The sequence below is a fragment of the Mustela nigripes genome, chromosome 11 (assembly GCF_022355385.1).
Source record: "Mustela nigripes isolate SB6536 chromosome 11, MUSNIG.SB6536, whole genome shotgun sequence".
Lineage (NCBI taxonomy): Eukaryota > Metazoa > Chordata > Mammalia > Carnivora > Mustelidae > Mustela > Mustela nigripes.
In genome coordinates this window covers 35,104,617-35,175,212 of record NC_081567.1, presented here as the reverse complement: position 1 = coordinate 35,175,212, position 70,596 = coordinate 35,104,617, and the positions used below count along the sequence as shown (strand labels likewise).

General features: G+C 45.0%; 3 protein-coding genes across 5 annotated transcripts in view; 1 reads left to right on the top strand and 2 right to left on the bottom strand.

Annotated features, from left to right (window-relative positions):
• The window catches only part of ALG1 (ALG1 chitobiosyldiphosphodolichol beta-mannosyltransferase), a 12,240-nt gene extending 11,265 nt beyond the window's left edge, over positions 1-975 (top strand). Inside the window, exon 13 of the mRNA XM_059415377.1 lies at positions 563-975. Within this exon, the coding sequence (XP_059271360.1) occupies positions 563-694 (132 nt within the window). The 3' untranslated portion in view covers positions 695-975. The remainder of the gene's footprint in view (positions 1-562) is intronic.
• A 100-nt stretch (positions 976-1,075) lies between these two features.
• On the bottom strand, positions 1,076-15,753 carry EEF2KMT (eukaryotic elongation factor 2 lysine methyltransferase). 3 transcript variants are annotated; one of them, XM_059415378.1, is made up of 8 exons: positions 15,625-15,753; positions 13,044-13,106; positions 10,890-10,970; positions 9,438-9,539; positions 5,443-5,576; positions 5,066-5,361; positions 3,531-3,680; positions 1,076-1,537 (listed from the first exon to the last, which is right to left on the bottom strand). In XM_059415378.1, the coding sequence occupies exons 1-8, from the start codon at positions 15,718-15,720 to the stop codon at positions 1,437-1,439; spliced, it is 1,023 nt and encodes a 340-aa protein (XP_059271361.1). In that variant the 5' UTR covers positions 15,721-15,753; the 3' UTR covers positions 1,076-1,436. The 3 variants fall into 3 exon arrangements, with proteins under 3 accessions (XP_059271361.1, XP_059271363.1, XP_059271362.1); XM_059415380.1 differs by lacking the exon at positions 9,438-9,539; XM_059415379.1 differs by lacking the exon at positions 13,044-13,106.
• A 5,298-nt stretch (positions 15,754-21,051) lies between these two features.
• LOC132027111 (ectonucleotide pyrophosphatase/phosphodiesterase family member 7-like) lies at positions 21,052-47,259 on the bottom strand. Its single transcript, XM_059415887.1, has 5 exons — positions 47,010-47,259; positions 31,926-32,071; positions 23,737-24,363; positions 21,415-21,652; positions 21,052-21,101 (listed from the first exon to the last, which is right to left on the bottom strand). The coding sequence occupies exons 1-5, from the start codon at positions 47,257-47,259 to the stop codon at positions 21,052-21,054; spliced, it is 1,311 nt and encodes a 436-aa protein (XP_059271870.1).
• Between the last annotated feature and the right edge of the window lie 23,337 nt (positions 47,260-70,596).

The window sequence follows — 70,596 nt, the reverse complement described above, 5'->3', positions numbered from 1 at the left end:
GAGACAGGTGGGGGTCGAAGTGGGCCCCTGGGCTTATTTTGCAAACACCGGATGTAGTTTAGCAGGAAAGAACACAGATGCTGAGTTCTAGCACGTGGGCTGGACAGTGGTGGGCAGAGGCTGAGGGTAGGTGCTGTGGGTGGACAGAACAGTGGCCAAGGGCTGCCACAGGGCATGGTGTGGATGGAAAACGCTGCAGTCTGGGCCGCACTGTCAAGGAGGAGCAGAGTAGGGGATGGAGCATGGCTGGGACTTGAGGGTCTCCTATGCCACGTGAGGAAGGGGCTTGCTGGATCTGGGATATCGGGGTCAGAGCTGTGTCAAGCTTAGCCAAGGTTGCTGTGAAAGCTGGGCCAGAGCCGTGGCTCTGGGGGCTCTGGGACACTGGTAGTGGTTCTTGAAGTGCGGTGATGGAGGGTTTCGGTAGGATCACTGGTCTGGGAGCCTGTGTTTGGAGGGGGACAGGAGTCTAGGCTCCTGGGAAGGAGGGACAGCTCTAGGGTGGGACCTGGGACAAGGGTGGGAAGCAGTGATGAGTAAGTTCTGGTCGTTATTCTTCTAGATGCTTTTCTCAAAGTTTCCTGATTCTGCTGGCAAACTAAACCAGTTCCGGAAGAACCTCCGGGAGTCAGAGCAGCTTCGTTGGGATGAGAGCTGGAAGCAGAGGGTGCTGCCTTTGCTTATGGACCGGTGACTGCTTGAGCGGAAGACAGTGCTCCTGAGTGTGGCCCAGTTCCTCTTAGCCCTGGGCAAATGCTTTAGAACAGCGCCTCCCTGTGGACAGCAGCTGGAAGGACGGCTGCGGAGTGAAATTTTTTAATGACTTGGAGTTTGTGGACCAGGAAGCTGGTTCAGCCTGGTTTCCTCCCCGGAGGCTCTGAATATGAGAGACTCATGACCCGAGCGTTTCTTTCTCCCCACTGTATTACTTTCCTGTTATTTGCCTGTGGTATCTTCAACATCTCTTTGACCTGTTTTTGTCTTACGGTGTCTGCTTCTCCCAGCATCTGTCCCATTGTGTCCCTAGTATTTCATTCCTGCTGTAAGGACAGGTACCACAGCCTGCTGCTCTGTAACGTCTACAATGGGTTTGAAGCAGCTTGGCTTCGTGAGGGATGTGGGTGCAGGCTTGGGGGTGGGATGGGGAGACATACTTGATACATGTTTTTATTTGCATAAATGAAATGCTTATTTCTGAGCAAAAATTTTCATTTTCGATTTATAGAGATTCACTTAAGAACTAGAACTAGTGACAGAAAGAGGCGCCCACTTGAATAGTTTATATTTTATTAGAACACAGTTTGCAGTCCTGATTCTGAATTTAACATTCTTCAAGCATTCAAGTCCAGTGAAAATTTTATCAGCTTTGCCACATGAAAATTCTTTCCAGGATGGTGATTTAATTTTCATGTTGATCTTTAAAAACGTTTGTAAACCTACAGCATTAATTTCAAAATTTTCATGTCTGAGTGCTCTTCGTAGGGAAACAGCTTCTGGTTGTGATGAGGCACTGCTTCCCATGGGATCCCAGCTTGGCCTGGAAATACAACATGTGTCTCTGGATGGTGGGGTCTGGGGACATGACACCACCTATATAATGTGGGGCTGCAGGACAGGCTGGGGGGTATATACAAACCACAGACTTCTGGGCCCCATCTGGACACCTAGAATCAGCCTTCAGGGATAGGACCAAGAATTGAGTTTTTAAATGGTGCATGACAGCCACATTTGCCACCTGTTTTCTGGGTCATACCTTTCCTAGAAGGTCACAGACCTGTCTGGGTTTCCTGACCACTCAGCCTGGTACCTGTTGGCAGAGGCTAGATATATGCAGAAGGGCTTACATCCTCCTCATAAGCACAGATGCCTGAAGAGCCCTTGGCAAGGATCATTTTGTCATTAGTGTTTTATGAATGAAAGTAATTATAAAAATGCAATATTAAAAGTACACAAGTGTCAGTGTTCCTGGCTGGCTCAGTCAGTGGAACTTGGGACTCTTGATCTTGGGTTCATGAGTTCAAGTGCCACACCAGGCCTAGAGCTTATGTAAAAAAAAAAAAAATACACGTGTGTGTGTGTCTATAATCCTGCCACCAAGTATAACAAATGTTAATTGGTCTATGTTCTTTCAGATTTTTCCCTATATACATATGAACATGGAGAGGATTATTTTTAAAAATAGAAGGAGTTGGGGCACCTGGGTCGCTCAGTTCGTTAAGTATCCGTCTCTTGATTTCAGCTCAGGTCATGATCTCAGGGTTGTGAGATCAAGCTGCATGTTGGGCTCCCCACTGGGCATGGAGCCTGCTTAAGATTCTCCCTCTCAAAAACAAAAACAAAAGAAAAAAAAAAAGGGTTCTCCCTCTTCCTCTCTTAATAAAATGTGTGTGTGTGTGTGTGTGTATATATATATATATATATATATATATATATATATATATATGGTGTTTGGTACTTCGCTTTCTTCACTTAAACTATAGTATAGAGATTTTTCATATAGTATCTGAAGGAGGATTTCATTCTTTTTCAAAGCTACAGGGCACGCTGTCCATAGGACACGGGCACACGTAGGGGGTGTTTGCCTATAGAGGCAGCTGTTGTGGGGGCTGTGCTGGGGAGGGGCGGGTTGGGGGGCACGCGTGGTACCACACTGCAGCCAGGCTGTGTGAAGCAAGCCCCAGTTGGGCCTGGCACGTGACAGGGATTGCAGGACAGTGGCCGGTGGTTGTGGGGGCGGGGGGTGGAGGGCGGGAGTCGGCTGCCTGGCTCCATTCTGGAGCTCAGGCAGTCACTAGTCGCCATGCACCCCAGGATTTCCATGGGTGAGACTGGAGGATGACAGCACACCCCTCCGTGGTGCTGGGGGCCTGACCGGTCTGAGGACAGTACCTGGCCACAGCAGGGCCAGTTTGGGTATAAATGGCAGAGGCCCCCCTCCTCCAGAGTCCTCCCTGTTTTTCTTCCATTTACTGGGTTCTTAATACAGTGATAGCAGCAGCTACCATGTTCCCAAGTGCTCCCCAATGCCAGGTCCTGTGTCACCTCCCAGGTGGATGTTCCTACCACACAGATGAAGACAGGGAGGGGAGTGGCAGCCCAGGTTCACCAGGCGCAGTTCTGGAGCCTGCACCCCACTGCTGTGTGGCCAGTCATCTACCCTGACACCCCCTGGCATTCACCATCCTCTCTTCTCCGTTCCACAGACCAGGAAACGGGCCTGAAGACCCTTGAAACCTGCTCTAAACACATGGTAGGACTGCTGGTCTGACCTCTAGGACTGCTGCATAAACCGCCTCTTCCCCTTCCGAGCACAGCTCCCCAGCCTGCCTCCTCTGCTGAACAGGCCTCCTCCACTAAGCCCCCCGGGGCTGAGGGGGTGGGGGGCAGGTAGTGGGCTGATGGCCCAGCCTGTCTGTCTGTTTTCAGGGCCCCATTCTTTTACTCTGCTGATTTCTGCCTCTCTGGAGTCCTGTGTGGGGGCCCAGGTGGCTTCTTAGAGACAGCAGCCCCTCCCAGGGCCCAGGGCTCACCCAGCTCGCTCGTGAACAGCTGGCAGGTCTCTGGGTTGCGGATGGTGAAGGCAATGTAGGCCTCAGGAGCCTGCTGTTTCTTCAGGCAAGCAGAGAGCCTCTGTAGGACTCTGATCAGGGAGAGGACAGTTTCTGGGCAATACAACACATCTGTAATGAAAAAACTCAGGTTACTGAAAGGGGCTCACTCTAGGATTCAGGATCCAGAAAAGAGGGTGCCTGGTTGTGCTGACGTCAGCAGCAGGGCTGGGGCCTGGAAACCAGCAGCTTTATTAGAACCATGACACTGGACCAAAGAAGATGACATGGTTAAAAAGGAAAACTTCGGAGAGAAAAAAAAGCTGCTGAAAAACTCTGCATGAAATGGAAAATATCCAGGACTCACTGGTGTTCCTTTAAAAAAAAATCAGTTCTTTGACTATGGTCTATTTAGAAGATGCTTAATGAAATACCCCCCAAGCAGCTCTCTGTCTCAGACTTCTTGTTTGCAGGGATCTTCTGTTTTGTTGGCTGCACTGAGGGGTAGGGGGTAAACTCACTCCCTGTCAGCACCCTTACTTGGGAAGGTGCTGCTCGGGCTCTGTGTTCTGGCCACTGTGGGCCTGGAGGTCTCAGGGCTGTAGGCCAGGATCAGAGCCACAGCACTGTCAGCTGGACTGGGGACTGGGTGAACTCAGTGGAGGACAAGGGGGCTGTTGGCCAAACACCCCTTGTGTCGAGGACCCTGTCCTTGCGCCTGAAGTGGCTGGGCCCGCCCTTCTCCCACTCATGCCCTCAGAGATGAGATGTGGGGCTTGTCTCTGAAAAACATAGGGGCCTGATCTGGGACAGAGATGTGCAGGCAGAGCCCTTGGAGTCATAAGTGCAAATATCAGGCAACAGAGCTGTGTAGAGATAGAAGCAAGCGCTTACCAGGGTGAGGCACTCAGAGCTCGTTCCCTGACTCTGAAACCACTGTGGTTTGACCCTAGGTCTGCCCCAGGGCTGGGTGTCTGTGACATGTATAGGAATCAGACATGGTCCTAGGGAGAATCACGCTTGTCCCTTGCAGCCCTGAAAAGATAGGGCTGCCATGGCCATTTTGGCCCCACATCTGAAGACTGGGGGGGGGGTGGTGGAGGCAGGGCTGCTGTTCAGCTCCCCTGCTTCATGGGTCTGCTCTGGCCATTTCATTCAGATTCAAGGGAGGGACATAAAAATCTCTCTGCTCAGCTGCAGCCTGGCTAATAGGTCAGATGGCTTTGGTGCCCTGGGGCCTGTGCACTCCGTCTCAGGCTTTGCTGAGAAAAGCTGGGTTCATTTATCTGAAGGAACCATTTTAACAGGAATACATGTGACCACTGTGTCAAGTGGGAGGACTGTGGCTTTAGGGCATCCATGAGCCATGCCCTGTAGTTTGATGTCTCCCTGAAGGCCCACAGTGGCACTTCTACAAGTCTCATCATTCCTCTGCCTGGCAGGATATACACTGTCCCCTTCCCAGAGCTGAGCACTGGGTAGAGCTGTTCCAGTTGCTGCGGGGCAGGAAGCAGTACCTGCTGCTATGATTACATCTGGCTGGAAGGCAGCGAGCTCAGGGGCTGTCACAACATCCCAGTCCAAATGGGCCACCATCACCCTGGGGCTCTCTGAGTTGTAGGTGTTATGTCCTGGGTGCCTTGCAGGGTCAGTGGTATCTGGTTCCAATGAGAGGCCATTGAGAAGGATGTTTCCTCGGAGCTGCTCAAGGACACAGGTGTGACAGTCGCTGAAGATGTACGTGCTGGGACAGCATGTCTTGCAAATGGCCAGGCCCGTGAGGCCAGCTCCACTGCCGAGCTCTAAGACAATCCTGGGTGGGAGAAGGGGGCCTGTGTCTGAGATTGTGCTGAGAAAACTGGCCTTCCTGCCCTGCCCGGCACCCCAAGGTCACCTGTGAGCAAAGGCAGCCGGGTTCTCTATGGCCCATTCTGCAAGGTAGAGTGCGGCGTCCCACGTGACCAGGCCGGTGGTGCCATGGGAAACGATGGCTGTGCTCTCCGAGAGTGTGACTGAGTCTCCGGAAGGCTGGGCCGAGACAGGGAAAGGATTAATCTAAGCTATCAGGAGACATGGAGCTGATTTTAAAAAGAAAAACATCACAACAGGTGCATGGTAGATAAGACTGTGGAACATTCTGCCACAGAATACTACACAGCAATGGAAAGGAACAGGTTATCACTGTACGTGCCACCTGCATGGGTCTCGAGGACGTTAATGGTGCACAAAGAAAGCCAGTCTCAGAAGGTCACACATTGTGGGATTCCATCCATCTCACCTTCTCAAAATGACAGGACTGTGAAGAGGGAGAACAGATCAGTGGCTGCCAGGGTGGGGTTGGTGGGGACTGGGGACAGAGGAGGCCCGAAGGAGGTCTTTGTGGTGACAGCAGGTCAGTATCTTGATTGTAGTGGTGCCCACACGGACCTGCACGTGTGGTAAATGAGGTACACCTACACATGCATGGTGTGTATGTCAGAGTCCTGGTAGTGAAGCCGTGTAAGTTAGGGCCCGTGTTTACAACAGGGGAACCTAGGGAAAGGGCACCTCTCTGTACTGTTTTTGCAATGTCTATGAATCTGAAATTATTAACAACAACAAAAAGTCACAACTCTCTGGCATCATGAGCTATGCATGAAAAGACTTAGTGTGTGGGGCCTTCCTCAATTCAACCCAACATCTGGGGCCTGGGAATTCTCCAACCCTTGAACTTTTCTGTCACCCTCAAAGCAAGTGTTTTCCTGGAACATGCAGTCCTGAACTGTGTTCTCCAAAGTGGGGCATCTGAGCAGGGCACTTCAGACATGCAGTCACCTGGGGGCGGTTTCTGGTTATCTCTGAGCTCACAAACTCATATAGGAGACTCCGGTCTCTGGTGTACTGTGAGCAGTTATTTGTTCATTCATCCATCCGTGCATTTTTCCTGAGCATCTATTACGGTGCTAGGGATTCACATGTGACAAGATGAAGTCATTCCCTGTTCTTATGGAACTTCCATGCCAATGGGGGTTAAAACCATAATAAACAAAGTAATTTCTCGGGTTTTCAATGCTAAGAAGGAGACAAAAGACTACATGATAACAGAGACTGGCGGAGGGGTCTATTTCAGATAGAATGGTCAGAAACAGCCTCTTTGAGTATGTGTCATGTGACCTGGGATGTAAATATAAAGGAGAAGTGAGGCATGTGAGGTTCTAGGAGGAGAGCATTCCAGACAGAGGAGGTGCAAAGGCCCCGAGGCAGCATTTTAGTTGGTGAGTTCAAGGAAGGCAAAGAATGCCAGGGGTCTGGAGCAGAGGGAGAGCAGGAGGAACTAGAGGAGAAGGAAGGCTGTAGCAGGGCATGCAGGGCTTGGCAGGCCACGTGAGAAACTAGGATTTGAGTCTGAGTGTGAAGGACAGCTGCTGGCAGGCTCTGGGTGGTCGAGCAACACGCTCTGTTTTACGTCTTAAATCAAGGGGAGCACTCTGGGGTTTCTGGGAGTGTGGTTTTGAATCTTCCGGAATCCCCACATACAGAGTAGTGAGATATGGACAACATTCAACAAAACTAGGTGAAGCCGAAGTATCAACAAGTGGGGACAAACCACCAACAGACATAAGACGCGCGCGCGTGTGTGTGTGTGTGTGTGTGTGTGTGTGAGAGAGAGAGAGAGAGAGAACAATGGGGCGCACAACGGGCCTGAGGACAGAAGCCTAGTAGCCAAGTATTCACTGGAAATGCAGGTGCCAGCTGTGAACCACAGCCCATGGAGAAGAGAACTTGCTGCTCTAGTCATCGGGGGTATGAGGGACTGGGGGTGAGGCCTGATGGCAACTACAAACACTGAGAAATGTGTGAGAAGAACAGAAAACACTTCAGACATCAAGGTACATGAGAAGAAGGTGAGAAAGAAAACAAAACATAAAAACAGATCAGCCCATTAGAGAAATGGAAGGTGAAAGTAGTGAAAGTTTAAACATCAAAAAGAAATTAAGAAAGAGATTATAAGGAGCTCAATGTGCCCTCCTCACAAACTCATATGTTAAAGTCCTAACTCCCAGCACTTCAGGACTGGGACCTTATTTGGAGACAGGGTCTCTTCAGAGAGGATTCTCTCTCTGAAGTTAAGATGATGTCATCAGAGGGGCCCTAACCCAGTAAGACTGGTGTCCCTGTACACAGAAGGCATAGAGGGAAGATGATGAGAAGACAGCCGTTGGCAGGCTGAGGAGAGAGGCTGGGAGTACATCCTTTCCGCACGGCCCTCAGAAGGAACCAACCCTGCCAATAACTTGATCTTAGACTTTTGGCCTCCTGAACTGTGAGACGATAAATTTCTGTTGTTCAAGATACCCATTTTTGGGTACTTTGTCACAGAAAATGAAAGCAAAGAACAAATACTAAAAATTTTAATTCAAGAAAACATTCCTAAAAAACAAAAGATAAACACTGAAGGAGTCCACAACGCACCCAAGATCACTGAGCCAGAACAACCCACCTCAAGATATATTCTACTAAAATTCTGGACTTTAAAGGGAAAAGTCCTTTGGCCATTTAAGAGTGAAGAGCATGGGGCATACACAGGAAAGAATATTAGGTTATTACCAGGGTTTTCCACAGCAACACTTCATACCAAGGAAGATGGAGGAACATATTAAGAAATTCAAGAAGAGAGAAAAGAGCACATTTGAGCTTCACTAAGGACACAGTTTGCAGTGGGCTGTATTCTTTCTGGGTATGATAAGAAACCAATTCACTGCACTGACAAAGAAAGAATCAAGTCTGTATCCTGCCTCTCCTCTATGGTCTCTATCAGTGGGTGACCAAACAGTGGAGAAAGGGAGACATCTCGTAAAACTTCTCTAGCCAATGAATGAAAACAAAGTGACAGAATTAGAAAACCACCCTTTCATATTCTCCAATGAATTAAAGAATAAGCTTTGAGCATTCATAACTGCTATCATAACAGATACGATGTGTGTCTCCTAGAGCCCCATTTTGTGTTCTTGCCAAAGGGATCAAGCAGATGTAAGCCTGACCGGGCCTCCGAAACCAGCCAGTTAGTGGGAAACAGAGCCGGAAGAACCTGCCAAACAGCACCACGCACAGGCGAGTAAATCCAGCCTGTGGAAAGCAACACAGACACTGCCAGGGAAGAAACAGCTGGAGGGGGACCTGCATGTGGAGGGAGACTTCAAACTAGACGGAGCTGATGGGCAAGAGTAAAGGCTGGTGCCAGTGGTGCTGAGTCCAGAGGTGCATGTGGGTGGGAGGAAACCACAGAATGACTGCTCCAAAGGCCCTGGTGGTCACTTTGCAGTGACGGAGGGCTTGCGGGCTGGCTGCCAAAATTCTGTCCCTTGACTGGAGTACCGGTCACCATGGTGGCTGCCTTGCAACAATTTGGTAAGCTGTACATTTATTTCATGTGGTTTCCTACATCTGTGTTTTATTTTATAATAAAAGGCCCAAAACAAAACCTGAGACCCCTTTAAGTGTTATGTGCAGAACAGACTTCTGTGGACCAAGAAGGTGTAACACCAGTCCAAGGGCTGCAGTATTTGCCAGGCCAGTGAGGATGGTGCCGGTGGGCAGCGGAGAGAGACTGCTCTCCTGTAACACCATCAAGTTTTTACTGAGGACTGAGCACCAGGTCTCTACTACACAATCATGTGCACGACCTGACTTAACCCCCAGCCACCCCATAAAATAGGTACTATTATGTACTGAAATGCTTGGTTTGCTGACGGGGAAAACAAGGCTCAGTGTGCTTAACTGACCTCCTCTAAGACCTCAGAGCTGACAGGGCAGGATTTGTACCCACTTGACGCTGACTGGAGTCTGAATTTCAACTCTGTGCACAGGAGTGGATGTGTGGATCATTCGGGGAGGGAGCCCATCTCCTACCAGCAGATAGCTCCGGTGGGACTGGGTGGGCTCCTCGGCCATCAGGACCTCTGCCAATGCCTCGTACAGCTCGTCCAAAGGCTCCGTGTGGACAGCCTCGTGCTGGAGGTAGGCAAAGCAAGAGCTTCAGGCAAGAGGTTAAGTTGACCCTCATGAATCAAACAAATGTTCCATGAGTTTATTTATTTATTTATTTTCTGTTCTCTGACTGGAGGATTTTTACCAAATTTGGATGGGAGGTTTGGGATGGATTAATTTAATACAAGCCACCTGGCATATGAAAAGTTCATGTGGTGGGGTAGCTAGATGGTATCTCAGGTATAGAGAGGGTGAGGGTGAGGTGTAGTCTAGGACAGCAGAAATAGGACTGGATGAGCTGCCATGTGACGGTGACAGGGAGCTCTGCCCTTCCATCGTGATGTTGTGGATGGATCAAACAACTGGAGCTTTTAAGTGAGCCTGGGCAAAAGCCACAAAGATGGGCACTCTACATGGCGTGGCCGGCTTCATCAATGGGCAAGCCTCTGTTGTGCACCTCACAGGGGCAGCAGCGGGATAGCCATGCTTCTGGTGGTTCTGGGGAGACCTGTGGGCCACGACTGTTGGTAAGAATCAGGTGGGGAGGCAACGGAGAAGCCAGGATTGTTTCATGTGCTAAGCTTAGGTGAGACATGGCCCATGCATTCAGTCGCTGAAGATAGCAGGTCTGATGCTGATCACTAAGGAATCACCTCTCTGACGTCCAGTCTAACGTGAAACCCAGCAGCTTTGGGCTCATTTTTAAAAGACATCCTATAGGGGCGCCTGGGTGGGCTCAGTTGTTAAGCATCTGCCTTCAGCTCAGGTCATGATCCCAGAATCCTGGGATAGAGCCCCACATCGGGCTCCCTCCTCGGTGGGGAGCCTGCTTCTCCCTCTCCCACTCCCCCTGCTTGTGTCCCCTCTCTCTCTGTGTCTCTGTCAAAATAAATAAATAAATAAATAAACAAATAAATAAATAAAATACATCCTGTATCAGTCAGGAAAAGAGCCCACATCAGGTAGTTCATTGGGGGAGAAGAGGGTATTGCAAGACCTAAAACACCCAATAGAGGGCAGTGTGGCAACCCAGATCTCGGCAATAGCAGGAATAGGTCAAGAACCTGTGGGCTGGCAGCCTGGGGGAGAAAGGAGCAGGGAGCTGGGACCACAGAAGAAATGCAGCTGCTGCTGGAGACCTCTTGAAGCACAGAGGCAGAGACACCCTGGCCTCTCTTCCTCCTGCCCCCCATAGCCTCTGACAGGTCAAACCCAGCTAGGAACAGTTACACAAGGAGCCCCTCTGACATACTGGGGTTTGTAGAGCAGGCAAAGGGCATGAGTTCCAACGGGCAAAGCCAGGCAGAGTTCACTTCTGGAGAATCAGGCAAGTCCCAGGTGCTGTCCGGCTACCAGACAGTGCCCATTACTGACCTTTCTGATGAGCTCCGAGAGAAAGCACCGGGCATACTTCAAGGACGGCGGATGCTTCACACACAGAGGATGTTTCACAGTCTGTGACAAAGGACACAATGTGAGTTGCTAGACAGACCCCACTGTAAGTCTCCCACAAACTTCAAGTGAATATAGGGCAACCCCCATTACTCAAGCCCTCAGAAAAGATGTGTACAGACACAAGGGTTCTGGGTTCAGGTGACCCTCATGAATCTGAATCAGTAAGTCTTCAGATACAATTCCCTTTCCAAAAAAATTTCTCCACTACAGTGGTGTAGGCTGACAGAACATTCTGGGCAGAACATGGAGCACATGGACCCAAGAAAACACCCTGCTATAGACCGTATGTTTGTGTCCCCCACAGTTCATAGTCTGAAGTCTAAATCCCAATGTGATGGTATTAGAAGGCAGGGCCTTCGGGAGTGATTAAGTCATGAAGGTGAAGCTTTCATGAGTGGGATTAGTGCCCTTATAAGAAATCCCAGAGAGTTCCCTCAGTCCTTCCACAGTGAGGACTCAGCTGTCTATGAAGGAAGAAGTGGGTTCCCCACCAGACACTTGATCTTGGCCTTCCCAGCCTCTAGAACCATGAGAAACAAATTGCTCTTGTTTACAAGTCACCCAGTCCATGGTGTTCTCTTATAGCAGCTTGAATGGTCTATGCCGCCCCTGCCCAGCGCAGGCAGCATGAATTAGTTTTTAGTGGGGATGACTGTGGGACTGTCTGGCTCTGTGGAAAAGGTGAAAGTGCAAACGGCGGGAACAGGCAGACCGGGCACTTGCTCTCCTGGAGCTAACATGCCAGGCTGAGGACGAGTGCTACGACGGCTGGGACAGAGGAAGATGGGGACTCTGCCTGCGGTGTGGTGGAGGGGAAGGGGGCTCTCAGGGGTGACACTTCGGCTGATGTCTAGAGAAGCAAAGAGCGGGAGGAGCGAGTTCCAGGCAGAGGGGATAGTTTGTGGAGGCTCTGAGGCAGGCATGGCCTGGCATTTTGGGAACAAGGGCAGAGCAACAGGGGTAGTGAGAATAGGGGCCAGGTCACATGGAGGGACATGATTTTACTCATGGGCAACAAAATACTCACACGACCCTTCAGGGGATTTCTGGTCGGCTGGTGTTAGGTTTTAGCCTCAAGGTGAAAATCAAGAGTGGGCTGCCGCACAAGGACTTCAGAATCTCTGAGCTTACAGTCCTGAACGACGGGGTTGCTCTCAAGCCTCCCCTAGCCATGGCAACATCTTTCCCACATGGTGGTCGGACGATCTTGGTTCACCCTCTACACAGGAATTCTTAACCTAGGCTTCTTGGATGGGCTTGGTGGTTGGAGTAGTGTCTCTAACTCCCAGGAATTTGTACATAAAATGTATTCTTCTGGTCCTATTTTTTAATGGGGGTGAGATTAGAACAGGAGAATTCATAGCTTTGGGTTTTCAGAAGGGTTCATGATGCTTAAGAGAGTTCATAGCCAGGGGCACCTGGGTGGCTCAGTTGGGTGAGCGACTGCCTTTGGCTCCCGTCATGATACCAGAGTCCTGGGATTGAGTCCCGCATCAGGCTCCCTGCTCTATGGGGAATCTGCTCCCTCTGACCTTCTCCCCTCTCATGCTCTGTCTCACTGTCTCTCTCTCAAATAAATAAATAAAATCTTAAAAAAAAAATGCAGTGTGATCTCCACTTGATCCACATGGCTAGGGTCAGGGTTGGGGCAAGGCCAGCAGAGCGGCAGTCTTACCTGTACCCTTGCCCAGAGGTACCTCAGAATTCACACCCTACCTCGGAAAAGCAGAGCATAGCTACATCTAGAAGAGACATGAGTGGGCAAGACTTGCCTCCTTATTTTTTCCTTAAATGTAAATGTAAAGAAGAAAGTCTTTGAGCAGCTACCAAGTGCATAGCTGTCATCTTGGTTTTCATTGTGGATGATTTCTAAAACAGCTCCCAAATTCCCTCCTCTCATGCAGATTTTTATATATTCTAATGTCTTCGTCTAGGAAAACAACAGAGCCAGAGCTGCCTGAGGTGCTGCCACCTAAATGCAGTGTCTTTCTTTTTAAAGGATACAAGTGCACCCACTGTGTTTCTATCACGTCTTCATGGGCAAGTCAGGAGGCTGGTGATTCTGATTCTTACCTTTCGCAAAATATTCAGCAGCAGCTCAGGACCTGATGAGTCCCTTAATTTCTCTTCTAGGCTCTATTCAGAGAGAGAGTGGAGGGGGGAGAGAGAAATCTCAAGGGCATTTTCACAGGAACATTAAACATGCAATAGGACATGTTAGCAAAGTGCTAAGTGATCTCTCCCCAGGGACCTGGAGCCAGTTGGAAGTGAAAGCCACAGACTGGCTGAAAGCCTGAACTTGAGAAGTCCTGGGTAAGACCTGGATGAGTCAAAGAAAAAATATCAGAAGACAGACTCTTGGGTCTGCATTAGCCCTGGCTGTTTAGGCTCGCTTAGGTCGCAGAGCAGCTCCATGGATGACATGGCCAACCAGGAATTATAGGAGCAATGACACTGACACCTGATGGGCTCACCTTGGACTTGACATCTGAGTTACAATGGCTAGTTTATGCTGTCCTCTCTGACAGGGAACTCCAGCCCAGCAGTGAGCTCAGGTTCTAGAAGCAGACAGACTGGTCCTGGCTGGTATGTGACATCAGGCAAATCCCTTCATTTCTCCAGAGTGAGTTAGGCTCTAAAAGGCCTATAAGCCTGGCCCTTGCCCTCTCTCTGACCTTGTCTGCCCCCCAGCCCTGGCCTCCTTGCCATTCTTCAAGTGCAGCAGCCTGTTCTCACTGGCAGTGCCTTCCCATAGCGGGCTGCTTTACTGTTCAGGTTCTGGCTCAAATGTCACCTCTTGGGAGAGGCCTTCCTGACTCCCCCTACTTTGATGATACATTTCTCTGTTTCATTGACTTTACAGCCACTGTCATCTCCTGGTGTCTTCTTGCTTATTCATTTACTTGTTTATTCTCTGGCTCTCCCATCCAACCAGGGCCTCATCTGTAATATGTACTCCTGGTTCCTGGTGCCTGGCTCACGGAAGGCATTCAGTAAATATTTGGTGGTGGAATAAAAATATTAGCTAACACCCACCTCACCATGACCTGGACATTGACTCGGGTGCTTCAATCTCCTGTAATTCTGACACCAGCACCATCATTGTATCTCCCACTTAATAAGAAAACTAAGGTATAGGAGAAATGCAGTCACTTGCCCAAGGTCACACAACTTGTATGGGGTTTGGCCAGGATTCAAAACAGGCAGGCTGGATCCCAGGCCTGAGCTCCCCCACTACCGCACTCTACTTCTTTACTAATCAAGCAATCTTTCTGGTCAAATGTGAATGGTAGTAATAGTACCCACTGCACGACTGTTGTGGGCCAGTCTAAGTAAGCATTTATCATGGGCCTGATTCAGAGTAAGCACTCATTTCCTGTGAATAATTGTAGTTGATATTGAATTCGGACACATAGATGCTGTAATGAAGGTTTACATTTTGGGTTAAAAAAATGAACTATTTTTAAAATATAATAATATATATAAAAATATAATAATTTTTTAAATATAAAAATATTCCTTTCTGATCTGCAAGATCTCTCAGAATGCTAAATGGGTTAGGTCAATGAGGCACAAATGACTAACCATCACCCCTTAAGACGGGGCAGACTTGGGGGAGGAATATGTACCCAATCTGAGTCATCCCAGTGAGCTCATCGCACATGAATTATGAAGGAGGCAGCATCATTAGAGCCCCTGCATTGGCAGAAGGAAGCTGCTGCCATGGTCATTTCCATGTGCAAGAAGGGCAGGTCTCCAGAGCAGGGAAGGTGAGACTTCTTTCGTCTCTCTTCTGGCCTGTTTTGAAACAATACCCTCCTCCCCACTGCCCTGTCTCTTTCACCACAAGCATAAGAGCCTCAAACTGCCTCTGCGAGGGTTCTGTCCAATGCTGATGGCACAGATGAGAACACCGAGGCCTGGCAAGGGCGGGAGGTGTGGTGTCTGGAACTTGGTCATTGCGCTCATTACAACTGGTCTCCCGGTGTCCTGAGGACGTGGACTGTTTAAATGGGCAGCAGCGGGGCGCCTGGGTGTCTCAGCGGGTTAAAGCCTCTGCCTTCGGCTCAGATCATGATCTCGAATCGAGCCCCGCATCGGGCTCTCTGCTTAGCAGGGAGCCTGTTTTCTCCTCTCTCTCTCTCTCTCTGCCTGCCTCTCTACCTGCTTGTGATCTCTGTCAAATAAAATCTTAAAAAACAAACAAACAAACCCGGATAGTCTTAAAAAGAAATGGGCAGCAGCAATGGCTAGAATAACAACGGGCTAAACAAAAAAAGTAATGAAATTTATCGTGAATTGTCCGACCTCACCCCAGAGTGACAAAGAGAAGTGGGAGGAAACCCCGCATTTCTTGAATTCGGGGACTCTGTGCAAAGGCAGCCAAGGGCGGGAAGGGCCAGGGGAAGAGGGAGCAGAAGCCTGAGTGCAGGCTGGGCCCCCCAGACTCGCGCAGGTGTGCCTCCTGCTGCCCACCGCCAGCCCGCGCCCCCGGCGGAGCCCGGGGGACAAGAACAGGACGCGCGGCCGGGTCCAGAGAGGGAGCCGAGAACATCACGTGGCGGGGGGGGAACGGGTCCGGCGCCGGAGCCCGCCCAGCCCTCACCCCTCCTCTGCCGCCCCTCGCCCTCCCTCCGCGCGCCCCACCGCCCACCTTCCAGGGGAAAGAGCGCAGTGTGCGCGCTGCCAGGAAGCGGCGCTCGAAACTCGGCAGCAGGCGCGCGGCCTCCGCGCTCTCCTCCGGCGCCATGGCGGGGCGGGGCGGGTCCGCGGCGTTGCCCGGGAGACGGGGCGGCAGAGGGGTGGGACCGAGGCGCTGCCAGGGGCCGGGGGCGGGGCCAGGAGCCGCCGGGAGTGTGGGAGGTGGGGAGGCGGGGCCACGGTTGGCTCGGGGCGGGGCCTGGGACTTGAAGGGAGGAGTCAGGGTTTTGGCGCCAAGAGAGGGCAGGCGGGAGGCTACGGCTCTCTGGTAGCTTCCAGTCAGGCGAAGGGCAAGGTAACATTCTCGTTGTTCCCTCGCCTTCACGAGGGTCTTTTTGGCCGAGTGGACGGATGCGTAGCCCTCTCCCAGTTGCACTCCTAGGAGCGAAGGAGGCTGACGGCCCAAACTTTCCAAGGCTGCGTCCTCAGGCGGGTGTTTGGCGGCCTCATGCCGTCGCCGCCCCTTCAAGACAAAGTGCGGGTTTGCCGCTCCGCGTGGGTAGGTGGCGCGGTTAATGGGCGAGGGAACTTAGGTTCTCAGACCTGACCCACCAGGGCGCCGCAAGATGACTGGAGGGCTGTGAGGTGCGCCCCTCTGCCAGATTCTTAAACCTACCCCTGGAAGCCGTGCGGGGTTTAGTCCTCTCCGCGGTCCGCGTGCTCTCCACAGCACGGTGCCCTGTTCCGGCCACGGCGACCTCGAACGGCCCCCGTGGTGGGAGCCATGCGCTGAGGTGCTCTCCAGAGTCGGGAGGGAGGGCGCGAGGAGCTTGGCAAGGTCAGCCTGAGGTCACGTCCTCTCCATGACCCTCTCAACACCAGGCAGGACTGCCCCCCACCCCCCAACTCCTCCAGCCTTTGGATCTGCCCCTAACCCATCCAGTCTTGTCTTCACCAGACACTTATTAAGCACCTGCTGCGTACCCAGTGCTGTCAGGGGATGCAACCGTGAGGAAAACCAGGAGTGGTCCCTGCCCTTCGGGGGCTCAGGAGCTCGCGCGGAAGTAGGCACCGCACTAACTACCACACAGATGCGTGTGGACCGGCTTGGCAATACCTGTCGTGCAGGTGGAGCTCCCGGAAGAGGGAGGACTTAGAGTAGAAGTTTGACTTTGTAGGGAAGGGAGTATGAAAGGAGAGTAAGGGGGCTGCTGGGGATGGTGGGGATGGGGAAGAAAAGAAAAAAAAATATTTCCATTAGGCATTACTGTGCCTGGAGTGAAAGGCAGGGTAGACAGCAACCCGCGGGCGCTGCCTGCGGAGTCTGAGCTGTGTTCAAAGCCTAGCACGTTCACTTCAGCGCATCTCTCATAAAACTCCATTTGGAAGAGTCCAGAGCTAATTTGCTAAATATACTTGCAGAAGGTAGATGAGGGTGCAGATTAAATCTTATTACCCCTTTCAGATGAAAAACACTGAGCCCTGCTCAGCTATGAGAACAAGAGAGGAGAATTAATTCTAATTGAATGCATTTATTCTCCTGTTGTTCTTTTTTTTTTTTTTTAAAGATTTTATTTATTTATTTGACAGACAGAGATCACAAGTTTGCAGAGAGGCAGAGAGAGAGAGAGAGAAGAGGAAGCAGGCTCTCCACTGAGCAGAGAGCCCGATGCAGGACTCGATCCCAGGACCCTGGGCCCGTGACCTGAGCCGAAGGCAGAGGCTTTAACCCACTGAGCCACCCAGGCGCCCCCTCCTATCTGTTGTTCTAATACTAGCACCCAGTGAGCACAGGATCCGACATAAGAATGATGTCTTTCATTCCCTTGATACCGTTGATTTTTTTTTTTTTTTAGAGACTTTATTTATTTGGCAGACAGAGATCACAAGTAGGCAGAGAGAGAGGGAGGGGAAGCAGGCTCCCTGCTGAGTAGAGAGCCCAATGCGGGGCTCTATCCTAGGACCCTGAGATCATGACCCGAGCTGAAGGCAGAGGTTTTAACCCACTGAGCCACCCAGATGCCCAACACTGTTGATTTAAATAAAGAGGGTGGACTGTGATTATTGCTGTCTTTACCCAGAATTAATGGTTTCTGGGACTGATGTTGCAGAAATCCTCTCAGTCACAATAGCCTGAGGTGGAATCACCTGAAATATGACAATGTCTCAACTAGGGCTGAGTCTTGGTCCTAAGGGAATGAAGCTTCAGAACTGGGCCATGTGGACTGGTCCGCTTCTGCTGTTTTGATCAGCTCTCTGCCTGCAGTAGACAATGAAAACCAATGGAAAGGGTCAAACTCATAAATACTAGGCTTGTTCTGTTAACACATACAATCGCTATTAATTGCTTTTCTTCTGAGGAGCAAAAGGGCATGTACAGTCAATGCCATAATAAGTAATACTGTATGATGTTATTCTAAGATACTAATAAATCTAGGCTGGTTCAGCCTTTCCTGATGCCATAGATGGGAGGTAGATTGGGAAAGGATCCCAAGTGAGCCATAGCAGTGACTTGAACACAGAAGAAGCCTTTATTTTGGTGTGTGGGCTCTTGGGAGGGACAAAGGTCATAAAGTTACAAATTTTAGATCTGAATCTAGAAGAATCAAGGCACTGAAGTCGTTTTCAACACCCAGGGACCTCATAGGTGTGTGTTCAGGTATAAGTGAAGATTAGGATTGCCATTTAACACAAAAACTAAAAATTCTAGGGAGTGTTTATATGAAGAGAGGCTTTAGGACACATCCCACAGTTCTGCCAGCATCGAGGGGATATGTAGGTGCACACGCTATATTGCAGATTTGGCTTCTGGGTTTGAGGTTTTTAATAATAAGGATTTGAGGCTTTTAATAACAACAACAACAATAACAATAACAACAACACCAACAACCACAACCCTCTAATACATTTTAGCTGTATGGAATGGTTGCTTTTTAGAAATTATGCTGTGGGCATGGCAGTTTAATCAGTACCTTGAAGTTTTTCCTTTATCTCTCCTATAGCTAATGGTTTCTGTAGAAAAGGACCAATTGATTTCTTTTTAAAATGTTGCTTCAGGGTGTAGAGACCTTTATAGGTCATGTTTCAACTTATAGGAAATTTTTATAGTTCAAATATAAATTACGTTAAATGTAGGCTTTGTAATGGAGTTAAGGTTAAGTAAAGTTCTGACTTTCCTTGGGTTGTTTATAGTGTTCAGGAGGCTCCCGCTCTATTGGCATAAGAGCTTTGTTAAAGCAGAAGAATGGTCAGGGTTGGGTATAATAAGGATGTAGGTGGCTCAGTCTAATGATGTAATTATTGAGATATAGAAAGAGGTGCATCAGGACTCTATAATGCTTTGGTTGGTGGCAGAACCAGTGTTACAAGTTGGATTGTGTTCCCTCACTCCCCCAGAAAGTATGTTGGAAGCCTTAATCCTTGGTACTTAGGACCCTATGGTACTGGTGACCTTATTTGGAAATAGAGTCTGCAGATATAATTAAAATGAGGTCATCCTGGCTATAGAGGGCCCTAAATATCATGACTGGTGTCCATATAAGAGAAGAGAACACCATGTAAAGACAGACACAGGGAGAAGATGGCCATGTGGTGATGGAGGCAGAGACAGGAATGATGCATCTCTAAACCGAGGAATACCAAGGATTGCCAGCAACCACCAAAAGCTAGAAGAGGCAAGGAAGGATTCTCCCCTATATGTTTTAAAGGGAGCCTGGCCCTGCTGACACCTTGATTTTGGCCTTTTACCCTCCAGGTCTATGAGATAGTATCTGTTGTTTTAAGCCAGCTAGTTTGGGGTAATTTGTTATGGCAGCCGCAGAAAACTAATACAACTGGTATGTAATTTGGGAGGCCCAGTACAAAATGAAAATGCAGGGTCCTTGTTAAAAAAATCAAGAATTCTGAAATGGTGACAGTAGATTATTAAACCAGATCGGGGGCTCTTCCGAGCCTTGGGCTTTGAGTGATTGCTTAGGTCGCAAATCATAAACCTGGCCTTGTTGCTGGATTCTCAAAGTGCTGGATCCCCTTTGGCTTGCAGGAAGTGGTTGAAGTGGATTATTACAATGTGCCCTGATTAACCACAGGAAACCCAAAGAACACTCACTTCTTTTTCCGATGAATAGCTGTATATGTCACGCTAGCAACAAACAGAACTGCAAGAACTCCTGTGACAATCGCAAGACCAAGCACTGCCTTTTGAAGAGCCAATGTCTTCTGTGTCTCCGCTCCTGATAAAATATCAGATGGTTTTTAATTGTCTGATTATTAAGAGGCTTTTCTGGCTGCTCCTGGATCCGTGGGAAGTTTTCCATCCAGGCTCTGGTGAATATATATATTTTTTAATTTATTTATTTGTCAGAGAGAGTGAGCGCAGGCAGACAGAGAGGCAGGCAGAGGCAGAGGGAGAAGCAGGCTCCCTGCAGAGCAAGGAGCCCGACGCAGGACTCGATCCCAGGACGCCGGGATCACGACCCGAGCCGAAGGCAGCTGCTCAACCAACCGAGCCACCCAGGCGTCCCCAGGCTCTGGTGAATATTAACTATGGAAATGAAATGTACATTTAACCCAAGAAAGTGCTCACTGTAAAGAAACTGTGTAGGGCAAGTCGTTGAAAGTCCATTTACTAAACGACCTATTCACCAAATGACCCATTTTCCTAATGACCACTTTGCCAAGTGACCAATTTGCTAAAAGCCAATTTGCTGAGAATCATCAGTTGGTGGGACATTTTGCTTATCAATAACTGACAATAGCCAAAGACCTTACCGCAGGCTCCCAGTGGGCTATGAGACAGCGGTAGGGGCCAAATAGTTCTAGCAACACTCTAAAACTTAAAGGAAAAAATCCTAAATAATTTGGTGAATTGACATTCATTTAATAAGATTCCTACAAAATGGCCTGCTTCCTGGAAGTTCACAAGAAGATCATGGACAGTGGCTTAGAGTGAAAAGGGTGTCCTATGTACTCTGTTCTAATTGAGCATAGTTATTTTAAGTATAATAAATCACCGATGGGGCACCTGGGTGGCTCAGTGGGTTAAAGCCTCTGCCTTTGGCTCAGGTCATGATCCCAGGGTCCTGGGATTGGGCCCCGCATGGGGCTCTCTGCTCAGTGGGGAGACTGCTTCCTCCTCTCTCTCTGCCTGCCTCTTCGCCTACTTGAGATCTCTTCAAATAAATAAATAAAATCTTTAAAAAAAAGAAAGAAAAATCACTGAGCCGCGCCTAAGTTTCTTTCCGCAGAAGAAAAGCTGGCCAGTGTTTGCAAATAACTGAATTCTCAGAGATGATTCCATTCTTCCTTTATACTGTTCACATTTAAGATTTTGAAGTCTTAAGAACTAGTAACCTTATTTACAGGAACCACCTCCTTCCCCCTTTTTTCAGCAATGAGTGGAATGGTAAAGCTTCATTCTTCCCCTTTGAGCAGCTTTCTTTCAGGCACCAGCAAGGACTGAGTTGTTGAATGAAAGCTGCTTTTCTGTATCTAGAAGGGGCGTCAGAGTACAGACTGCATGCGATTTCTGAGGACAAGGATTATTGCTTGACATTTTCTATACAGAGGCTTCCTTTTGCCCCAAAGGCACTATGTGAAATGCCACCAACATGTGGAGGGATTCCCTACTTCCTCCTCTATCTGTTTAGAGCTGCAGCTGTCTTGCCCTGGGGGCACCGAAGCTATCGGGAAACAGGATTATTCTGCTTGATTCTGCCACTAACCCCCACTCCCCCAACCTTTTGATTCTTCTCTCAGGATAGAGCATGCTATCAATTTTCTGTTGGTTGTTTTTGTATCTCACCTGGCTGCTGGTCATATGAGTCCACAAGCATTTCCTGGGTGATGGCCAGGGAGCCATTGTGGGGTTCAGGGGTAATGCCCAGAAGCTTACACATGAGTGGGTAGATGTGGATGCTGTCAAAAGGCTCAGCTACGTGATTCTTCTTGAAATCTGGCCCAAAAGCTCTGAATATGGTCTTCATGTCCATGTGGACATTATCAAAGCCATGATCTCCCTTGTTGAAATATATTATAAGTCGCTGAAAAATAATAACAAAAAAGCCATTTTAGATTCCAGTCCCCTGAAAGAAAACTATCCTTATGTCATGCATGTCAGATCCATGAGATCTTTGAAAATTTAAATGACAAGGAAGCACACTGCTCTACAGTGCCAAAGAAAAGAGGAAGGAATGAAAGATCTTTAAGAAAGAGAATAAAGAAAGCATAGCCATTAGACACAGCAAGAAGATAATACTGACAATAATAATAATAATAAGCTCAAACACAGTATCTCCGGTGATGGCCTCATGTGTTTTGCAAGCTCCTCAATCCTAAAGAGAGAAGAGGAACACCTATTTCACTGTGCACACCAAAGCAGGCAGGTGGATGGGGATCTGAGAAGTGTATTCAGTGAGAGGCACTGAGATTCCAAGAATTTTCTGCCTAACGGCCAGTTCAGAATGTTCCCTATTCCCTCAAAGCTGGTTGGTTCTGTTGGGAATGTGACTATTGCATTAAATCCCTTCACCTCACTCTCAGCTTGTTATGCCATGAACCAGGCTTACAAAGAGGCCAGTGACTGTAGAATCTCTTCTTGGCAAGACCTTAGCTTTGGGCACATATCATCAGTGTTCTGGGCTGTGTGAGAGATTGCAAAATATCAATAAATTGTTGCATTTTGCTGTGACTATTTCCACCAATATTAAACAATAACCTTATGAGTTTTCTCAAACCTGTTATACTCTGAATTTGTAGCAATATGGGAGTATACAGATTGCAGACATGATTATAATGTTTAACTCCTGTCCGTAGCCTAGGACAAGCACTCTCCAAGCTATCCCTGGGATGGTCTTCTGTCATGTGATGTTTAAATATCACCTAAACTTTGTTCTGCCATGAATTATTAGTTGGTAGTTTACAAACATCAGACCACCTCACTTATGTCTCACAATTAGCCTTGATTTTGGTATTTTCTTCTTTAGATTTGCTTATTTTTCATAACAGCTTTGTTGAGATATGATTTGTATACCATATGTACAATTTGAAGATTTTAAAATTTTTCTCAGAGGTGTGGAACTGTCACCACAATCAATTTTGGAACACTCATCACCCCAAAAAGAAACCCTGTATCCTTCAGCAGTCACTCCCCATTTTCTTCTGACATCAACTCCCTATTCTAGACAACCACAAATTTGTGATCTCTCTCTATATATTTGCCTATTCTAAACATTTCATTTAAATAGAATCATACAGTATGTAGTCCTTTGTATCTAATTTCTTTCCGTCATCATAGCATTCTCACAATTCATTCAAGTTATAACATGTATCAGTACTTTGTTCCTTTTTTTTTTTAAGATTTTATTTATTTATTTGACAGACAGAGATCACAAGTAGGCAGAGAAGTAGGCAGAGAGGCAGGCAGAGAAAGAGAGGAGGAAGCAGGCTCCCCGCAGAGCAGAGAGCCCGATGTGGGGCTCGATCCCAGGACCCTGGGATCATGACCTGAGCCAAAGGCAGAGGCTTTAACCCACTGAGCCACCCAGGCACCCCCTACTTTGTTCCTTTTAATGGCAACATAATATTCCATTATATGGATATACCATATTTCATTTATCTACTTATCAACTGATGGGCAATTGGGTTGTTTTCACTTCTTGGTCATTTTGAATGATGCTGCTATGAGCATTTGTGTATAATTTTGTGAAAATGGTTGCTTATTATTTTCATTATTAGTTTTGATATGTGCAAAGGGGAACCAGCAGGTGGGTTTTTTGGTGGATCTACTTTTAATCCCAAATCACTTCTCTCTAGCTTTGGTTTATTCTCATTAAAATGGGGGAGATAAGAATATCTTTAGGGGCTGGGAAAACAAAAATGATATAATTCATGTTAAAATTTTAGTACAGCGCTGAACATGGCCTTGGTCAGGGAGGGATGTTGTCATTATTATTACATAGTGGTAACATGGGACAGGGTTGGTTGGGTGGGATGTGGGGTTGGGGATGGGGAACACTTAGGAAACAGTGGATTACAACTTATATTTTCATTTTTTTTCAGACCTGTTCCTCTCTAGAGGCTGTCTCCAAGACCCAAGATGACTTTATTCATTTTAGAATCAACTCACCCCATTGATGTTATAACCAGAGTCAGCATACATCACGATTGGCAGGACCCGCTGGTGTTTAGCAAAATGGAAGCGTTCTGGGAATTCCTCCTTCTTGTACACATTGAGATGAGGGTGTGCATTCTTCAGCGCTTGGTAAACGGCTTCCTCTTGCCCTGGTTTGGGCAGGAGCATCCCAAAGCCACCATAATCCACAATGTCAAACTTGACTAAGTCCCTGAACTTAATGTAGTTGGTCAAGAGGATCTCAGTGACGTTGGGCTCCTTTTTCACTGTGGTCATGCCGTGGTCTGATGTGATGATGACATTGAGGTTCTTGGTCAAGCTGTGCCTCTCAATGGCTTCCACCAGGTACCCAATGGTTCTGTCGATTTGCTGAATAATCACCCTTCTGTTCTCTGTCTCAGGCCCGAATTTGTGTCCCACATTATCTGGCTCTCCATAGTACAGAGTTACAAAGTCAAAATCTTCCTTAGTGAACCAGTTCATGACAATGTCAATGTTCTCCCTCCACTCTGTCTCATTGCTGTCTGGGTGAGTGTAAGACTCTACAAGGGACCGCTGGACAGCCTCTCCTTTGTACTTCGCACCTCCTCCAGGATAGTGGAATGATGCTGTCTTCCTCCCCTGCAAGGATAAGAAGAAAATTCTATCAGGACTGTTTCTCATATCTTTTTCATAACAAGTGAAGCCTGGCTTGTTGATGTCCCTGCCCTAGTCCAGAGACATAGAGAACATGGGAGCCTTGGAATCAGATGGCGTTGGACTTCATTCCTGGCTTTACCAGGATCTCATCAAATCTATAACACCATTGCAAGACATGCTATTATTTTATGTGCTACTAAAAAAAAAGTGCTGCCAGTGAAACCATGATACTCCACTGATTGTAAGATGCACTCCAGCTTCAGAGACGGCAAAATGAAAAGAAGTTCTTTGGAATGGAGGAAAAATGGTACATTCTGTTTTCGTGATGGTGAGTGAATTCTTTAATCTCTTATATTTCGTGTTTCCACATGTAAAATGCCAAAAAGTTGATGTTATTTTTGTGAGGATTAAGTCAGCTAACTTTAAGATAAAGTGGTAGAGGTTGTGTTTTGGCATGTGGTAGGCATTCTTTTCTTTGCTTCCAGGTATAGCAAACCACCACAAAGCCTTCCCCGATGTGTGTAGTGAACACTTAATATGTTTGCCAGCCCAGCACCCACTCCCCCTCCAATGGTTCAGAGAACCCTGACTTCCCCTAGAGACTCTCCTTGCTTCATGGCTGATTTGGGATGTGTTATTTCCACATCAGGCTACAGAGGTGGGATTTGGTTGTGGCCTGGCCAATCAGAGGACACTACTTCCACTGGCCACAGCAGTTGGGTCAGCCTTGGGCCCATGTCCCAGTCAGAGCCAAAGAGATTTGATCTTGTGACTTCTGAGGAGGAGGAATAAGGGCTAGAGGAAAGCTTTGGATCACAAATCAGGTTGTTTTAACAACACACACGATTTCAAAGTAATGAAAATATTCTTAAGTGATCCCCCAAGCAGAAAGGTGGCTGTTGACAAAGTTTGGTAAAACTGTTAGGAAAAAAAAGAATTTTATGTTTGCTCACCAATGAATTAACAATGAGATGGGCACATCTCACTAAGTCCTGTTGTTGTAAAGCAGCTCATTGATCAGGACATGGCACATAGTAGGGGCTCAGTGGATTTTGGTTTAATGAATGAATGTCCTACTTATCTGGGGAGCAAGTACTTTCCTTTGTCTCAGTAAAACTATTAGCTTGAAGGCTGTACTGTGACACTTCCTCTACCACCCAATATTTGGATGTTCTGAAAAACACAAAAGTTCATTGATTTTAGTAGAACTAAGGGTGATGTCACTATATTGATTTGGTATGGAGCATAAATGACCAGGAAGATTTTTGGGATAATGGCACCTGGGTTGTGGCTATTTGGTTGACAAATGAGCAGAAAATTATATCCACGAGTAATGACAAAACTTACAATGTACTGTTTGAGAGAGAGAAGCAGGAAAGCAATTTGGAAGTTGTGAGGGATGCTGTTGGTTTTCTACCCAGATCCCCTTTTTGGGCCAGTGCACTCACATTCACTTCAGCTGTTCCATGTTCTGGAAAATTACCTTCAGCTAAGTGGCCAAATCTTGCTTCACTTGGTAAGGTGTTCCATACTGCTTCTTCACTCCTAGGTGCCTATGGCCAGTGATTGACTGATAGGAGGACCAAAGACCAGCTTCCTTGCCTCAGGATGGGATAGCATGGGGGTGTAATTTAATGCTCCAGAGCTCTGTGGGATTAGGCTGAAGCTGATCTCTAACTGCAACCACAGCTCCCTTCTCTTCTTTCAAATCCTATCCTGTCAGTTTCCCTCACTCCCATCTCCTGAAACTCTCCCTTAGTGCCTTATATTCACCAAATCCCTGCCTCAGGCTCTGCATTTAGGAAGCTTGAAATAGGATAGAAAAATTTTAAAAAGATTTTTATTTATTTATTAGAGAGAGAGTGTGAGCACAAGGAAGCAGTGGGGCAGAGGAAGAGGGGTAAACCAACTTCCTGTTGAGCAGGGAGTCTGACGTGGACCTCAATCCCAGGACCCTGGGATCATAATGGAGCTGAAGGCAGACACTCAACCAATGGAGCCGCTGTACCCCAAGATAGAAGTTTTTTTTTTTTTTTTTTTAAAGATTTTATTTATTTATTTGACAGAGAAAAACACGGTGGGAGAGAAAACATAAGCAGGGGAAGTGGGGGAAGGATAACAAGGGTTCCCACTGAGCAGGGTGCCTGATGAGGGCGTTGATCCCAGGACCCTGGGATCATGACCTGAGCCAAAGGTAGCTGTTAAATGACTGAGCCATCTAGTTGCCCCAAGATAGAAGTTTTAATGCTAAATACTTTTCAAGGCTCCAGAAGCTCTGCTATCCACTCTTATAGGTGAAACATTGGGCCCTCTGGCCTCCAGCGTTCATTTTCTATCATGTGATTTAATTTTATTTTCTTTAAAGTACTTTACCCAATCTGAAATGATCTTAATGTGTTTCTTGTTTACCGTCTATTTCCCTTCCTTAGAGTGTGAGTTCCATGAGATCAGGGGCCATGTTGATTTTATTGACCACTCTTTTTCTGGGACATAGAACAGGCCTGGCTTAGAGTAGGTGGTAATTGTTGGTTAAGTGGATTTTGAATGAATGCTGAATCACATCTCCTTTTGTGGGTGCAAAACCCATCCTATTCTCACTCCTGATTAACTTATGTAAAGAGCTACAGAAGCTCTTTCTTTTTTGGGTTCTAGCATCTTATTTGTAATCTCTTCAGGCAACACATTTTCATTTTTGATAATAGAATTTCTATGGTTGCTTTAACTTGCAAATCCTCTAATATTTATTTATTGCATTTCTGATTGGCATTACTTATAATTCTCAGTTTTTAATGGTGGTACTTTGTTTAACTTAATATAAATTGACTTTGCTCTGAAGTATGGAATTGACTGGAAGGATAAAACTTTCAACATTTTGTAGAACACAATTTGACTGGCTATTTTATTATCTAGAATAAGATGACATTGGCATTCTGAGGGACTTAGGCAGCTCTGCATATCCAGTTGACTTCTTGATGTTTGCATGTTAAATCTCAGAAGTTCCTAACTTGAAATTGTTTTCTTGTGCTGTGTTCTCAACACACACCTTCTTTTTATTTTTATTTTTTTAAAGATTTTTATTTATTTATTTGAGAGATAGAGAGAATGAGAGAGAGAGAGAGAGAGAGAGAGTATAAGAAAGGGGAGGGTCAGAGGGAGAAGCAGACTCCCTGCTGAGCAGGAAGCCCGATGTGGGACTCCATCCCGGGACTCCAGGATCATGACCTGAGCCAAAGGGAGTCGCTTAACCAACTGAGCCTCCCAGGCGCCCTCAACACACACCTTCTTTAAAGATATTTCAAGCTATAGTCTTAGGAAACTGTGATTTTTTTTTTCACTTTGCCCCCTAGGGATTTTAAGAGTTAAACTGTTACATGAAAGAAGCTCCAGAAAGAAATGTATGTTTGAGTGTGTACACACACACACACACACAACTCTATTTATTTGGGACCCGGGATAATCAAAAGTGCTATTTTCAACAAATACTTCTGAGAAATAATCTGAGCATTTAATTGGATGCAAAAGAGTGGGTATTTACTATTCTACCCTTTAATTAGCATAATCAGTGTTTCCAGTAGCAATAGCAATTGGAAAATCACTGGTTTTATTAGGTTCATTATTCTCCCTTAGTGTAGTGTTGCATCAATGTGGCTATTACTCTTAAGTTGCTTTTTTAAAACAAGAGTTGGTACTTCCTATAGGCAATATCCTTTGGTTTTGTACAGAGTCCACCAAACTCCTCAGAACTAATCATTAGAACAGAAGTTTCAGTTTGGTTTTGTGTTTTGTCTTGTCTCTTCCTTTAGGACAGAGTGGATAGTCACAAGGTACACATGTTTTAGGAAGGCCCCCGAACATTTCATCATGGTTGTGCTTTGGTGGAAAGTATGTATGGTTTTGGGGCGCCTGGGTGGCTCAGTGGGTTAAAGCCTCTGCCTTCGGCTCAGGTCATGATCCCAGGGTCCTGGGATGGAGCCTCACATCGGGCTCTCTGCTCAGCAGGGAGCCTGCTTCCTCCTCTCTCTCTGCCTCTCTGCCTACTTGTGATCTCTGTCTGTCAAGTAAATAAATAAAATCTTAAAAAAAAAAAAGAAAGTATGTATGGTTTAGGGAAAGGAGTTCCTCCTTCTAGGAAGTGATTGGGTAGAAAGACATGGACTCTATATATGTGAAATTCAGAAGTCAAGGTTGATCTGAGTTGTTTTCATTGCTTTTCTGGGCTCTAGAGGAGTCACTGAACAGAAGGAGCCAGACGGCCCAGATTCTATTTTCTCCCCCTCCCACACCCTTTCACAGGTCAGATCATTATTCTTAGAACCTTTATGATGCATAATAAAGACATGGTTTGGGCCAATATTGGAATGAATTATCTTGTTATTAATGCTCTAGGCAGAAGCAGCTGGCATCATCCTGCTCACAGCTCTTCCAAGTTTGGAAGCTATTGTCTATGAGACTTGGTTTACAATGAAAATCATAGCTGCCCTCCCCACCTTCTCTCCAAATCCCCTCCTGGTTGTAGCCTACCATGGTCCTGATACAGACTTTTGGAAGCCATGGGGTTCTCACTCAGATTATCCCCCACCATTTCACTCCTTAATATGCTCTATAGCTCCTCCACAGAAAGGTAATACATGCTCCTAGGTTTTTATAGTTTTCCTGGGTCTTAAAGTTATGGCTGCCTGCCCTTCTCTGAGGATTAGGACTTCTTAACTTGGTGAACCACTTCAGCCATTAATTATATTCTGTTATCAGGCATACTCATTTAAAATCTGAGCTTGCTTTGAATGGACCCTCTCTGTTTATCCCCTGACCATTACTGAAGTCCTGCTGGAGTGTGGATATGTTCTTGGATGTGAATAATGGACTCAAAGGTGGCCAGGAATCCCATCTTTTAGGCATCATCCACAACGCATGTCAGTTCTTATGTATCTTGTTAGACTCTGGCAGCATTAATGTCATGGAAGGAAAACATTTTAGTCCTATTAAAGGTGGATGCATCAATCTCCACAAAGCCCACCTGGAGAAGGATGGATTTTCCCAGTAATGGTTAGAGGTTAGGCCACTCCATTATAGTTCTGCCTGGTAATATAGATGGACCCCTGAATGACATTTAGGGCCATTTGGTATGCTGTTACTATGGGGCTGACCTAGGGCCACAGGTTTGCTCTGATTGCAGCAGCTTTCCTGCCAACTCCTCGGGGAGCTGGCCAGTGGCCCTGTCCCATTGCAGTGGTAGAATGAGATATACCAGCTTGATTTTCACTTGCCAAACCCATGGCGTGTTGTCAATCGTCTGGCCCTGCACCAGATCCTGTTTTTGCACAACCACTTATGCATTCAGCAAAGAGGAAGAACACTCTGATTATGAATTGAGCAGAAGGAAACACGTCCTGAAAATAAATGGCAATGAGACAAGAACCATGAATAAGAAAAACTACAGGAAAGAATGCTACCAGAAACCTTGTGCCAATGAACAAATAGTGTAGCAAGAGACTAGAAAGACCCTGGGTTTTGAACACTAAATTAATGAAGACCGCCCAGACCTCCCTAGGAGCAAGACAAATAGGTGATTCACTATAAAACCCATGGCTGAATGTTTCAGCCAAGGAAGTAATACTATGTTATAGTTAAGAGTTAAGAGTTGCTGAACTCTGAGTGAGTTAAAATCTTAGATTTGCCTCTTGCTAGCTTTGTAACTTTAGAAGTTACAAAAAAGTTTGCTCACCTGTTAAGTGGGCATAATCCTAATACCTACTTAAGAACTGTTATAAATTGGGTGCCTGGGTGGCTCAGTGGGTTAAGCCGCTGCCTTAGGCTCAGGTCATGATCTCAGGGTCCTGGGATCAAGTCCCGCATTGGGCTCTCTGCTCAGCAGGGGGCCTGCTTCCTCCTCTCTCTCTCTCTGCCTGCCTCTCTGCCTACTTGTGTTCTCTCTCTGTCAAATAAATAAATAAAGTCTTAAAAAAAACTGTTATAAATTAATAAATGTAAAGCACTTAAATCAGTACTAGGCACATAGAAGGTGTTATTAGTGTTATTTTCTTGAGGGGGCAGAATTTATTTGCATGGTTTCTGCCTTAAAGTGAAAAAATGTGACAGAAGAGGAAGGAATCTAGAGCATAACAGTTAAGGGGAAAATAAAGCTGAGATAGAGTCACTGACAACCTCCTCTGATTCATTTAGAGCTATGCTGTCCAGTACGGTAGTCCTTAACCACATGTGGTATTTAGATTTAAATTGAAATTAATAAAATTTAAATGCAATTAAAAATTTGGTTCCTCAGTCTGACTAGTCACATTTCAAGAGCTCAATAACCACGTGTGGCTAGTGGCTTCCATGTTCGACCATGCACAGTTGAACATGTCTATCATCAAAGAAAGTTCCATTGGATAGTTCTGGCTTAAAGCTGTAGTGACCAGCTGAAGTGCTAAAATGATTCAGCCTCCTTTAATGACTAATAGTTTTTGAACATTTAGTTTTCAGCATGTTACATGCATTATCTCAGTTAACCTTCGTAATGGGCTTAAGAAGCAGGGACTCTGACAATCTTCATTTTATGGGTGGGGCAAATCAAGCACAGGGAGGAGGGTTTTGCCCAAGGACAGGCAGCTGGAGAAAGGTGGAGCTGGCCAGATCCTTCTCCAGGAGTCCAAGTCCACAGCCTGCCTTCTGAGAGGCAACAGTACCACCTTGCAGCAGGACACACTCTGTATGCTGGAGCACAGAGATGGAGCTCCAGTGCAAGGGGATCTTTGGAGCAAAGTGGTGTCTTGGGGAGAGAGATTCTACTCTGAAGCGATGACTGTGGAAGCTGTTTAAGAAAATACAAAGCTGGGGACGCCTGGGTGGCTCAGTCATTAAGTGTCTGCCTTCGGCTCAGGTCATGATTCCAGGATCCTGGGATGGAGCCCCGCATCAGGCTCCCTGCTCGGCAGAAGGCCTGCTTCTCCTTCTGCCTGCTGCTCCCCCTACTTGTGTGTGTGCTCTCTCTCTCTCTTTCTCACTATCAAACAAATAAAATATTTAAAAAAAAAAGAAAATACAAAGCTGACAGCAGTTTTGGGGCGGGGACTTTTATAAACATGTAGCTCTGATTTCTGCCTTTTTGAAGCAATAGTAAATGGCCACTGGAATTTTTTCAAGTGAATGTTCTCAGAGCTTTTCATGGTCTAAAGATTCATTAAATGGTCAGCTTCATTCTTAAGGGCTTTTATGCTTAAGTCTGAGGCAAGAGTATAAACAGATATTTATGAAAAGGCTGCTGAGTTCAGATCCTATGGTGAGCCTTGGAGGTACAATCATGATTCAGCCAGACTCTGCCCTCATAGAGACTCATCAATTGATAATGGTTAAATGCATATTTCATTTAATGCTTACATAAAATCTATTAAATAAGCACATCATCATTATTCCCATTACGCATTTAGGGAAACATGTTTAGAGAAGTTAAGTCACTTTCTCAAGGTCACAGCTTCCAACCCTCATCCCACATGCTTAGGAATGAGAGGCAATATCCCTGGAAACCAACCTAGGGTTTCTGATAGTACCTGTCTCTGGGCTGTGATCCAGAGGGGGAGAACCCCATTGTCCCACCACTCAGTCTTGTTCTGTGTAGTTTTGAAGGAGTACTTCCATTGTGTCTCTGTATTAAACATCATGTTGTGAATGACTCCGTGATCTTCAATCCAGCGACCTTGGGAATGAAAGAGGGAAGGTACTGATAAGTTCTGTGAATGGATGCTGCTAGGGCTATCAAAGTGATCTTAAGACCTCTCTCAATACCCTTCTGGTCGGCCTACTTCTTCTGGGGGATTTTTGCTCGGGGTGGCTACCCTGGGGCTTCTGACTTGGTTTTCTGGAGGTGCAAATGTTGGTAGGCATAAAGGAAGGGCTAATTGTATCTCACAACTGCCAGACTGGATTTGTTCCTGGAACAGACCTCAGAGTCCTGGAGGAAGCTGGGATTGGCTGTGGAACCTGATATGGGAGGGAAGGCAGGGCAAGGGGAGGCCAGATTACTTGGGTTGTTCTGTGTCTAGAAGGTAAGAGCCTAGAATTTGGATATTTCCTGTGGGATGATTTTCCTTATCTTCTGCTTGTGATGATCTGATTCAATATTGAATATCCAGTGGACCTAATTCTTGGCAAACATCCCAGGGTTTACCCTAGGACTCCCATACTGTTTGAGGAAAACAACGGAATCAGGAAGGATTTCTAGACATAAATGGCTATAGACTTACTTCTCTCTACTTAGGGAAAGCAGATGCTGGAGAATGTGATTAAGCTAGCATATTCTTGAAAGCATAAGAATTGAACCAATATAGGAAAAAACCTGTGGTCTTAAATTGTACCAGGGAAAAGAGGAGTGTGTGTTGGGGGACACTCTAAAGAGTGAACCAAAAGATCCAAGGGGACAGCTGAGTACACTTCCTTACCTGCTGGGACAGAATCCTCTGGGTGACCCTGCTGATTATAATAAGATAGTGACGATTTCTCCTATTTCCAAGTTAAATCAATGCAGGACATACTGTGACCAGAACTTGATGGTCACGGGAACCAAGAAGGGAAAGCTCTCCACTAGCTCAGACTCATTGCCAGGCTGATGGTGGGTAAAATCCCCCTAGGATGGCCAAGGCTTTCAGGTGGGAAGAAGCAAAAACAGTTGTTGCTTTAGTGTTTCTGTCTTATAGGTAGATCATGCCTAGGGGCACTGAAAAGAAGTTGTGCTGCTGTCAGGGATTAGGGCTTTGGGGTCAAGATTCCTGGTCAGGGATCAAACTGGATGGTCAGCAGGGGAAGACCATGGACTTAGAGCCCAAGAGAGCTGGGTGCCAACCGCAGCTTGGCTTTTGAACATAAGTGTGAACTTAAATAAGCCCCTAACCTGCCTGGCCTTGGTTGCCTGAAAAATAGCAGGTAGTGTTTGTGTGATGAAAGTATGGTACATATTTACTGTCATGTCATAAAAACCAACACATTTCCTAAATTTATAGGGGGATTAACTCATCTCATGCTCCCAACAACTCTGTGAGGTGGCTACTATTATAGCCCCTCTTTTAGAGATTTCCTCCTTTAAGGAAATAGGCACAGAGTTTGCTCAAGATCATGTAGCAGAACTGGCCTTTGAACCCAGGAGGCTTGGTTATAGCCCATGCTTTTTTTTTTTTAAATAGGTGAAATTCATATAGCATAAAATTCTCCATTAACATTTTATTTATTTATTTATTTAAAGATTTGATTTATTTATTTGACAGACAGAGATCATAAGTAGGCAGAGAGAGAGAGGAGGAAGAAGGCTCCCTGCAGAGCAGAGAGCCTGATGCAGGGCTCGATCCCAAGTCCCAGGGATCATGACCTGAGCCGAAGGCAGAGGCTTTAACCCACTGAGCCACCCAGACACCTCTCCATTAACATTTTAAAGTATACAATTCAGTAGCATTTAGTATAGTCACAATGTTGTGCAATAATCACCTCTTTCTAGTTCCAGGGCATGTTTATCACCCCAAAAGGAGACTGTACTCAAGCAGTCACTCCCCCATCTCCTACTAGCCTCTAATCTTCTTTCTGTCTCTATAGTTTTACCTGTTCTGGACATCTCATAGAAATGAGATCTCACAATATGTGACCTTTTGTGTCTGGTTTCTTTTACTTAGCTTTATGTTTTCCAGGTTCATCCATGTTGTAGCATATTTCCTTGTTATAGTGTGGGAGCTTTCTCATGGCTGATCCATGCCATATCATAGTAGGTGAAATGGAAGCGCAGAGACAGTTCACCCAGGGGTAGCTTGCTTTTGCCTTGGTTTTTTTTTTTTTTTTTTTTTTGCCTGCAAATCCTGGATTCTGTTCTTTGTGACTCTTCCTGGCTAGTAAAGAACAAATCACTGGAATTTACAAACATCTGGCACTTCACCTATTCTAGTATTTATCCATGGTATTTTATATCACCAACATTAGAATCAACTGAACTGCTTGTTAAAAAACACAAATTCCTGGGGAGCCCGAGTGGCTCAGTTGGTTAGGTATCTGCCTTCGGCTCAGGTCATGATCTCAGAGTCCTAAGATTGAGCCCTAAGTCGAGTGGGACTCCTTGCTCAGCAGGGAGTCTGCTTCTCCCTCTGCCCTTCCCCTCTGTTCATGCCTGCGCTCGCTCTCCCTCTCCCTCTCCCTCTCTCTCTCAAAAACAAAACAAAACAAAAAGCAACCAAACAAACCCTCACAAATTCCCTGGTCTCCACTCTAGCCCTTGCTGAATTCACACTTCTTGACTGAGGTCTGGGAGCCTACATTTCATAAGCTCTCCAGGTGGTTCTAGTGCCCCCTGACATACCCCACTGACATGTCAGAACCATTGTTTTAGGAACTGTTAGTCATTCACACATACATGTGGGTTAGTTCTAGCAGACTGCCCATTACTCCAAAATTTGGGTTGACAGTAGTTCACCTGAGGGACCAAAGTGGGGAGAGGCAGCTGTCAAAGCCTGGAGTACTCCAGTATCTTGGGGAAGCAAAGCCACTGGGAGGATTTGGAGGAAGGATTGGAGGAAGCAGAGGATGCCATGGACACAGAAACTCCCCCCTCCTGGACCTTAATGATTCTGGCTTCCAGGTTCTGGGATCCAGATGTCAGTTATAATATCAGTCAAGTAGACTAGCTTGGGAACCAATCACAGAACCATTTTCCACTCAAAGAGATGTTACCCAGGTTTCAAATACCTAACCTAAAATGAGTTCAGGGAGCATGACTCTTCTATTCTGTGGCATGGTTAGTCCCAGTAATTGCACAAAGGAAACTGTCTCCATAGTGTTTGGTTTATTTTCACCCTGACACTTAAAGGCATGTTCTACATCCAGCCAGCAGCTGGGACCACTAGTGACCCAGCAGAAATTTCCACTGCCCCTTTGGTTCCATCTTCCTGTTGCTCTAGACTGTTTATCCTGGTTAAGGACCACTTCTAGAATGTGGGTAGAATAAGACAGAAGAGGGGAAAAGCTAAGAAATGAACAGCTGCAGGGAGTGGCAATCAGTTTTACTATAACTGCATTTTCAACTCTGAAGACAATCAGTTACCAGGCTGGAAAGCTGTGTGAAGGCAACACTGTTGACCATGCCTGGGGTTCCAGTAGCTGCAAAGGAACTGGTTTCACTTGGGTCAGATGACATAGCCCTTACTACAGTACAGTGCTACAGAAGGGGCACTGCTCTCAGAGACGGGACATCCGGGTTTGGTTTTGGCTCTTGTAAGCACTTGCTTTCTCCCTGGGACCTAGTTTTCTCCCTGTAAAATGAGAGAGTTAATGATTTCCAAGGTCCTTTCCAGCTTTATCCATTCTGAGAGTCTGTCATCCATGTCATTTCAATGTCTGTGATGTGGAAGTTAAAAAGGAAGTAGGATAAGCTCTCCTAGAGAACGTGATTCCTGCTGCTTGCTAATTATGCTTTAATCAGGGTACAATACCTACTCCCACACCATGCCATTTATGGCGAAGTGTGGGTAAATTCACCCAACTGAGCCTCTCAGGTGTGGGAACCAACCCAGCTAGATTTGACTCCCTTTTCTTGATTCTCAGAGACTGACATTTATTTATTTCCCAAATACTTGCAGGGTGAATTTAGGAAACCATCAAGTCTAGTGTTGGATCCAAATCCTCTTTCTCAAACGTTTGAGCCAGGTATTATCCTTGATGTCCCAGGGCATTTACAGCCTAGGGGAGAGGGGAGAGAGAGTTAAAAAAAGAGAGAGCATGTTCTGGAGTACCTGCAATGCTAGCAGGCACCTTCTTGTAGGATTCCCCTTCTTGTAGGCCTTGCTGAGAGGCAGGTCTAGGCACCGTATTTGTACCATGTGGCATCTCCTCCCCACATTCAGTTGGTTGGTAAGAAACCCAGTTCTCTCTCTCAAGACTTAAACCAAGAGATGAAATGACTAGTCATCTGGTGGTGGGCTCTGAGAAGCCTACCATGATGGGCCATGAGCAGAAAGAGAAAGCTGGTGGTGAGCAAGTGAAACAGAGAAAGGAGAGTTCCTGGGGCTGACTGGAAGGACACTGGACTAATGAGAGCCAGAAACATAAGGTCTGGTTTCTCTAACTCCATAACTCTAACTCCATTTGCCATCGTCTCTCGTTTGGTTCCCTTGCTTGACTTTGTCTGGTAGAGCCTTACAGGGCAGTCCTTTCCCTTGAGCTAATGTGAAAGGATTTCTATGTTTTATGGCTGTTATTCCCTGACATAGCTGGTGAGGAGTGCTCCAATGCTGAATAAAGTGCGGTGAGAACACAGAAAAGAGGGGATCAGGGAAGGCTTCACAGAGGAGGTGACATTGGAGCCTCATAGAAGGCAAGTGCAAATGTAGTCCAACCTTGAACAACATGGGCTTGAATTGTGTGGGTGCACTTATACAACAGATTGTTTTTGATAAATACACTACAGTACTGTTAGTGTATTTTCTCTTACTTATGATTTTCTTTTTTTTTTTTTTTAAAGATTTTATTTATTTATTTGACAGAGAGAAATCACAAGTAGACGGAGAGGCAGGCAGAGAGAGAGAGAGAGGGAAGCAGGCTCCCTGCCGAGCAGAGAGCCCGATGCGGGACTCGATCCCAGGACCCTGAGATCATGACCTGAGCTGAAGGCAGCGGCTTAACCACTGAGCCACCCAGGCGCCCCAACTTATGATTTTCTTAATAACATTTTCTTTCATCTAGCTTACTTTATTGTAAGAATATAGAATATAATATATAAAATATGTATTAATTGTCCATGTTATCGGTAAGGCTTCTGGTCAATGGTAGGCTATCAGTAGTTAAATTTTGGGGAGTCAAAAGTTATACATGGATTCGACTATGTTACCACCACTAACCCTCATATTGTTCAAATGTCACTTGTATCTGCCATGATTTTTAACTATTAAAACTAAGCAAAAACAAACAAACAAACAAACAAACAAACAAACAAAAAACAAAAAACTAAGCAGTTCCCTGCTTGGGTAGAAGTAGATAGAGGTTGTTTTATAATTACCTGCCCCAGTTGTATCCATTGTCAGTTATGCCGCTGAAAGGATTATGTAGCCTGAGATTGCTTAGTGCTTTTTTGTTAATGACCTAAACTTCTCTCGTGATAAGCACTTGGAAATAAGTGAACAATATTGTCCAGTTATGTTGTTGTGGACAAATGACCAGTTTGGCCATTGTTAGATGGCTTGAGAGAGAGTTCCAAAGTTTGAACTAAAAATAGGGTTTGGCATCTACCCAGTAAGACTGCTGAAGTTCTTTCCTTTTTTGATTATGATGATGAAAAAAAATGGCTGAGATGGTGCATGACTTGCTTTTTCTTATCATCTCAGTCCTGGATTCTTGGCCCAGAAGCCCTGCTCTAGAACTTGCAAAGTTTTTGGTTTTTGCCACTGTTCTGGGCTATTCCTTGGATTGTGATAGATGAAAACCACTCCTTTTATTCCCTTATCCTAAGGTCAGACTGACCTGACTTAGACTGTAGACCTAGATTAGACCTGTCTAGATGCAAACCTTCATGGTCATTCAGATCATATGAGAAATGGGTGCCTGTGCAACTGATGTGGGCTGTCATGGAGTGTCATTGGAATTGGGCACACATGGCACTCATGCCATTCCATCCTGCTTATACTTTCCATTTAGCATCCATCTCATTTCCTCTTGAATTTCAGATGATTGCCTACAAATATGTTTTTTCTATTAGTTTACAAGCTTCCTAAGAGTAAGGTTATGGCTCATTTATTCTGGAGTCTCCGTGGCACAAAGCATAGGGATTTACCCTTATTAGACATTCAACAAATATTTGTTGAATTTAACTGATCAAACTTCCTCTTACCTCTGCCCCAGTTCAGGTATGATCTGAGCAAGTAGGAGATAGAACCTGATTTAGTCTGAAGTCATTTTTGGGAAAAAAGATATTTTAGTGGGATTAAAAGAAACCATGCCATAACTTAATAACTTAATAAGGGCGTTCCTCCCCCTCTCTTCCAAACATTTGCTCTGTTCCTAATTTTCAGATGTAACAGTGTATATTTATAGGTTGTCCACTTGGGTGTAGATATACTTTAATGCATCTATTTATTTAACAATAATTTGAGGAATTGCTATGTGTTATTCTCTAATTCCTTTAAATTAATCTACTGTATAAACTATAAGCATATCTTCATTTTCCTTCTGATTTGTGATTCATTAATTTCACATTCCCAAAACCAAAGAAGAAAACAGCTTGTTAACCAGCTAGTATGAAATCAGTGAGGAAGAACAGTTACCAAATCAAGTCAACCAACCACCTTAAATCAACCCAATGTTTCATTCTTGAGCTGACAAGCCCATTGAGAACCACAGCCAAGACATGAATGGGAAACAGCCCCCACTGATGCTCAAAACCACACTTACTCAATTTTACACACCCAGAGTGCCACCCATTGATAATCCACTGGACCCATAAAAAAAGTACTTGAAATGAGGACAGGTAAGCCAATCAAAATTTAAAACCTTTTCAATTCCTGCTATAGAATTGGCTTGTCTCCAACACTAGCACTTATGATGGCAGCCCTTTTTTGGACAGAAAATATTAAACCCTAGCATGCCATTTTACGAAAAGGCTCTTGCTCATGTGTAAGTGCAAATAAAAAATGCTGTTGTTGCTTCTTTTTGACATTGCTTTTTAATTATGGCTATCCATAAATCATTTTATCCTTGAATAAGGCTTGAGAATGGCCCTAAGGCAGAGGCATGATTCTGTAGGAACTAGGCCAACAGAGAGTGGGCTTTCATACTCTCCACCTCTTCCTTTAATCTGCTGTCAAAAACAGAAATTTTATCTCTTTGAGTAGCTGGAATCAGTGGGCAGTGCTTAAATTCCACCTGGGAACTCTTTTAACACATAGTTCTAACCTTGTCCTGCCTTACTAACCACTGTCATGGAAATGGAATCTGTCCTCTGCATTTTTTTTCCTCACTTCATTTTCTCCTCTGACCACTATAGTGAGTTGAATTGATACCCCCCCAAATTATAGGTCCATATTCTTATTCCCAGAATGTTGCTTTATTTGGAAACTAGGTCTTTATGGATGTAGTTAAGGATCTTGACATGAAGAGATCATCCTGAAAATCATAACATGAAGAGATTATCCATGTTGGCTCTAAAACCCTTTATAAGACGCAGAAGAGGAGAGGACACAGAGAGAAAAGGAGGAAGCAGTGTGACCATGGAGGCAGATACTGGAACGGTGCAGCCACAAATCAGGGAATGCTGGCAGCTACCAGAGCCCGGAGAGGCAAGGAAAGATTCTCCCCTAGAACTTGTGGAGGAAGCATGGCCCACTGATACCTTGATTTTGGCCTTCTAGCCTCTAGACTTTCTGTTGTTTTAAGCCACCCAGATTATTGTACTTTGTTACAGCAGCAACAGGAAACTAATACATCCATGCCGTGAGTTTCAAGTGTTTCCAACTTCTCTTACTCAAGGCCTTGGGATTTGGAGCAGTCACGATTTTTGTCTCAGTTGCTGTGGTGTTTGGGCTGACACTTTCTCCTTTGTAATCCATAGTCCTGAGACATCTACATCTACATTCTACATGTTGGAAATTAGCATCATGACAAGTTAGGAAATAATCCTAGTTTTCCAGCCTTCCTTTTTTTTCAATTATTTTCATGACTTCCATTTTTCCCTTCTTGTGGAAATGACTGATGTTGGAAGCACATCTTTTCTGTCTCCATCTGTGAGTTTCTTTGCTTTGTTCATCTGTGTTTTGGGGGGAACTGTTTTGGGACTTAGAGGAATTTTTCAATGGAGAGTTATTTCTGGGGAAGCAGGATGGGAGCTGATGAAGGTCTATAGCACCTTCTAACTAGGTTTCCAACAACATCTACTGGGCTTGTATTGTTACCAGCGGCAGAAATTTAATTTCCTTTACCTATCTCTTTTACCTCTTTCAAACTCTGTGTTTTTTACTGGTTAGAGTCACATGGGTGACCTTTGGCTCTCTGATTATGTGATTTGTATATTATACATCTAGTCCAAGGTTTCTCAACTAGGGGGTGATTTTGCCCCCCAAGGAACATGTGGCTATGTCTGGAGACACTTGGTTGTCACAACCACGGAAGGGATGCTGCTGGCATCTAGTGAACAGAGGCCAAGAATGCTGCTAAACACGCTATAAAGCATAGGACAGCCCCCATAAGACAAAGAATGATTTGGCCCAAAATGTCAGTGGTGAGACATTGAGAACCTGACCCTAGTCTTAAAGATCATCTAAGTACATTTGGCTGTGCTTCCTTTGCTCCTGTTTCAGGTGGAAGGAGAGTCATGGATTCATGATGGGTTTTAACATCTGTGAGGAATTTTTACCTCTTACAAATTGGTTTTGGGATAGAATGTAAGCAACTTATCATTTGTGTAAATTGTGCCTTGTGCACCTCCAGGGGATACTACCCACATAGCATTCATGAAAATAACTTCCCTAGAATGGTGCTGTACACAGTCTATAGAGTTACAAAATGATGGCTCTAGTTTTGGGGTTGCCCTGGTGGGGTTCTGGAATTAGGAGAGACTTAATTTCTGCCTGGTAGGGAAAATGATCCTATCAACGAGTACCCTTTCAAGGAAGGAGAAAATGTTGAGCAGAGAAGACCTCACTTTTATTATTCTCAACCACCCTCCAATTACCAGAGTCCCCTTTTCACCTCTGATCTATATCTATTTGACTAGATTTAAGATTGTCAAATTATAATATCACAGCTTACATTTTCCATAGCCTTTGTCTGAATCATGGTGGTGATAGCTTCTTACTGTCAGTAGGTTCCTTGGGGGAGAAAAATATATGCTGCTGCCATAAGACTTCCTATCCACCCACCACTTGCTTGGCGGGATTTCCTTAGTTTCAGCAGCATAAGTTATTCTCCCTGGTCCTCAATCACTTTGCAATAAAAACTGAGATTGCAGAAATGTTCACTGTCATTACCAGTGATGGAGCAGTAAGTACAGGCTTCTGGAGAGGGAGAAGGAATCTGGTGATTTAAACTAGCAGAATGAGCCGCTAACCCTCAGAGAATGGCTTTTCATTTTGGTGAGATCTGAAGGGAATTGGGACAGTTCGGAGAGAGTAGGGGGGGACGTGCTGGGAGGTGGCTGTTGCACGTGTGGTTACTGAATCCACAGGGAGCCCATGCCCTATGAGCCACCCCACAGGTGAAGGTGTGATTTGTTGGGACTGAGTACTGGACTGCTGGACTGCACACCCTCATCAAAAGCCCCATCAGGCTGAGGAAACTGAGGGATAATACATGGGTGTTGTTCTAAGCCGTTACGTTTGTGGTAACTGGTTCTGCAACCATAGAAAACTAATACGTCATTCTATTTCAAGAAACTTCCAGGAGCTGTGGCCAAGCCTGTGTGTGTGTGTGTGTGTGTGTGTGTGTTGGGGGTGGGGGTGATGAAGCCAGGTGGGAAAGGTGGGAAGAAGAAAACATCTTATCTTATCTTATAATGACTCATTTCGTGGGGGAGGGAGCGAAGTTGATTAACATGCAGGTCTGCCCAGTGCCCAGTGTTGGGGAACCGGAGGGAAAATGTTTCCCCCAGAGCCAGGGCTTGCTTTGCTCTTGGGAGCTTTGATTCTAGATAGGTGCCCCACTTCCACCTCTTGCAGGTGGTGCTGCAAGGGCTGATAGTTGGAGGAAAAATGCACATTCTTTGTAAGGATGTAGATTGTCCCACATGGAGAGCTGATAAGGTAGGACATTTCAGAAATCCTCCCTCCCTCAGTTTTTTGCTGAGGACTTTGTCCTCTCTGCTTAAAGGAGAGGATGCCATGGAAGAAGCATGGACGGTGGGTATTTCTCCTAAGCTCTGTCCCATAGAGGAGCTGGGGTGCAGAAAAAGTTTTTGGGGGGACACAGCTGAGTGAGAACACATTTGCCTGTCAGATTCCCTGAACTGTCAGAGAAAGGAAACAAAAAGGCAGAAGGATCCACAAGAAATGGCTCTTCATCTTTCTCCCTGGCAGAGCCACAGAGAAAAGGAAACACCACCCCTGCCCCCCGCAAAAGATCCGTGGGATCTGTTGGATCTGGGAACATAGGGGACATGAGCCTGTGTCGTGGGCCAAGCCCTGTTAAGTGGCAAGACCTTGGAAACACTTAAGTGTAGTTGGCCACTGTACCAGCTTACAGTCTTAAAGGGGATGCTCAAACAATAATTGTTGAATGAAGGAATGAATATGTTGGAAACCCTTTTAAAAAAAACTCTCCAGGAAGACTTTCTTTACCAGTATCAGGGAAAACTGATGAGGGCCATGTGACCTTGGCTGTGGGGTGGGGGCTGAGATATCCATATACCTGACAGCACCCAGCCATGAGGAGGTCCGGCTGCCAGATGAAGGCAGCAGACGCTGTAGGAGGCCCAGAGTTCTGATGCTGGGCAGCTAAGTCAGTTGTCTTAGGGAGGCTTGCTCATGGGTCCTTGTGCCTGGGACGTGGCTTTTCCTGGCCTTGATCCTTGCCTGAGACCACCTGGCCCTTGCCCCTTGATCTCTGTCTAGGAAGCTTAGAGGAGTGGCCACATGGCTTCTCGGACCTGAGTCTGTGTTGGAGCTGTGTGTAATATTGAAGCTGAGAAGTGAAGCAGTGTGACAGGTTCCTCCTCATCACCTCTCTTTCCTGTTAAACTGCCTGGAGGTGTTCGAAAGAATACCAATTAATTAGTTGTTGAGCTAAGAGAGTCCCCTTTATCGTATTTTGTGTCAGGCCTATACCACGGAATCTGATGAGGTCTTTGGGTGCTGCAAGCATGAATTTTATCCATTATTTTTTCTATTATGGATGATTCTTTCCCATACTGGAGTCATACAAAGGTCTGCTTGAGCCCAGCTTATGAAGACAAATGCTGAGAATTTTACTTTGCCCGGGGTGGCCTCTTGTTTCATTAACAACATACTCAAGATATATACTTGTTTTCCTGGAAGCTATGAGGATGGGCAATATTCAGAGGGGTTTGGAATGATTACATAATTAGAATCAAAGACACTGGTGGGTCATAGTCATGCTGGAGGGCAGGGATTGAGAAATCAGTGTCTGTAACCATCCAGAGGTTGGTAAGAATCTTACCTCTGTCCCAGAAAAGATTTGTATGTCTTTGAATCCAGATATCTCACCTGTAAAGAGTGTAACTGTCCTGACTTCAAATCACAATTATAGGAATTGAAGGATTTGATGATGATGGTACCTGCTTAGCATTTTCATAAGCCAGGTATTAGGTTCTACCATTCAAGGCAGGGGTTTCCAGCTGGAGGCCAGTTTGCTCCCTGAGCAGACATTGGGCGATGTCTGGAGACATTTTTGGTTGTCACATTGGGAAGAGGGGGTGCTCCTGGCATCTATCTAGTGGGTTTACAGGCCAGGGATGAGCTTGCTATTCCACAGTGCACATGATACTCCCCCTACCCCACAAGAGAAAAATCTGGTTCCAAATGTCAATAGTGCTGCGGTTGGAAAACCTTTTCTAAAGTTGAAGCATAGTGAATGTTCACCTGCTCAATAAATGGCAAGTCTGCTTATAAATAGAGGGTTCAAAAGAGCATGTTCTTTCCACAGTGGGCAAATTAAAAAGGTGGTTTGGTGTATAGCATTTTGTTATTTATAGGTAATACATTTCACATGGTCCAAGATCTAAAAAGTACACAGGGGTTACAGTTCAAAGTCTCCCACCCCCTGCCCTTCCTGGAGGAACCAGTATATCCAGTTTCTTGTTTATTTATCCAGAGGTCCTATACATCTATAAGTAATTGTATGCACATATGTATACATTTATATTATATGAACACATATAAACACACACATTCTTTGCCTCCTGCTTTTGTCACTTAATCCATTTTGGAGATAGCTTCCTATCAGAGCATAAAGAACTACCTCATTTTCCCTTTTAAAGGTAACAGATTTTGCCATTCCATGGATGTCTGGTATTTTATTTAGCCATTCGCTTATGGGTGGCTAGTTAGCTTGTTTTCTATTTTTGCTGTGGTTACGAATGCCAATGCAATGAATAACTTCGTATGTACACTGTACATCGTTTTCTACCCAGCAGATATATATATCTGTAGGATAAAGTCCTACAAGTGAAATTGCCAAATAAGAAAATTTGTATGTTCCTGATTGTATTGGTTGTTGCCAAATTACGCTGCATTGCAACTGTACCCATTTCTATTCCCCACTGGCAATGAGTGTAGGAGAGGAGTTAGAGTGATTTTATAATTTTTAAAATTTGCTCCTACTGTTTATATCGTCTTATTGAAAACCTTCTGGGAATAAATAAAAGGTGGGCATGCCTTATAATATTTTGTGCCCATCATATTCTCAGTGTTCAGGGACCCAGAATCTGCCCATGGGAGATCTTTTAAGTATTATAAAGTTAATGCCACTGGGAAGTAGCACTCACTTTCTCCAGAAAAGGGCTATTTAGTTCCTGTTTCCTGGCACTAATAGTTCCCAAATGACTTGCCTCTCAAAGAGTTTACATATAGGAAAATCTCTCTCAGCAAATATCCCTCTGAGTGGTTGTTCAGCTTTATTTTTTAAGTTTCTGATTCAAGGGCCCCTGTGAGAGTCTGATGGAAGTGATAAAACCCTCTTCTGAAAAACATACCAGCAGTTTTGTCTCATTTCAGAGGCTCCTGGAGATGCCATGGACCCCAAGGGAGTGGTTCTCTGGGTAGGGATGAGGCTCACCCTGCCAGGCACCATTCTTTACCTCATGAGAGGTAGTATCCATGTGGATCCCAGGCTCATAGCTGGGCAGAACTTAGTTCTGGGTGGCTAGGGACATACTTGTTCCAGACCTGGCTTCCCTCTTGCCCACTTCTTGGCCAAGTGACTGATGAGTTTTTCAGCCTGAGCTTTAGTTTTCTCATCTGTGGAATGGGGACAACACTTGCTTTGCAGTACTTTTGTACTGGAGATGTAGAAGCCAAAGCACCTAGCACATGCCCAGCTTCAGGCCCATGTTGGAGGAACAGAAACAATTCTTATTCTTCAGTGAAATCCATTGCATTTTGGCAACTGGGATTCTGGAATGACCACAATCCTTCCTCTCACAGAGACCTTGAACATACCCTTCCCTCTGCCTGGAATACTTTTCCTTTCTCTTTGTCTCCTGAGGTCTCTTTCTTTCTTTCTTTCTTTTTTTTTTTTTTTAAGATTTTATTTATTTATTTGACAGACAGAAATCACAAGTAGACGGAGAGGCAGGCAGAGAGAGAGGAGGAAGCAGGCTCCCCGCTGAGCAGAGAGCCAGATGTGGGACTCGATCCCAGGACACTGGGATCATGACCTGAGCCAAAGGCAGCGGCTTAACCCACTGAGCCACCCAGGCACCCCTCCTGAGGTCTCTTTCAGTTCTCAGTTCAACTGTTCCTCCTCAGCCTTTTCCTACCTCCAATTTCAAGTCAGGTTCCCTTGCTGTCTTCTGAAGAAACTCTCCTCTTCCTTCTCAATGCCTCTCCTAGTTGCAGTGAGATCTGTTAGTGTATCTTCTTGTCTAATGTCTATCTCCCCCATTTGGACTACATGCTCCGGGTGATCTGTGGAGACTGGTGAGGGCAGAGGCCCTGAGGCAGTTGGGGGCTGGGTGGAGACATAAGCAAATTATCTTTGTGATCTGGAGAGAACCGAGTGAAGGGAAGAGAGATGAGAGCGGCCAAAGGAGAGTGGGTCAGGGGCCAGGTCATGGGACTTTCTGGGCCACAGAAGATAATTTTGAATTCTCTTCAAAGATAATATTGATGGGGCACATGGGTGGCTCAGTTGGCTGTGTCTACCTTTAGCTCAGGTCATGATCCTGGAGTCCTAAGATCAAGTCCCATGTCAGGCTCCCTGCTGAGTGGGGAGTCTGTTTCTCCCTTTCTCTCTGCCCCTCCACCCGACGCATGCTTTCCCTCTCTCTCTCAAATAAAGAAATACAATCTTTAAAAACAAAAACAAAGGGATGCCTGGGTGGCTCAGTGGGTTGAAGCCTCTGCCTTCAGCTCAGGTCATGATCCCAGGGTCCTGGGATGGAGCCCTACGACAGGCTCTCTGCTCAGCGGGGAGACTGCTTCCCCCTCTCTCTGTCTCTGCCTGCCTCTCTGCCGACTTGTGATCTCTGTCTGTCAAATAAATAAATAAATAAATCTTAAAAAAAAAAAAAAACAACCCAAAACCAACCAAACAAAAAAATCCCGAGAAAAGGCCCATAGTATTGCTCCACCTCTTCAATAATAAGCCAGGGAGCCATCTAATCTCATCTAGTTCTCTAAAGTTTAATTTTTTATTATTTTTATAAAGTTCTTTTAATGATTTAGTTTTGGGAAAGAACATTAGTCAACGTGGATGGAGGGTGGGTGGGCCTGGGGAGCAGGGAATGGGGGCTGGAGAGGCTGCAGCTATGGTCTTGATTCTCTCTGCAGGCTGGTGCCCTGTAGCCAGCAGGGTTTTAGAAACCATAATATTCTAAGCTAGTGCTTCTTCCAGTTGCATGAATTGCCTCACTCTCCCAAGGGCTGACTGAAATTGGGCTCTGTTTCAGGGAATGACAGATACGGGGGCTTCCACCAGCATTGGTGGACTGGCTACAGATTGAAACTTACCAGAGATGGTGGTGAAATGGGATGGGGAGGTCATGGTCACAAAGGGTGGCGTGAGGTACTTGGCCTTCACGCCCTCCCGGGCCAGACGGTCCATATTGGGGGTGTCCACATCCTGGTCATAGTTCCAGCGGAAGCCATCGAAGGAGATCAGCAGCAGCTTGTTGAAGTTCTTCCTCCCGGGGACAGGGTGGCAGCTGGCCCAGACCAGCAGGACAGACAGCAGCAGTGTGAGGACCCCAAGCCCTGTCATGCCGCAAGCACCACACATCACAGAGTTCATGAGCATGCTCCCATTTTCTCCCTTTTTTATCTGTGGTTGAACAAAGTCCAAATTGATAATTGTGCCTGAGCTCTGTTGTGGATTAAAACACCTGGAGTGTAACAAGATGTCATATTTTACGTGATGAAAAGTTCTGGAAATGGATGGTGGTGACGGCTGCACAACATTGTGAATGCATTTAATGCCCCTGAACTGTACACTGTAAAATGGTAAAAATGGTAAATTTTATGTTGTGCATATTTCACCATGGTAATAGAAATCAAACCATGTGAAATACTTTGGACTTTGATGTCAATTCTACTATTGTGAAGATTTGGGGAAAAAGACTGGTGTTGTCCTTTGCTCAGTATATTCTGTTTTTGTGGGGAGAACAAATTATTGTTTTCATTTTGACTCTGAAAGCAGCCACCAGGGATTGAGGACCTAAGAGAGCCAGGAACTATATACACATTATCTATTCCATTTAATTAAAAAAAAAAAAACTAAGGTAGGTTATTGGTTGGAAATTTTCCATAAGAATTTTAAATAGTTACTGTGGTTAGATGCACATAAGATAAGATTACCGTTTTAACCTTTCAGATGTGTACAAATTCAGTGACATTTAGTGCATTACAATGTTGTGCAATTATTACCTCTCTCTAGTTCCAGAACTTTTTCATCCCATCATATACATGGAATCATAAAGTATGTAGTCTTTTGTGTTTGGCCTCTTTCACCGAGCATAATGTTTTCAAGGTTTATCCGTGTTGTGGTATGAATCAACGTTTCATCCTTTTCATGGCTTGTTAGTACTCTACTGTGTGGATATGCCACATTTCATATATCCATTCACCAGCTGATCAATATATTTTTTTCCCATCTTTTGCCTGTTGTGAATAGTGCTGCTATGAATATTTGTTTGAATACCCTCTGCTTTCCACTTAGTCTTTGCTTATCTATGAGGTGGTGTTTACTTAGTAGCTAAGTAAACAGCTCAGAGAGGCTATGGAACCACTTCAAGTTCACAGAGCAGATGTGAGGCTGGAATTGTAGTTATTAATTAATTAATTTATTATTATTATTATTTTTAAAGATTTTATTTATTTATTTGACAGAGATCATAAGTAGGCAGAGAGGCAGGCAGAGAGAGAGGGGGAAGCAGACTCCCTGCTGAGCAGAGAGCCCGATGGAGGTGCTTGATCCCAGGACCCTGAGATCATGACCTGAGCTGAAGGCAGAGGCTTAACCCACTGAGCCACCCAGGTGCCCCCTATTTATTATTATTATTTAAAAAATATTTTATTTATGTATTTGACAGACAGAGATCACAAGTAGGCAGAGCAGCAGGCAGAGAGAGAGCGGGAAGCAGGCTCCCTGCTGAGCAGAGAGCCCAATGTGGGGCTCAATCCCAGGACCCTGGGATCATGACCTGAGCCGAAGGCAGAGGCTTAACCCACTGAGCCACCCAGGCACCCCTGGAACTACACTATTTTGTGTAGTTTTTACACTTGGCCGCATGGTTTCCAGGTGTGGGAGGGGTGTGTTAAATTCCCCAAGGACACAAATTGCTTTGAATACTCTTAAGCATCTGCCCATTCACTCCAGATTTTTTGAGTCCTAGGTGTAAGAGATACAGAAATATAAATGAAGAGGTTACCTTTGGGTGGCTCAGAGTCCAGGGGACAGGCAGACAAGTAAAGTGTTACATGCAATAGAAGGGCCCTGCTAAAGATGTGCGTGAGAAGTGATGTGGAGAAGCTGGGTAGGGGAGGGTTTTTTGGAGGAGGTGGTGCTAGACTTGAGTGTTGTAGGCTGGGAGGAATTAACCTTTCGGAAGCACTGTCACTCAGCCACTGATCTGGACATGACAACATCTGCCTCTGGCCTCTTCCTGCAGATACATGGATGACATTTACCTTTGCACTTTTAGAAAGATCTGTGCCTTGTATAAAGATGTCATCAATGGACAGGAGTTGAAGGTCTGCTTAGGTATTCACAGGAAGTTTTGGGAATATTTTTGTCTTGACGTAGATGTACTGAAGGCTGGATATCAGACCCAAGTGGATAACCTATTTCCCCCTTGCTGAAATTGCCTGGAGTTCTGTTCCAGGTTTTTGCTTAGGTTGAATCTTTGGGGTGAAGAAGTGGTATGTCAGGGGAGCTTTATTTTTTATCTGTATACCTTGGCTTTTCCTATTAATTAGCATATGTTTTGCTACTTGAGTGATTTGCGTAGAATTTTGTGATGAGTATGCAGCATTGTGGTTGAGTGTGTTTTGAAGCTTTCCAGGTTGAGCATGTTTTGAAGCTTGGGTTCACATCTTGATTCTGCCACTTACTATCTATGACACCTTGGCGTAAGTCCCTTAACCTCTATGTCTCTGTTTTCTCTGCTGTAAAAAGGAATAATGATATATTTCTGAAGGTTGTAAAACTTTGATGAGATATTGTACATTGATTGGTAGGAATGTTAATTGCTAATGGGATATCCATGTTCTCCCCCTAATTTCCCAGCCCCTTTGTAATTACAGCCTATGTGCTGTGAGTGGAAGCCACATGCATCATTTCCAGTCTACATCTGTCTAGGGATGGTACTTAACCATTTCACTCTGTCATCCCCTGCCACCCCATTAACTGGAAGTCATGTGTTAAGATGATAGGCTTTCCATCATTCTGGGTTTCTGAGTAACCACAAGGAGCATAGTCTCTAGCCAATCCATGGTAGAATGGAGTGTTGGAAATCAACCTTTGTTGTGGAGCCATTTGGATTTTGGGGTTCATTTGTTACTGTGGGATAACCCAGTCTATCCTGGCTAAAGCAGCAGGTAAAGCATTTACGTTGGTCCCTAGCAGTATAAGTGCTTAACAGTTGTTGGTTGCTTGTAGTGTGTGATAAATTGCCCCTGAAAGTTTTGTTATTTGATCTGATGATGCCAATGATACTATTTTGTGCTTGGACAAATTTGACTTGGTATTCCTTGGCATTCCACCATGTGGGAGGGATGGATAATTGAGGGGCAATAAAGCATTGTTATCTGTATTTTGTGTCCTTGCATACCCTTGGTGGCTATGAACAATGTATACTACCCTTGAGAAGGCCAGACCTGGAGCAGAGTTGCTGTTGATCCCAGAACTGGGACTTTCCAAGGAGAGAATCTTGAGTCCCTGGTGTGTAGATTCTCCAAGGTGACTGGAATGCTTGTACTAAGTGATTTGGCCCTTTGGGAATTATATACAATTGTGTAATTGTAATCAGGTAGGCCCTTTCGGGGACAATCTATACATATCTCTATATTTTGGAAACACAGAAAAAATTAGTTAGCAGTCATGCAACAAACATTCTGCCACATCCACTGAAACATTTCTGAAGTGCCATATTTGGTGTAATCAGCAGAATTTGGTGGAGGTGGTTGGCTGCAGAAAATTCTCATTATGGTCACTGTGATGCTTATGGTCCCAGCATTGTAGTGTGCCTGGGTTCTTTTTGGTAAGTTTTAGTTTGGAAAGCTTAAATCCATCATTTGTTTATCAAATATTTATTGAGCACTTTGGATGGAGTGGAAGATGAAATAAGGAGGAGAGAGTAAATCTCTTTCGGCCACTATGTTTTCAAGCTGTCTAGTACTCAGCTGTGGGACATGAGGCTTGAGTGTTGCAGTTCCACAAGCATTTTCCAGCTATACCATCCTGACTGTCATTTTTTCTTGCAAGTGCAGCCATCTCTGGTTCTTAAAGATTTTATTTATTTATTTGAGAGAGAAAGAGAGAGTGAGAGAGAGAGCATGAGAGGGTAAAGGTCAGAGGGAGAAGCAGGCTCCCCGATGAGCAGGGAGCCTGATGTGGGACTCAATCCTGAGACTCCAGGATTGTGACTTGAGCTGAAGGCAGTCGTTGAACCAACTGAGCCACCCAGGTGCCCCCACCCATCTCTGGTTCTTACCTTCTTTTGTGTGGTTCATATATTAGTCATGGGAACTGTTACAGAATTGCAGTGTGTTGTGTCAAACTTAAAGATACCATTAAACTTTGTTAATTTTCAAGAATGCCATTAAACTTTTTGGGGTGCCTGGGTGGCTCCATTGGTTAATCATCTGACTCTTGATTTTGGCTAAGGTCATGGTCTCACAGTTGTGAGATGGAGCTCTATGTTGAGCTCCCTGCTGGGTGTGGAGCTTGCTTAAGATTCTCTTCCTCTTCCTCTGTCCCTTCCTCCTCCCTCTCTTAAAAAAAAAAAAAAAGGAAAGAGTACCATTAAACTTTTTAGAGAAATCTGTATATTTAAGACATAGTCACTGGAGTGGAGATGAAGAATTCCAAATAGATTTTGCGAATCATCCCAGAATGAGGTAATAGGTAGAACTCTTGGTTGCTAGTGACAAAAAACCCATTTCTTATTAGTCTGGGTAAGAAGAGGGACCATGTTTTAGACTGGTTTTGCCCTGAAGCAGACGCTGAACCAAGGATGGGGGTCAGGTAGCTTGTTGGAAGGTGATCCCAGGGAGCACCCATAGGGGGGTGGGGAAGTGATTCAAGGAAGGGAAGGGAGGCCAACACAGATGTTTCAGTCTTGAGTGTATGGAGTGCTAGAATGATGACTACTATGGGCTGTGGGCATGGCATCTGCTACAGGTTTTTTAGGGCATGATTTCCCATGTCACTGAAATCATTCTGCAGAAAGGCAGGGATGCAGCTGGGTTCCACAAGCACGGACTCACATACCACCAGATCTCTCTATTTCTTTGTCTGCCTTTGTTTGCATGTCACCTTAATTTTCTTTCACTCAGGACTGGTTTTCTCCATAAGGTGAGGAACATGACCACAAAAGCTCCTGTTTTTCCTCATTTCAGAGTTCCTGTCATCACAAAGAATGACTATATTTTCCGGTTCCAGTTAGGAAAATTAATCCAGGGAAAGAACTCTGATTGGCCTATTTAGGTCTCTGGACCAATCAACTGTGATCAGAGGACAGGGTCATAGAAGTCATGGAGGTCTTCACTAGAGCCACGTGGCTGGAGTAGGAAGATATACGAGAGTCATAGAAGGGAGGGGTGGTAGGTTGAGAAAACAACAGACGTCTGTGATGTAAGGATCTAGAATGCATCCTGTTAAGCCTAGTAATTACTGGGACTTAAAGAAACTTTTTAAATATAAAGTTTCCTTTTAGTTCTTTCAGGTTGATTCAGCAGAAAGGAAAAACATATATGAACTGAACACTTCCTGTGCACAGGTTGTTGCTATGGATTCAATTCCTTATTGATGGATCCAAAGACCAATGAATTCTCAAGTGATGTAAACTCTAGTAGGGACTGCTTATGATGGGCTGAAGTTAAGTAAGAAGAGAATTGGCATGTAGGAATTCTAATTTCTTTCTTCCATTGCTTAGGTCTGGCTGGCAGTTATGCACCTCAAAGGAGGGTTGCATAAAAAGGGGTGTGTGTATGTGTGTGTGTGGTAGGTGGTTTCCAAAGATGAATGCAACATCCTACAAATGCTCTTTTGCAGTGTGATTTGGAACCATTCCATTAAGAAGAGGAGTCATTTCCTTCCTCTTGAACCTGGGCTGGCCTGTGACTTGTTTTGACCAGTAGAATGTGGCTAAGGGGATCGTCTCTGACTTTTGGTTCTAGACCTTGAAAATCCCTGTAGCTTCCCTTATTTTTGCTCTCTTGGAAGCCTTGGCCCTTCTGCTCAAGAGGCTGTGTGGAGAGGGCCTCTGGAGGATAAGAGGCCATGTAGAGGAAAACTAAGTTCCCTAAACAATAGCCAGCATCATCTGCCAGGCATGTGTGTGAGGCCATTGTCAACCTTCTAGTGCAGCTTGGGCCTCCAGCTGCAGGCAGCAATAACAGTGAGCCCAGGTAAAACCAGCAGAGGAAATGACCAGCCAACTCATAGATTCATGAGAAATAATAAATTGATGTGGTTTAAAGCTACTTAGTTTTGGGTGCAGTAGGACTAGCCCATGGGGGTGTGAGCATGTGGGGTCTGCATTTCCCATCTGCTGAAGATCCGTAAGTTCACAGAATTCAGTCCAGAGCTGACTTACTTCCTTAATGTCCTCTTGTTTGAAACTTCTATGAAAAACTTTTAGAGACTTAAATTTTTAGAGCATTTTCAGATTCACAGCAAAATTGAGAGGAAGATATAGAGATCTCCCATACATTCCCTGCCCCTACACATACACAGCCTCTCCCCCATCAACATCCCCCACCAGAGTGGGATATTTGTTACAACTGATGAACACATCATAGTCACCCAAAGTTCATAGTTTATATTATAGGTCACTCTTGGTGTTGTACATTCTGGGTTTGGACAACTTCCATTAAATTTTCACAGATTTGGACCATCTCAGGGAAATCTCAAAGCTCAGAAATTATTTTACCCCTTGCTATGTGGTTGAGACTTATGAATTACTAAGAAAGCTCTGACATAAAAGAAAAATTTTACAAGCATATTCTTGTGGCTTCACTTCAGCAAGATTCACATCAGGTGTTGAAATAAGTGCTAGTGTTATTCTAGATCATGTTCTTGAAGACTCACATGGTCTCAGGATTAGCAGGTTTCAGAATGGCCTCCTAGCATCTGTGACATACCTGGAAGGATTGGTTCAACTAGAGTGGACCCTCGTCTCTGGGGGCTTATGTACTATATCTTTAAGACAATGCCACCTCCTGTAAATCATATGAATCTCCATAAATCTCCTATAAATCTCCACAAACACAATCCCAGAAGCATTGATGAAATACTACTTCAATTGAAGATTGTACTGAAGAACCGAACTTTTGTGAAGCTCCTTGCTATATGGTCACATCACTTTCTCCTTCCTCCCCACAATTTCTCCTCTCCACTGTCTCTAGCCACAGCCCTTTCTCCAACCTCATTCCGCCTTTCAAAACACCTTCAGCTTGCATGCTTCCTTTAACAAAATCTCCATCTAAACCTGCCTACCCCTGGGGGGCACTGTCCTCTTACCACATATGGGCATCTACCAACATCATCTTCACTACTCCAGGCAGGTATTCTGGTGTGAATTCTATGCCTGTTGGAGAATTTGTTCTTATACTCAGTCAATCTCTTATTCTGTACTTTCAATCTCCTGCCCCTTGTTTGACACCGTGGGCCACACTGAGTGAATTGAATTCCTATTTCTTGAAGCAGGTGTTTGAATGTGGCCATGTTTCCACTTACTCTCTTTTCTCCCTTTCTCCCTCCCTCTATCACTCCCTTCATTTTCCAGACCTGGGTTGGCATACTTTTTCTGTAATGAGCCAGAGAATAAGTATTTTAGACCTTGCAGGACTTATAATCTCTGTCACAACTACTTAACTCTGCCACTAGCATAAAAAACATGAAAAACTGCCACAGAGTACATAAATAAATGGATGTGGCTGCATTCCAATAAAACTTTATATATAAAAAGACACATCAAGTTGGATTTTGCCCGCAAGCCATAGTTCCCGGACCCTTGCTCCATTCTCTTTAACCTGAACATCTCTAAATCTTTTCACCATTGCTTATTTGGTGTGGTTTTGATTTTCTTCCCTATTGTAGTAACTGTTTCCTGAATGCCTTTTAGTTTGCCCATGTCTCTTAAAATATGGCCCCTAGAACAAGATGCAGCATTCTGCAAATGCTATAATGTAATACTCTCTCATGCCTCATTCTGAGCAGGACAAAGAGAACTTGGGAACTCCAACTTCGTGAACATATGGTGACCTTCTCAGTGAAGGTTGTAAAATTGTTAATCCATAAGGTGGAAGGAGAGAAACTGGAAGCATTGAATTTAACATTTGATGCACAGAGATCTCTGACTTTTCTGATAGAGATTTAAAGGGGGAAGAACTGTCCACATAAAATACCTTCTATGCCCAGATGAGGATCCAGAAGATAATCTTGTGAGCAGAACTCCCTGAGTACTGAGAGGAGGAGAAGAGGTGGTGTTAGGAGAGTGAAAAGGTCAATAATTAAGGCTATGACCGTGTTGGGAGAAGTGAAAGAAGAAAATTAGACTGCCAGGCATGAATAATGAGAAATCTTTGATGGAATTAGCAGTGCAGAACAGATACTAAAGGCTTCTTTATTCCTTTTATAGTCAAAAGTTTTTGCTTAGGCTGGATGGTAGAAGAAGAAGCAAGTATGTTGAGTATCCTCTTTCACTAAATATGGAAGGAGGACTTTGGAAAAGGTCTCAGAAGAAAGAGAGACACATAGGTGTTCCTTGGAGGTACACAGACTCTGATTCACACATCCCCTTTTAGCATAACGGAAGGATTGGGAAGTAGGGGATGTCATTCAATCAGGTCTTTACTTGTCCAGCAATATCACCTTTTAAATGTTGGCTGTTCTCATAACCTAGTCCTGACACACATCTCTGATCTCTCTAGACTTGCTCGCTAGGTGAGCCCATCTATCCCCATAGCTTTAGCTGACATTTCTGGGCTGATGACTCCCGAATGTCTATCTCAGGCTCAGACTTCTCTTTTGAACACATCCAGTACTTTTTCTTGTTTTTTACACTTGTCAACAAAATTGACATGTCACATTTAACACATTCAAAGCCACCAAAGCCAAACTCTTGCTTTTCATCCTCTTCCCTTCTTATCCCCAACCCAAGCCTCTCCCATTCTTTAAGTGGCACCACCATCTACCCAGCTGTTTATTTATTTTTTTTTTTAAAGATTTTTTTAGGGCAGCTGGGTGGCTCAGTGGGTTAAGCTGCTGCCTTCGGCTCAGGTCATGGTCTCAGGGTCCTGGGATCGAGTCCCACATCAGGCGCTCTGCTCAGCAGGGGACCTGCTTCTCTTCCTCTCTCTCTGCCTGCCTCTCTGCCTACTTGTGATCTCTCTCTGTCAAATAAATAAAATCTTAAAAAATTATTTTTTAAAAAATATTTTATTTATTTATTTGATAGACAGAGATCACAAGTAGGCAGAGATGCAGGGTTGGGGGGGACCAGGCTCCCTGCTGAGCAGAGAGCCTGATGCAGGGCTCCATCCCAGGACCCCGAGATCATGACCTGAGCTGAAGACAGAGGCCCAACCCACTGAGCCACCCAGGTACCCCTATGCAGCTGTTCAAAGCAGTAAGCTAGGCATTGTCCTCTTTTGCCCTTTACCCCCATCATTAAGTCCTGTGATTCTAAACTTTATCTCAGGTTGTCTGTTCTCTCCATCTTTACGGTTCCTATCTTAGCTCAGGACAGCACCATATCTCAGCTGGGTTATGGCAGCTCCTAACTGGTCTTCCTGCTCTTGCCACAGCCTTCAGCAATCCATTTCCCACCTGGTAGGAGCTAAAGTGATCTTAGGACTCCTGCATTGGCTTCTCATTGGGTGGAGAATAAAATTGAGTCCTCGAGTCAATTGAGTCAATCAGTGGGCTCCTGCCCACTTCTGTACCTCCTTCCTGCCTTCCTCCCCTTTGCTTCCTCTTCTCCCATCACCCTAGCCTCCTTTCAGTCTTTGAACCCAGCAAGCCCCTTCTCATCTTAGGACCTGTTCTTCTCTGGGACTGATTTCCCTCAGCTTCTCCCCAAACTAACCTCTTGTCCTTTATGTCTTAGCTTAAATGTTGTCTCCACAGAGGGGTCTTTTCTGACCCCCTTTACGAAGTGGACTTCCTGTTACTCTCCCACCTCAGCCTCTTGCTTCTCCCTTTATGGATTTTCATATTTTTTCATTTTACATATTTATTATTATTATTATGTCTCCTCACTAGCCCATGGGTTCCTCAAGGGCAGGGCCATGCCTAACTTCTTCACCATTGGATGCCAGCACCCAACACGGTGCCCAACACATGAGGGCTGCTCAATAAATAAATCCATTTTGAAAAGTTAAGTAAACAGAAAGTTACTTCTTTGAACTAACACAATAAGCTTGAACATTTTGTGCTTTTCTTAGTCAGACATTTTGTGTGCAATTAGGCATACAATAAATGATGATGGGACAACATCTGTGTCTTGCCTGATGTTCATCACCAATCACTAAATTAGTCAGTTATGCTTCTTTTGACAGTTCTGTTTTCAACCTAATGATTTGTTTCTTTTAACTTATGGCTGTTGGCTTTTTTGGTTCTGTTTGCCTGACAAAGTGCAGATTATGTTGGTATTTTCTCTTTTATTTATAATGTCATTAACTTAAAAAATGCTTTTGCTTTCAGTAAAAAGCCCTAGTTAGGGAAGTGTATTAGTCAGGATGGTTTGGGTTATGCTGTTGTAACAACAATCCCTAAATCTTAGCTGTGCAGGGCAACAAGGTTTATTCTTGGTCACGTACATGTCCAATGTGTGTCTGGGCACTGTGGGGTGGTCTCTCTGTTCTAGTTGCTTAGGGATCTAGGCTGAGGAAAGCTCCATCTGTATATGTCTGCTTGACATCCATTGTAGGGGGAAGGGAATGTTTGAATCAGAGTCTCTTAATTCTTCCACCTGGTGGTGAGACAAGTTACTTTTTCTCATGTTTCACTGGACAAAATAGATCACATGGTCATGCCGAACTTCCGTGTGCCTGAAACATGAACCAAAGAATTGTGAACAGCCTTGTTGACTACTCCCATCAGTTACACAGAAGACCTCATTTAAGTGTACTTATTTGTGATTCTCCTGAAATTGAAATCCATTAGCCTTCAGAAGATATGTGCATTTCCAAGCTATTATTCGGTACTGTTTGGTTTCAGAATGTCAGACTTAAGACTTTTGTTAGAGGACCGTATGATGTGATGGTTAAATGCAGGCCTCTGATGCTAGTTTGCATATGGTCAGGTGCCATTTCTTTTCTTTTCTTTTCTTCTCTTCTCTCTCTCTCTCTTTTTAAAAAGGTTTTACTTATTTATCAGGTGCTGTTTCTACTGCTTCTTGGCTGTGTGATCCCTGGCAACTTTTTTTTACTTTTTCATGCTTCTGCTTCCTCATGAATAAAATGGAGGAAATAATTAAAATAATTATGAAGTTATTATTATATATTTTTATTACAAATATCTGTATAATCTATCCTATAGGGATAGCTCAGTATTTCAAACATATGGGTTCAAAAATAGTATTTATTATTATTAATTTTGGTAGGTAGCTACTAAATTTTCTCAAAACCAGGAGTTCAATAACTTTGAATATTTGGTTGAGATCCATCATTGAAGGAAGTTATTTCTGAAGAGCAAGGCTGGAGGAGGGGGCAAAATTTAATGGATGTTTTAGATTGTGGACTTCAGTTGTATGCATCTGGGGCTGAGTTCTAGCTTGTGCACCTTTGCTAAGTTTTATCATTTCTGTTCACTGACTTTGCTAAATTCTATTGTTTCTGTGGGCCTCAACCTCATCTGTAGCAAATGGAATTAATAGCATCAAATTTTCAGTCTGTGATAAAGATTATTATGTAAGAGAGAATGGAAACTTCCCTCAGTGATCAAAAGTGGTGGCTTACTTCTATATTAATTTTCTATTGCTTTATAACAATTTATTACTGGCTTAAAACACCACCAGTTTATTATTCCATGTTTTCCATGGGTCATGAGTCTGGTCAGGGTCTCACAAGACTGCAACCAAGGTGTCAAATGGGGTTGGAGTCTCATCAGAGGCTTGGGGTCTTCATCTAAGCTTATCCAGTTTGTTGGCTGAATTCAGTTTCTTGTGGGTGTTGGGCTGAGGACCTCAGCTCCTAGGTGTTGTCCCTCTCCATAGACAACTCATAGCATGGTTGTCTGCTTCTTCTTGAATGAATGAATCTCACTGAAACTTCACCTTCTTTAAAGGGCTCACATGATTAGGTTATGCCTACCCAGAATGATCTCCCTTTTGATTAACTCCAGGTCAACTGATTAAGGACCTTAATCACATTTGAGAATCTCTTTGCCTTTTTTGCCTTTCCCGTGTAACTCAATCACATTCATGTAACTTATGTTACATGTAATCCCATGTAACTCAAACACTGTTCACACTCAAGGATGGGGGGTTATAGAGCACATGGACACCAGAGAATGGGGATCTTGGGACCATCTTAGAGTTTTGCCTACCACACGTACCTTCCTCTATGAACAACAGGTGTTGGAGGGGGAATTATCACAGATGAGCACATCCAGAGGTCTAGAAAGCCTGATGTTGGGTTCAGATGGAGGAGGCCAAGAGGAAGTATGTAAAACTTTGTCCATTTTTGCTTCTGTTGAGGCTGTGCCTTCCTAAGCCAAGACCAAGGTTAAGACCTGGTTGTTGAGATTCTTCTTCCTTCCTCCCCACGCACAGTCGGTTCTCCCAGATCTCCTGCTCCCAACCTGAGACCCTTCAGCTATGAGGTAGATTCACCAGGTGCCATGATCAGAGATGTAGGTGAGCAATAGGTGGAGTCAGAGCAGAGAAATTCCCACAGGACGTCTTCCCAGTGGCTTTGCAGACTGAAGGCAAAGGAAAACAAACCTCAAGTGGGGGAAAAAAAAAACAACCTCAGAGAGAAAACGAATTTTAAGTGGTGATGTTTTTTCAAAATCTGCCAGATGTCAGAGGCTCTTTGAAATAAAACAAATGCTGTCTCAGTTCTGCAGAAGGAGGCCTGCAGGAGCTGATGTGATGTGCCGAGAACCAAACTGCCAGCCACCTGTGCAGGAAAATAGTCTCTTTTTGCTCATGAGGCCATGGGGCACACTTGATAACAAGCAAAATACAAGTCAAGGTCAGCTAGAAACAAAAAGCCACTAACCCTGAGGTCTTTAAGTTCCCTGGCAAAGCCTTGAGCATGGCAGGATCACTCCCTGGGAGCGAGCTGAAAGGGTCATTCTGAGACCTCTTTCAGAAGGCCTGTGACAGATGCCCACAGTTTCCCTAATGGGACTGCAGCGGAGTAAATGAATACCCAGGGAGGTGTTGAGCTGGCCTGAGAGCCCCTTCACTCCCTCTGCAAATCCAGCTCTGTCTGCACTTTGAAACTGCTCTTAGGACTTGTCAACATCTGCCCTACAAAATGGATGGAAATTGCTTGCTTGTACATCACTGCCAAGCAAGATGGAGAAGGACCCTCCTCTGTCAACAAAAAAGGTGGCATGATAGAGTAAGATGGAGTGTCAGTTTGGATTATGAAGGATTCTTAGAATTGATATAATTCCAAAGGGGGAGGGGGAGCCTCAGCCAGCCTGGGTTTGGAACGACATTGATAAAGCTGGTGGTGCTCAGTGGGATACAGATTAGAAGAAGCCTTTGTCCTCGCCTGATGCTAAATGGGCTGCCTGTAAGATGAACTAAAATTCAGAGTTGAAAAACAATTGCAAAAGACCACATATCATTGAGCGTTGTTGATAAATGTTAATGAGACAGGAGCAAGCACTGAGATTGGGCAGTATTGATTAAGAGAGGAAATAAAATGCACCGAGTGGTTCTTGACAATCTCAGGCAATGGCTGCATTTTTTTTTTAAAGTATCTCTTGCCACAGCATACATCCTTGTAAATCTGGGGTTGGGGTGTGATATATGCTGTTGTCTCCTTCCCTTCTTCTCTACTCTTTCTATTTCATTCATTGTTGCTCATTCATTCATTCAACAAGTATTTGAGTCCCTACCACATATTCACATAGCACTAGGTACTAGAGTTACAAAGGTGGGGAAATAGACAAGAGTTGTTTCCCTTGGAGATTACCTACAGTGGTAAGAGGGATGCTTTAAAAGGCAGTTTCAAGGGGGGCAGTGGCTGGGTGGCTTAGTTGGTTAAGCTCATTTTGGCTCTGGTCATGATTTCAGGGATGGGATATCTCTCTCTCCCTGTCCCTCGGCCCTTCCCCTCCTTCTCTGTCTCTCTTTAAAATAAATAAATAAATCTTAAAAAAATTCTGATTTTTGGGCGCCTGGGTGGCTCAGTTGGTTGGGTGACTGTCTTCAGCTCAGATCATGATCCTGGAGTCCTGCGATTGAGTCCCACATGAGGCTACCAGCTCCACGGGGAGTCTGCTTCTCCCTCTGACCTCTCCTCACTCTCTCATGCTCTCTCTCTCACTCTCTCTCAAATAAATAAGTAAAATCTTTAAAAAAAATTCTGATTTCTAACTTCTACTGAAAGCTCAGAATATGTGGGACAGTCAGCCAAAGATGAGGGCTGACTGTTTTCTACATGGGGACTCAGTTTGCCCTTGTCCCCATCAGGTCCCTTAGGCAACTGATTCAACAACCCAGTTGTCACGGTAATTCTAGTTTTTATGTAGCTTTCCTCCTGGGTGGGGGTGGATATTGAAGGAGCAGGTATGCTCCTCCCACATTTTCTACCTTTCTGTGTTTGCTTTTCCCCATGGCTGCTGTAACAAAGTACCACAAACCAGGTGGCTTAAGACCACAGAAATTTATTCTCTCAACAGTTCTGGAGACAGAAGTCCAAAATGAAGGTTTCGTCAGGGCACTGCTCCTTTGGAAGGCACTAGAGAAGCCTCCCTCCTGCCTCTCTCCCAGCTTCTGGTGTCCCCCTCAGCTTATAGCTGCACCCCTCCAGCTGCCTCCATCACACATGGTCTTCACACATGCCTCCTTCATGTCTCTGTGTCTGAATCTTCCTCCTCTTTTTCTTGTGAAGACACAAGTCATTGGATTAGCTCTCCCCCCACCCAATCCAGTATGACCTAATCTTAACCTAATGGCATCTGCGAAGATCCCATTTCCAAATAAGGTCACATTCACAGCTGAGGGTGGTGGGGATAGGATGGGGGAGTGGGGGGTGGAGCTGGGGCGTATCTTTTTAAGGGGAAACCACACGGTTAACTCCACTCACTTCTAGCTCCCCTTCTAATCCCTCCCCATTCCAACTTCCTACGCCCTACCCTTGGAAAGTCCACTCTGCCCCATATGCCATTGCCTGATGCTTTTTTTTTTTTTAAGAAATTATTTATTTGACACAGAGAGAGAGAGCACAAGCAGGGGGAGTGGCAGGTAGAGGGAGAGGATGAAGCAGGCTCCCTGCTCAGAGAAAGAAGGAGAGAATCTCAAGTAGACCCTGTTCTGAGTACAGAGCCTGATGTGGGGCTTAATCTCATAACACTGAGATCACTACCTGAGCAGAACTCAAAAGTGGATGCTTAACCAACTATACAACTCAGGTGCCCCTAAAAAGGAGATTTAAAAAAAAAATGCAGAAAGTCCTCACTTTTGAATATTGACAACTAATCAATAAAAATTTTAAAATGCCATGCAGACAAACCCAAACAGGTCTGCAGCCCTGATTTGGACAGTGTTCTGTCTGAGGCCTCAGGGGAGAAGTTTAAAATATGAGAAATCATCTACATAGTCACACACAATTATTTTTTTTAAGGACAGTATAAAAATGACCAATTTCCCATTAATATTGAAAAAAATACACCAAAGGAAGACTCTGAGTGTTGTCTAAGGAGACCTAGAATGAACGTCTCAGAGACAGCTGATGTTTGTAATTGTCCTTCTCCCAAACTTTCTAAGGTCCATGTCCCTACACATAGAGAGGACTTGAGGCCCTATTCAGAAGACACTGGGGACTTCAGACTTTAATGTGGACATACAAGTCACATAGAGATCTTTTTTCTTTTTAAAGATTTATTTATTTATTTGAGGGGGGAGGGGCAGAGAGAGAATCTTTAAGCAGACTCCGCACTGAGCATGGATCCTGACACAGGGGTCAATCCCACAACCTGTGAGATCCTGACCTGAGTCAAAACCAAGAGTCGGACGTCTAACCAACCAAGCCATCTAGGTGCCCCTAGGGATCTTAATAAAATGCTGGTTCTGATTCAGCAGATCTGGGGCGGGGGGCTGAGGCTGGGCATTTCTGACGAGCTACTGAGTTGGTGCCAATGTCAATGCTGACATTTGAGAACCTCAATGCCTGTTTGAGAACCTCACTTGGAGAACGTCAATGTTGGTTTGAGAACCTCACTTGGAGCAATGACGTTTTCAAGGACCTATGCTACCACTGTGCACATCAGAAGAGTAGTTCCCCAGCTGTGACCCTCACTGCCCCTAGCCTATCTTCCCACTATCTGGGGAGGGATGGGGACCTAAGTGGGAGAGGTGGGAATCACGGGTACCTTCACCTTTTGGAAGCAGGGAGTAGGGAACATTGCTTGAGGCTCCAGAAAGCAAGGTTTTGGGGAGGTTCCTCGTGCTGCCTTTGGCTCAGTGGATGGAGTGGTAAAAGAGCAAGTCTGAAAGTGAGGAAGCAAAGGAATTTGGAGAGTCAGCTGCCTTCCCTGGACCAAATTCCAAGTTTGGCCTGTTGGAACCCTGTTGTCTCTGTCTCACCCAGGCTGGAGCATCTGGCCTCTCTTCCCATGCAAACATTTTTCTTTGTACTCTTGGAAGAATTGGACCCATAGATTGAATCCACCTTCAGGCAGTCTAACTTGCATGGCCAGCACTTACTCAGCAGATAACCACCAGCCTCATTAACCTTGGCTAGTTCTCAAGAGGCTTTGGGGGTGGGGGGTGGAGGTGGTGATGGTCACAGAGCTTATGAATTATTCGTTGATAATTCCTGAAATATGTTGGGGGAGCAGAGTCCTTTATTTTGTTGAGTAAATATAGTTGGCATTCCAAGCCCTATTTGTTCGTATTGTTGATGTATGCATACATGTGTATTGTGTGAGTGTTGATGTGCCTGCACTCATTTAAAAAGTTGTTTATTTGTTTGTTTATTTTTTTATATTATGTTAGTCACCACACAGTACTTCATTGGTTTTGATGTAGTGTTCCATGATTCACTGTTTGCATATTAACACTCAGTGTTCATTGCAATACCCATCACTGGGCTAACCCATTTGAAATGCTGAATAGTGACTTCTTCCTGGAGGTGTCTCTTACCCACCTGGTATTGCCAGGAGATCTGAAAAACCAGTGCCCTGGGTTCTGTGAGCACCATGTTTCTCAAAATGTGGTCCTTTGCTCATCTTTGTCAAATCACCTGAAGAGCTCACTGTATTAGACTCCCTGGCACTGGAGCCCAGGAATCTACCTTTTTATCAACCTACCCCAGTGACCTTGATGCACAAAAATATGGAGAATCGCTGTCAAAGATAAGACTTAGAAAGTTCTTTCTGCGTGTCAGCTGGGTCTTTCCACTTATCTTTGGGTTGTTGTCTTGCTTTGTGATATATTTTATATTACAAAGTATTTGTGTTTCTCAGGGATTATTGGTCTGAGGTTTTTTTGTTTGTTTGTCTTTGTTTGTTTTTTTTTTTAAGATTTTATTTATTTGTTTGACAGAAAGAGATCACAAGTAGGCAGAGAGGCAGGCAGAGAGAGAGAGGGAAGCAGGCTCCCTGCTGAGCAGAGAGCCTGATACGGGACTCGATCCCAGGACCCTGAGATCATGACCTGAGCCGAAGGCAGCGGTTTAACCCACTGAGCCACCCAGGCACCCTTGGTCTGAGTTTTTAAATGATCACTGTTGCCCAGTGTTGTGACATTTGCTTCATGTTCATTTCATTGCTTCATGTTCTGTCAACAGCCCTGGTTATCCTCTGGGGACTCTTGCCTCCTCTACTCTCCCCACGTCCTACAGCTGCTAGGTAGTGGAGTCGGGATCCAAGCCCAGGCAGCCTGCCTTCAAAGTCTGCGGTCTTATTCACTGTGGCATGTGTAACAGACACTGCTGGGGGCCCTGCCTACTCGTTCAGCACTCACATTCCTTTGTATGCAGAGGTTCTTTCTGCACCCCATGTCCTGCTTGCTCAGCCAGTGCATGGGGTAGAGCAGATTACCTGGAAGTTACCGTGCCAGGAGCAGTTCTCAGCCAGCCACCGGCAGGGGTTCACTGTCAGCTTTCCAGCCTCCTTCCCCTTCAGGAGACAGGGTTCAGAGACATGCCGTATATAGCTTCCCTGAATTGCCCAGTGCAATTGAGCCCCACTTGCCCACAGCAGGGCCTGCTTATCACTCTTCTAGTATTGGCTTCTTCCTGTCAGCATCTTATGTCCCCACTCCCCTATCAGGGCTTCTTTGAGGATCACCTCCTAAATCAATTATTTGTAACCAGACCCTTATCTCAAGGGGTCTGCTTCTGGGACATCATGTGCTTAGACTGCCTCAAGCATATTATCTCATTTAATCTTTGCCCTACCCTTTCCTGGTAGGAACCATGATCAGCCACATTTTACAGGTGAAGAAAATGAGGCTTGGAGAATGGAAGCCACTTGGCCAAGCTTAGGAGTTGAGCCAGGACTGGAGCCCAGGTCTGCTGGCACCAGTGTTCAGTTCTGAGTCTGCACTTTGTACTGTGGAGCTTGTGGGTAACTGGTGGTAGCGTGTGGCATGTGTTGGATTGGGCTTCCGATCTGTTCTTGCCATGCTTCCCACTCCTAGCTGAGAGGGGGATCATGGTACTTCTCTTTAAATTTACAGTGTGGGTTGAGAAGGTGAGAACCTGACCTCAGGTGTGCTGCTGTACTCCTTGTTGAGCCAGTGTGCCCACCTCACGCCTGGCTAACTTGTGTACTAGCCTTTTGATAGGGACTTGAACTGAACTTGGTAGAGCGAACTTTAGCCAAGACAGATCCTTTCTTGTGGAGCGCTCCCCAATCCTCACTGCCCCTGGCCTAAGTAGAGCGCCCCCCACCTCCCCCCATGAGCTGACCCCTGGGTCCTGATGAAATGCTTCTTTCAAAACAGACTTTTCCTGGTGGGAAACCCTTCCAGGGTTTTTGTGTTGATCAATTTCAAGCCTATGATCTTGTTTTCAGCTGCCCGGGCTGTTCCCAAGGTCTGCCTTCATGTTATAATTTTGCACTTGAAGCCTACAGGCTATTCTGACAAGAGTAGAATTTCTATTTTTAAAAGAATAAATAATAAGCTGCTCTGGAATAGTAATAACTTCCAGAGCCTCCTTAGGTCCAGTCTCTTACTTGTTCTTTTGGTGAATTCATTGAATTCTCAGGCTCCACAGGTGTTAGGAAGTGAAGTCAAACACTCACTCAACAAATATCCATGGAGTGCTTAATGCATGGAGGCCTGTGAACGTGTAATGACAAACACGAGGAAGCATACTGTGGAAAAGAAATAGTGATATGAGAGAAAATAACAGCGGGCCAAATTTTAAAACCATTATTGGGTTTGTTGTATTGATTATTATAGACTTTGTAGATATTATAATTAAAATATTATAGATCTTATAATTATTATTTATAGTAAAAATTATAGATTATTCTCCATATTTACTTCATATGATAAGTGGGATTATTCACCAACTAGTTGTTTTTTTACTTTAGAATATATCATGGACCCCTTTCCAAGAGTATACATAAGGGCTGCTTCTTTTTAAAAAATTTCTTATCAAAGTATAATTGACACAGAATGTGAGATTAAAATTGTTGAAGACTGGGACACCTTGGTGGCTCAGTTGGTTAAACAGCTGCCTTCGGCTCATGTCATGATCCCAGCGTCCTGGGATCGAGTCCCACATTGGGTTCCTTGCCTGCTTCTCCCTCTGTCTCTGCCTGCCATTCTGTCTGCCTGTGCTCGCTCTCACTCCCTCTCTCTTTCTGACAAATAAATAGAATCTTAAAAAAAAAATTGTGGAAGACTGACTCATTTAAAAGTTGATTGATACACAAAAGTTGTGAGAATAATAAAATGAATCCCCTTCACCCAGCCTTAACAATGATCAACTTCTAGCCAAACATATTTCATCTGATTGACCCCATCCAATTCCACCCCTTCCCACATTATTTTGAGGAAAATCCCAAACATTATATCACTATTTCTCAGTAGACTACAATTTTTTTTAACTACTGTATAATATTCCATTGCTAAATGTTCCATAGTGTATTTATCCTGTCTTCTATTGATGGGCATTTCAGCTATGTTTAATCTACGTAAAGACACATTTTCTAGTTGTAACTGTGGCATTAAATGAAACTTCTTCCCTCCCCCTACACTTGAGTAAAACAAAAGTACGCTTCATGGCTGCCTCCTGCTACTTCCATACCTAATGGGGAGGTAGGAAGGGATCTCTGAGCCAGGCAGTAAGGAGTTTAGTTTGCTGGCCATGGGGTGGGGATGGGGTGGTCATCCTCGTAGCCTGAGAGACCCCACAAGGAGTGTGAGTCAGAGTTAGGCCATCCGGTCAGAGAGACACAGTGGTTTCACCAGTGGGTCTCAGGAGAACACAGAACAGTCTCTACCAAATACTGTAGTTTCCTAAGGCTTCCACAACAAATCTCCTCAACCTTGGTGGCTTAGAACAACAGAAACTTCTTTCACAGTTCTGGCAGCCAGAAGTCTGATATCAAGGTGCTGGCAGTGTCACACTTCCTGCTAAGGCTCAAGGGGAGGATCCTTCCTTGCCTTTTCCAGCTTCTTGGGGCTCCTGGTATTCTTTGGTTTGTGGCTACATTCCCCCCAGTCTCTGCCTCTGTCTTCCCATGGCCTTCTCTCCTGAATATCTGTGTGTCTTTTTCTGTCTCTTATAGGGACACTCTCGTCAGATTAGGACCTGCCCTAATGACCTCGTCTTACCTTAATTATATTTGCAAAGACCCTATTTCCAAATATGGTCATATTCTAAGGTTTGGCATAGACACGATTTGGGGGTGGAGAGAGGGATAGTATTTAACTCACTACAGGGTATACTTGCAGTTGCCTTAGGCAAAAGGCTGGGGCTTTTCTGAGGCTGAATGGGTGTTACTTCCGAGGCCAGGCCCTCAGAGGCGAGGTATGGAGCAGTTAGGGAGGTATTCACCAGCAAGCAAGTCTCAGCAGGTGAATGCAAAGGTCCACAAGGAGCCCGGAGGTTGGTCTTTCTGGGCATGGTTCAGCAGCTTCATGATATCAGGGCTCTGGGCTGGTTTTCTGCAATTCTCTTGGATTTTCTCTCTTGGTTACAAGATGGCTTCTGTGAGCCAATCAGGAAATCTTTACATAGCTCCATCCGAAGGTGTGAAATATATGTGAGAGAGGGAGTGATGGGGATGGCCAGGATTATGTGTGTGTGTGCGTGTGTGTGCGTGTGTGCGTGTGATGGGGGGCAGAGAGACAGTGTTCTTACGAAGGAGGAGATGTCTTTCCTAGGAGACCTTCCTTTTACATCTCCTTGGTCAAGACTGGGTCACATGGCCACCCTAGCCGCAAGGGAGGGTGGGAAAGCAAGCATCTCTTGTTTGACCTCCATAGACAGAGGCAAGAGAGAAAGAAGAACTGTGGAGGGATCTCTACCGATGGACAGAGAACCCTCTCAGATCAGTAGCTTTAGTTATTTTCCTCACACATAGGACAATGCTGAAACAAACATGCTTGTTCGTAAATATTTGTGCATCCATGATTGTATTTTGGGATGTGAGGTTGCTGTGTTCAAATACCCTGTATGATCCTGTTGGAAGCTTTCTTCAGGCCTGGATGTGGATCTTGTTTGCTTTTCTTCAAGCCGATCATAGCCCACAGTTTTCAGGACAACTGAATAGGAATATGCATTTCTTTTTCTTCCCCTTCAAATTCATTTTCTCGACCCGATGTCCCTTGCCTGTTTTGGCAGTGAGGTTCTCTGATGACTCTGGAGCTGTTGTATACATTATTCATACATCTTTTTATATCACCTACTGTGGCACCAGCTGGGGACAGCAAATACTACAAACATGGCACCAATAAAAAAGAATGTGTAATCAGTCTTTAAAAATTCCTTCTTGTCTGCCAAGGGCGGCACGTGAGGGTGGAAAGTGAGCAGCTGGCTGGTCCTGCTAATTTTGAGGAGGCTTTACAGTGAAAATGATGGCTGCTTCACCATCAGTCTCTCTCTGACCTCTGGAAGAGGCAGATCCCAGGGGCCTGAGCAGATTTGATGGGGAGAGAGCATATCTAATGCCACAAGTGAGAGGAAAAAGTAAAACATCTTCTCCAGAAGTGGGGGTATCATTACCAGCTTTATGTTTCAGATGCTGACAGAGAGGTGGGGTTTGTTGGTTATTGCTTATTTGTTGTTTTCCTTCCATTTTGTTTTACTGAGACACAATATTTATACATAAAAGTGTACTCATCTTAAATTTGCAAGTTGATGATTTTTTACTACACCTATACACCCTTTGTTATGGTTCAGTTGTGTCCTCACAAAAGATATGTGGAAGGTCTTAATCCCCAGGACCTCAGAATGTGACTTGATTTGGAAACAGGGTTGTTGCCGATGTAATTAGTTAGAATGAGATCATGCTGGATTGGGGTGGGCTCTTAGTCCAATATGACAGGTGTCTTTTTTTTAATTAAAATTTTTAAAAAATCTATTTGAGAGGCATGCACATTAGCAGGGGTAGAGAGAGAAACAGACTCCCCACCAAGCAGGGAGTCCGATGTGGGGCTCAATCCCAGAACCCTGGGATCAGAACCTGAGCTGAAGGCAGACACTTAACGAATTGAGCCAGCCTGGTGCTCCTCACAGGTGTCTTTATAAGAAGAGGGAACTTTGGACACAGACACATACACAGTGAGAAGGCCATGTGAAGGTGAAGGCACAGATTGAAATGATGCCTCTACGGACTGAGGAAGGCAAGGATTGCTGCCAGCCACCAGAAGCTGGAGATGCCGGGAAGGATTTCTCTCCTAGAGCCATCAGAGAGCATGGCCATGCTGACACATCCATATCTCAGACTTCTGGCCTCCAGAACTGTGAAACAACAAATTTCTATTACATCAGGCCCCCCCACTTCCTGGTCCTTTGTTATGGAAGCGTAGCAAACGAATATACCCATGTGATCACCACTGAGATGTGGAGACAGAACCTATTGAGCACCCAGAAGTTTCCCTTGGGCCCCTTCCCAGATTATAACCTCTTTCTCCACCTGAGCTAACCATCTGCTCTGATTTCTATCAGCATTGGTGTGTTTTGCCTATTCTTGAACTTCGTGTCACTGAAATTGTGCAGTAGGAGCTCTTCTGTGTCCGGCATCTTTCACTCAGCATCATATCTGTGAGATTTCTTCATTGTGTTGTGTGTGATGATTACTGCTGATTTTTTTTTCCCATAAATGTTTACTCATCGCCTGTGATGTGTTGTGGTAGGTCCTGAGGCTATGAGGGCTACAGGGGTTCTCTGTCCAGTTTGGAAGAAAGAATTGTAAATTACACACCATGAGATGATGTGGACATGTGTTGATAAGGGTTTGGACTCTGGGAGCCTGCAGAGCAGAGCACAGGAATCCAGGACAGTTTTTACAAAAGTGGTAAAGTTCATACTGCACATTTTGGGGTGGTAGCCTCGTTTGAGTGGAGGCATGGAGGGGGTGCAGGGATTTGTGCAGGGATCTGTGAAGAGTCGGGTGTGGCTCAGAAATAAGACATCACAGGCAAGTGAGAGCTCTTTATTGACTAGTATAAGGATTGGTAAACTATAGCCCTTGGGCCAAAACTTGCCCACCACCTGCTTTTGT

Bases quoted from the DNA above. Each gene is read 5' to 3' on its own strand.
- EEF2KMT (XM_059415378.1), bottom strand. From the start codon at position 15,720: ATGGCGCCGGAGGAGAGCGCGGAGGCCGCGCGCCTGCTGCCGAGTTTC. The intron at 13,107-15,624 runs GTGGGCGGTGGG...CTCTCTGAATAG, and splicing joins TGCGCTCTTTCCCCTGGAAG to AGCCTAGAAGAGAAATTAAG. The intron at 9,540-10,889 runs GTCAGTAATGGG...GCCTACCTCCAG, and splicing joins TCTCGGAGCTCATCAGAAAG to CACGAGGCTGTCCACACGGA.
- LOC132027111 (XM_059415887.1), bottom strand. From the start codon at position 47,259: ATGACAGGGCTTGGGGTCCTCACACTGCTGCTGTCTGTCCTGCTGGTC. The intron at 21,653-23,736 runs GTGAGTTGATTC...ATTATTTTTCAG, and splicing joins CTGGTTATAACATCAATGGG to CGACTTATAATATATTTCAA. The intron at 21,102-21,414 runs GTGAGATACAAA...CGCCCCTTCTAG, and splicing joins CTCATATGACCAGCAGCCAG to ATACAGAAAAGCAGCTTTCA.